This window comes from Cygnus atratus, chromosome 3 (genome assembly GCF_013377495.2).
Source record: "Cygnus atratus isolate AKBS03 ecotype Queensland, Australia chromosome 3, CAtr_DNAZoo_HiC_assembly, whole genome shotgun sequence".
Taxonomy (NCBI): domain Eukaryota; kingdom Metazoa; phylum Chordata; class Aves; order Anseriformes; family Anatidae; genus Cygnus; species Cygnus atratus.
Window position 1 is genome coordinate 61,681,103 of NC_066364.1, and position 53,470 is coordinate 61,734,572.

General features: G+C 42.6%; 1 protein-coding gene across 3 annotated transcripts; it reads right to left on the reverse strand.

Annotated features, from left to right (window-relative positions):
• Nucleotides 1-10,261: 10,261 nt before the first annotated feature.
• On the reverse strand, nt 10,262-32,266 carry IL20RA (interleukin 20 receptor subunit alpha). 3 transcript variants are annotated; one of them, XM_035538430.1, is made up of 7 exons: nt 31,978-32,266; nt 17,867-17,996; nt 15,863-16,041; nt 15,009-15,184; nt 13,658-13,802; nt 13,022-13,161; nt 10,262-11,554 (listed from the first exon to the last, which is right to left on the reverse strand). In XM_035538430.1, exons 1-7 carry the CDS (start codon nt 32,078-32,080, stop codon nt 10,613-10,615), a joined length of 1,815 nt encoding a protein of 604 aa, XP_035394323.1. In that variant the 5' UTR covers nt 32,081-32,266; the 3' UTR covers nt 10,262-10,612. The 3 variants fall into 3 exon arrangements, with proteins under 3 accessions (XP_035394323.1, XP_035394324.1, XP_035394325.1); XM_035538431.1 differs by having other exon boundaries at nt 17,867-17,965; nt 31,978-32,150; XM_035538432.2 differs by lacking the exon at nt 31,978-32,266 and adding an exon at nt 19,106-19,131 and having other exon boundaries at nt 17,867-17,965.
• Nucleotides 32,267-53,470: the final 21,204 nt, after the last annotated feature.

A 53,470-nucleotide genomic window follows, 5' to 3' on the forward strand; every position in this document is an offset into this window, starting at 1 on the left:
AGATGGAAATGTATGGTAAATTAGATGGATGTATTACTCTGAGGGTGGTGAGGCCCTGGCACAGGTTGCCCAGAGAAGCTGTGGATGCCCCATCCCTGGAGGTGTTTAAGGCCAGGCTGGATGGGGCTTTGAGCAACCTGGTCTGGTGGGAGGTGTCCTTGCCCGTGGCAGTAGGGTTGCAACTGGATGGTCTTTAAAGGTCTCTTCCAACCCAAACCATTCTGTGATTCTATGATTATTCATGACGAAGCTTTGCTTTCCTGAAAATGGCTAAATATATCTGCCTGAAGATAGTAATTAGTGAATGAATTCCTTATTTTGCTTTGCTTGTGCATGCAGCCGTTGCTTTATCTATTGAAGGTAAAATAGTCTTTATCTCAACCCACAAGCTTTCTCACTTTTGTCCTTCTAGTTCTCTCCCCCATCTGGCTGGGAGGGAGTGAGCAAGCGGCTGGGTAGGGCTTGGCTGTCTACCAGGGTTAACCCACAGCAAGGTCTCACAAACACAAAATTTCTACACAGATTACACAGATTTTAAAAAAAGGAAAAGAAAAAAATACATATATACAAACATGTTCAGGAAAATTACACAGTGTGTTTTGGCTGCTCTGCTTTCTGCTTGTGAAATACTGAAACAGAGCAGTTGAGAAACAAATATTTTCTTCAAATCTTCAGTTCTCCCAGTATCCAAGTTCTTAATAACTGCCTTTGTTCTGCATGTGGGAGCGGGACCAGAGGCCCCTGGCTCGGTACTGCAGCTGATCAGCAGATGCTCTTACACTTTCCCTCACTCCCACCTGCCAGAAGATGCCTCTCCTCTCTGAACATGAACCAGTATTTGGTCTCAAGTTTCTGCTGCTCCAATTGTTGATTAACAGTTGGATGAACTTGCCAGAGGTTTGCCTCAACTGTGCTGATTAGGTATTTCCTGTAGAGGAGAACTCCTGGCAACGCTGAACATCTCACAGACAACATGAACCAGCTATCTGACCCACCTAAAACTATGTAGGTAGAGACAGTCATTTCAATGAATGGAAATCAGACGAGACTATAGGCAGTCCTTGAGATGATATACAAAATCATGAGATAGCCTTCAGAAAGTGCTGCAGGGGTCTCATTAGGAAATGAATTCAAATGTATTGATGAAAGTGAGTCTGAGCTGTATGTGTACTCATTTACATTTAGTTACAGAGCCAAGAATGCTTCAGGTTTATACGGTAACCTCAGTTACATATCACACTTGTGCTCCTTCAGAGAGGCCTGTCAGGTTCAGCCTTCTAGCATTACTGTGTATTGTAATTTATTCTGGGAGACATCCGCTTGATTCCCAGGTATTGAAGTAGCACGTGGCTTTCACCCCCTGCACATCTCCGCCACAGTAGCTGTGTTCATTACACACCAGAAGGTTTGCATTGAGTCTGCCACCGCTGGAGAATCTAAGTTGAGAAAATTCTGCCATTTTTGTCATTTTTTTATTACTGAAAAGATGCAGTGGAGATGAGATGTATCAGAGCTGTGCTCTGAAGCTCTTATAAACTGGACAAATAACACATAAATGGAGTAGCTGAGGAAAAAAAAAAGGGATTAAAAAAAAGTAATCAGGGAGTTCAGCGTAAGTCAGTGTGACTTTGACCACATTTTCAGTCATTCTCTGTCCTTGAAACTGTGACTGGTGGGTGTCTGGGTCTCTACTTCCTCCTACATTGCCGGCAACAACTTTAAATCATCAGAAAGCTGCAGTGGGTTCAGTCCATCTAAAATCACTTTCTGTTCTGCTTGTGAAGAGGTTTTCATTCAATGAGCAACTTCCCTGGGTGGGCTGGCACTGCTCAGCAGCTGTTGCATGGGAAGACCCGAGCATCCTCGATTTCTTCAATGTACAAAGTACTTGGACATCATCCTCCTCCCTGAGAAAGTGAGAGCTGTGGAAAAGCTTGGATGCCTCCTTGTCTCAGGGCGTTCACTGACCAGCAGCCAGGATCTTAGGTGCTGTCTTGGCTTTCCCGCTTAGCAATGTGACACATTTCTGCCAAGCAGCTTTCGTGGTTTAGAGAATGAATCAAAATTTCCCCTGCAGCTCCTGGTGTTTGTTATAAGAAGCCACAATATGTCTTGGCAGCTGAAACACTCCCGTGTTTCCTGCAGGTCTGCTCCTGCTCTGCCCCTGGCAAAAGCTACCTGAGGCAGGAAACTGAGTCTCTGCATGTATTGTACTAGGCTGACCAAATCCAAGAGAGGTTTGGGGAGCTGTATAAATAATAAACACAGAGTAATAGAGACAGAAATAGAAAACAGGAAGAAATAATTTGGTTTGCATGAAGTGCGAGTGAAGTCTGTTGCAAGTGTGTGGATTAAGTGGTAAATCCCTTTTATTGGTTCTTAACTGCAAACAGCCTTCCATCCCTAACTTAAGTTACTTTCCGTGTTGGCATTTCTGCCATGCTCACTGCTGTAAGATTTCTATTTTTAGTGGATAACATTCAAACTACCTAGTTCAGGGCTTAGTTTAATTGAATTTCAACTACGTACACCTCCTTTTGATATTTCTTTACTCCTAGGAGCAGTGGGGAAGGCACTGGGCAATTGAGTAATAAGATTATCTTGGTGACACTGTTAGGATGAGGTCCTTCCCAGCTAACTCAGTGTAGAGTCTCATGTGCTGTCTTGCGGAAGAGACAAACACAAGGAGTAATCAAATAAGACTGGAACAAATTTGGCCATCTGCCCTGTGTCATGGTGACCAGAAGTTAGAAGATAAGCAAATTTACAAACCTCGTTTCAATGAGGTTGCTTGTTTTGGTCTTTATATGTATTTCCCAGGAGCTCTGATGGCCTCGCTATAGCAGATAGCTTTCTGATAAATGCTAACAAAGTTATGAGGAACAGATCTGCCTTCTTAATGATGAAAAACACAATGGTAAAAAGCTAGGGAAAACAAGCTGCAACTGGTCCATCCACTTAATGGATTTTGATTATTGCCATTTACTGGAATATTTGGCTTTGGATCAATCAGGATCCTTTAAGATGAAAACTTCATCTCTGTTGGGTACTTAGAATGCTAATTTTTAAGGGAGCCGGTAGTAACATGACCTAATCACTGCACAGACTTCAAATGATCGGTGAGATGATTTTACTTTTACACGATGAACTTAAAAACAGTCACGGGTATTAAGAAGATGCCTAGTTATAGGAGGTTCTGCATTGCTGAATGCCCGCAGGAAATTATTCAGTGTTGGAAAGCGTTCCAGGGATTCAAAACAAAATCTTCAGTTCCCATTTCCTACCTTTATTGCATCCTCCATCAGGCATAGGACTGAGTTCCTTTTCATGGAGGAAGGTAGATTTTCTCTTCTGAATACTCCAGTCCCTGGCGGGAGTGTCCAGCGCTCAGTGCAGTCACTGAGGGTCTTAGGCTCTGACCCCACTGCTGTTCAGGCTCCCCAGCCCTGGCAGAAGCAGTGGATTTCTCTCGTTGTTCATATGGTGTTAAGAAGGAACCCGACCATTCAGCAATCACTTCTAAATTTCCTGCTTGCTCAGGATGCACACTGGGGTCCAAGAGTAGCACTAAAATGTCAAGATTTTGCTGAGATTTCCTTTGAGGTTAACTAGGAAAGGAAAGCTAACGTTAACCTTAACAGACTTAAGGAAACATAGCATGGCATAAGTAGCAGGGTAGAATATCTACTGTTGCAAAGGCGTACAGGAGAATGGAAAAAATAGAGCAAATAGTATTCAGACCTAAGTCGCGCAGCCGTTCTCCTCTAGAGGGAGGCTGGGGGTTGGCTGCTCTGTCTCACTTAATCTCGGGTCAGGTGTTACTCCTTAGCAGCTTTTTATTAACAGGAACAGTACAATCTTGAAAACCAGCAGTGTTTTTTGTTTGTTTGTTTGTTTGAAGCATATAACACATTTCAGAAAACAAAAGGTTTTGATTTCTCTTCAGAAGCAGGCTTAGATCAAACTTGTGTTGATTATAGGAAGGTTTATCAAAGACAATGGTGTAAGCGGGTTAGAACTGGTCCCACCTGAGAGACCTGCTTATGAGAAATGTATTGATTGGCATAGTGGAAGTAAGAGTTTTTTTCTCTTTGCCACACAAATCAATCGTGTTTACTAATTGGGTAAAAGGTAGTCTTGCAGCATCTTGACGTGTTAGACAGGAATGTGTTTATAGAGACCTGGGAGTGTTTTGACGATGGCTGGGAGTTAGGTGGTTCTGACACCTGCGGTTTTGATAAACTGCAGGTATAACTATCACAAAAGATCATGAAATATTTATGGTAGTGACGAGGAGTTAAGGATGTTGCAAATAGAGGAAGGACACAAATGGAAGTAAACTGCTGTTTGCCTATTGGTGTAAGGCACCCCAAATGTACTGTGGATGCTCATCGACAGATGAGCACAATAGATGATTTGGAGTGCAAGAAGACGTGTTCAGAGATGCGTGGCTCTTTTAGATTCACACTCACATTTATGTTTTAAAAGTTATGGGGCCAGTTTGCTGACAACCCTCGGCTTCTGCGGTAGGCGAGGAGCATACAGAGCTCCCTGCTGGCTTCAGCATTTGTGCAGAGGCTCTGCAGAGCAGGTGACATTGCTACTGGCCTTTCGTCAGCAGCTGCTGTGAGGTCCCTTGGAGAGCAGAGACAGAGAAAGGAGCAGAAGTCACATTTCCTATTTTCCCTATTTTTCCCTTGAAGTATATTTGCTTGTAATCCTTACAGAAAAACTTTGAGTGATAGCTTGAGTCAGAGGCTAAATTATGGATACAATTTATTTGTAGTCCTTTGTCAAAAGCTTTTATTAGTGCGTATTGAGAATCCCAGTTGGTCAGCTGTGGAGGTAGGACTCCTATTTCCAGGTGGCAACAAATTCCTGTGAAAATTAAGAGGGTAGAAAGCTCCTGTCATTGCCCTCGGGCAGGTGCAGGGCCTCTCTGCTCATCTCCATCATGATTAAATTTCTGATTCTGTAGAGCAGAAAACACCCCTTAAACAGCTTTTACTATTTTCCTTTGCCGTATGGCAAAACACAACATCTTTGTCCCATCTGACTGCACTGCCTGAAGTTAATTTTGCTGGTTACCCCTGATCGATTGCTGAGTCTCCCTTTCTGTCTGGTAACCGGTTGCCTTGCTCCCAGGTTGCTTTTTGGCTACGGCTTAAAAATGGGAGGCCCAGGGGCGAAGAGTGTGGGAGGAAATGAGAGAACAGCATTGAGCAGCAGAACAGACTGTTACCCGTGTTTTCCCACAGAAATAAATAAATAAATAAATAAATAAATAAAAGATTGACCATAAAGGGTCTGTTTTCTAAAATTTATACTATTTCTTTATGAAGCTGAGTAAAAAACAATAGATGTTTGTTATTATAAGTCTGTGAGCTATGCAAGATCTGTCGTGCATACTATGAAAAAGTTCACCCTAATAGTTTTTAACATCTATCTTTAAAACCTATGTAATCATGAAAACAGAAATGTGCTTTCTGCTAGGATGCATATAGTCTGTGGTAACTGCTTAAAGCGTACAATGTCTCTGTGATCACACAGGAAAACGTAAACACGCTCAGTTTAGGATGACAGTTATTTTGGAGTGTGTGTCAGTCAGTTCAGCAGGAGACAGACAGAGCACACTGTTTGTAAGTCCAGTGTGGTAACAGTTAACTCTCACTAAATCACGTTACACAAGCTGAGTGAGTCCCTGGGATCTTTTTGTAGATGTGCATTTGCTTACGTTACAGGGGTCAAGGGGTAGTCCAAAGAACACCATTTTTGCAGACGCAGGATGAGAAATGGATGTACAAAATACTCTAAGAACTGTCTATGTTGGGCAGAGACAAGGGGGGTGCAGGAGAAGTACCGCTTCTCTCGTGCCTCATCTGAGGCCATGTGCAAAGGAACGGTGCAGAAGCAGTTTTGCTGGTAGCCACCCTGTGCGGTGGGATTTTTCTTTGTCGTTTAGGCTGATGCAGCTTGCTATAGCATTGCACTGGCTAGCAGCACGTGCAGATGCTGGAGCAGAATTTCATCTAGCTCAGACCCTGCTCCCTGGCACATTGAGTGTCTCCTCTTCCCAGCCCATCTATTCCACTGGCCTGCTGTCCTCAGCAGAAAGCAGTTTGACAAAATGAACCCCACTACTGTCAGCATGCCAACTTTTGACAGCTGGAAGCCGTTGTTTCTTAATGCCAGCTTTTGGGTGGCACAGCTGGTGATACGTGTTTATGGCACAGGCTGCCGCTGCTGCTAAATACCATGTCTTCTGTCAACCTTTGTTCCTTATTCTCTACCAGAGGTTTTCATAGCTATGTGGTGCTGAGGAAAAAGTCTGTTTCTTATAACCTAAGTCTGGGAAAATCTGTATCAGCTAAACTGATTCTGGAGGTTTTCAAAACCAGAAGTCTGTACTTTTGGTTCTCTCTTTTTTTTTTTTTTTTTTTTTTTTGTTACCAGAAAGGGAAAAGGCAGTACAAATTAAGGAGAACAGCTCAGCATTATTACATGTACATATTACCAAAAATCTTTATGGTTTGTAGATGACACTAAACATGAAAATGACTTCCTACACTTACTGCTATGTGATCCTGGTCTGATGAAGCTTGAAACCTATATGCAAAACCAAAACAGCAAAATCTTAACTTGTTGCTGTGTCTTCCTTTTAGAGAACATGCATTTTGAATTGGCAATGAATTGGTATTTTGAATGGACAATGGGAGACAGGTGAATGGTTTTAAATTTTGACTTTGCAAAAATGAATCCCATCAGACAAGACCCTTGCAATTATTTAAAAACACGATGCTTGGAATAATTGATTTCTAACTCCACTGTATAGATGAACCACATTTCTTATTTAAAGGGAAAAAAGGATTAATTGGCTTTAAGATTTGATAGAATATGAGCGTCATTCTACCATTTGGCGTGTTCCAGGTCAAGAAATGTCATCCATCTGTTACCATTGCTGTTGAAGAGAGGCATGCTTGTTTGAAAGACCTACAGTCACTGCAGAGTTTTCACAGACCTTGGTAACTAGTCAATTGTTACTGTTTTAATAAGTTCAAACCATGATACAGTTGTCTTTTAAATTTCTTTTGCTTAACCTTTCAATCACTCGGTCTGCTTCAGCCTGTGTTTGCAGGTTAGACCATACAGAAGTCATGAGTGTACTCTCTTTTGGTAAACTCGATTGATTTACATTTGTCAGTCCCAAATTCAGGAATTTAACTCTCTTCAGTGAAGTGCTGAAAAATAAGCTTTAAAATTTAATTTGAAATCAATAGAGGTTGAGCCTGTTTCTTTGCAGCCATTGATCAAGAATGTAATTTGAAAGTATGTCCTTGCTCGGGACCTTGTTTTCATATTGTACATTTCCTAGTCCCTGAGAATGTTTTTCGCAGCTCTTGCTGAAAATATTCATGGGAAGAGATGTGCTATCTGATTAGCAGTGTTAGCAGCCTTTTCCAGAGCCTAACCCCGCCAAATCACTGCACTGCTGGTGTGTTGCAAATAACTGGACCATCACTGATGCTAATGCATTGCTGGCATCTCCAAAGGGCACCTGCTTGTCCAACACTACTATCAGAACTATTTCTGATCCCACTTTTGCAGAGAACATGCTCACCTCAGCCTTGTCCAGCAACCTATGCTCCTTTAGTGGTCCAGAGAGCAAGAAAGAAGTCCTCTGATAAGGTGATTGGAGTGCCCTGTGAAGTCCAGGCAATCCAGCTGCTTGTATTCAATGGATGTGCAATTTTTCCTTGTAACAATTTGATCAGTTCCCTATACTTCGCATTACATGTTGTCTTGCGTCTTGTATTAAACAGTTATCATGTATTCCTCAACTGGCAAACTTCATGCACTGTGCAGGCTCTCAGGCTGCAGTCTATATTGTACCATGCAGACAACTCACACTCTATTTTTGCATGCCATATTTGGATTTTTCCATCTGCACGTTCTCTTTGTGTAGTAATTTTTCCGGAGCTGCTGTTAGTCAGACCACAGGTATCCTGCACTCAGATGCCTGTTTCAGTCACTCCTTCAAGAACCCTGTCACTCTCTCTAAGTTGTAGGCAGCAAACCACACTTACAAATTATAGTTCCTTTTCCAAAACTGTGTGTGCCCACACCTAGCTATCAGTTTCATCAACATTAGATCTCATTTTTGATAGACTTCCTGTTTTTCAAGCTTGAAAAAGCATTTCGCTAGATTTTTATAATAGTATTTGCCTTACATCTTCCCGGCTTTGCTTAGTTTGTAAACTAGATGCCATTTTTCCAGTAGTGGTCACATCAGCCCTGCAGACAGAGGTAAAGTGCTATTTTCATTGCTGTTGTAGTCAAGAAGTATATGTCCTTTTGTCCTCAACATACTGCTACTTAGTTCTATTAGTCTCCCACATCATTTTCAAAATCATTGACTTCAAGACTATAAGTAGCCTTATATTTGAGTATAGTCTGTAGTCTTTGTTTCTAGATATATCACCTTGCTTTTGGCTGCATTAAGTCCATTAAATGTGGCTAACCAAATTTTTTTAAAATATAATAAAGGCTGGGAACATGTCAGTTCTCTTATTGCTTCAATCTTCCATCTTACTAATAGTAGACTCTTGTCTGAAATCTTGTAGGTAGATATAGTTTTACAAGGAAGTATTTTGGTCCATTTGCTGAAGGTACTACGTCTGATTAGTTTCATTTGATTAATATAATATAAAAGGTATTCATAATGTAGAATCAGTTTCAGAGAAGTTGCCCGGAGAATTTTAGTCCAGAGAAATTGCCCAGAGAAGCTGTGGATGCCCCATCCCTGGAGGTGTTCCAAGACCAGGTTGGATGAGGCCCTGGGCAACTTGATCTAGTGGGTGACATCCCTGCCCGTGGCAGGGGGGGTTGGAGTTAGATGGTCTTTAAGGTCCTTTCTACCCCAAACCATTTTATGATTCTGTGATTCTGTGATTTCAATGAAAATTCAGATTAAAGGGAAGCAACACTGAAAGTGCTGCATACGTCTTACAAATATTACTAATGAAGCTGGTCTATAATAGTAGAAATTCTGTCCATTTAACGTCTGTTCAGGCGGCCCTCTCCAACTATTTTCTTCTTTCACCCTGAGCTGTGACCCTCCTCTGTGAGCATTTTGATAGATAAATGCATTGGTATAAGTATTTAGGTATAACATTGCTACAACATCTATATCTTTATTAAAAGACAGTTGAGAACATTTTTTACATCAGGAAAGAAGTCATCAGCATGAAATATTTGATTGTTATTTCTTGTTTTAAAATCTAAAATATTTCAGAGGATGAATATTCATAGAAAATGCCAAGCCCATGTGACAAAAACATTACCTGAGAGAAAAGATATTGGTAAGGGTCTTCCTTCAAAAATAGACCTAATGATGTACCAACCTTGGAGGTTACAAGTTTTAAACATGATAGAAAAGTTTTCTCTCTCTCCTTTTCTTTTTTTTTTCTTCTCCTTTTCAAAACCAAGGAAATCATTACTGTAATTTGTCTGGTGTTCAAAAAACAAAAAAGGTCTGTTAAGGACAAAGGTGACAGGCTTTGAAAGGAATAATGTCCCCTCAGTTAGTAACTTCTAGAATGTCTGGTAATCTTCCTATCCAAGTAAAAAAAAAAAAAAAAGTGAACTTGTATTGAAAGTCCTGGTCTGGACATCAGATAGGAAAAGAAAGTACACAGGGACACTTTCGGGGTCTGCCATGGTAAGTGGGATGTGTCTGACAAAGCAGCGGTGTGTCTAGAGCAGGCTCCTTCATCTGAGCTAGTCACGCTAGCTTTTATTATATTCATTAGAGAGGAATAGACACTTGCAGGACATGAAGTCATTTCACTGTGAAACAGCTGCTCTACTGCTGGTGGCTAAGGCTGAGCAAGACACGGTCCATCCTGTAAAAGTAGAGGTGTATCAGTAAATCCCTCTGTGCCAACTTTTCCCCTGGTTTTAAATATGACTAGTCTTATTTTCTTCTCCCCTACATTTTTTGAACTGATAGGTATATCCCTTAAAAGAAATTTTGCTGGATGTGTATTTGTGTAACAGTATGGAAGGAACCATGCACCTCAGACAAGTTTTTCATGAAAAACACATTAGAACCTCTTCATTAAATAGAATATTCATAAAACAAAAACAAAACGTATACCGGAATGCCCTTTCTTCTATAAAAGTCAGCTCCAACCATTAAAAGTAGCAGGAGTGAGACCTAGAAAAGACTGTGTCAAGATACATGAAATAACCCAACAAAACGTCGTATTGCTGCTTTTTATTGCTAAAAATAACTGCTTTCAAACTAAAACAATTTGTTTTCTTAGGAATCACAATGTGAAAATTCTAACAGAGCACTCTCTGTGAAAAGATAATTCTTTGAAAAATACAATAATCTCATAACCATTGTATTTTACCTGAGAGGTCTATGATGAGAGTTGAAATTGTTTACATCAGGTCTGGAAATTGTTATAAATATCATGAATAGTTTGCTCAACTGTGACAGTTCTGAAAACTTCAATATGTTATGATGTGTTTGTGCCACTGAGTCCATCATTCTCTTTGGCAAAGTAAAAAGTACTTTGCATTTTATAGTATTTTAGAAAATTACTGTTCAGTCCTCCATTTCTACATGCAGTCCCCATAGTTCCTTGAATTGCAGGAGATACATTTCTTGGTCCTCTGATGGTTCTTCAGATAACTGTTTCTCATACAGTCTGGACAAAATTCCCTCTTTGTCAGGGTCATCACACTTAAACAGTCCTTCACACACCTGATTTTCAACACCGGACAAAGTAGGAATATACAGTCTTCCAGTATGAGGATCCCAATCCACTAATATGGTCTGTTCACTCTCTTTCTCTGTGAGGCTGTGTGCTATTTTTTCCAGCTGAGGATAGGATGTCTGCCCAGATTTTTCAGCATCCAAGTCCACCAAATCGATATGGGTCTTACCTGGGATTTCATCCACCGCATCAACTGTTTTCAGTTTAAGTTCCTCTAATTCCTGTCCCAAACAAGGGTCTGTTGCCCTCATGTCTAGTTGGGGGCAATACGCCTGTCCTGTTTTAATGTTAACCAAGTCCCCCAGAGCAATTTGTGGCTCACTGAGAAGCCCCCTTAGGGCAGAAGTCTTCTCTTTCAAACCAAGTTCTTCCGGTTTCTGACCAGGACTGAAGTCTTCAGCCCTTACATCAAGTTCATACTCTACATTCCTTGCATTTTTTTGGCTCAAATTATTCTTTGTTCCAGGCTGGCCATAAAATGGCCAGTTCCCAGTTTTGTCCCCCTCTGCTAAAATATCCTCTTCTTCTAAAATATCTTCATGAGAAATATCAAGCAAGTATTTTGTTTCCAGCACTTCTTTTGGAGGCAAATCTTTCCCTTCAGTGCCATTGTAAATGGTATAATAACGGGGACTTTTCCCTTCTGATATCTCAGGATTGGATTCCTGAGATGGCTTGTACTCATCCACATTAACACTGATAAGATTGACCACTATCTTTTCACATGGTATAAAAACCTTTTCCTTGCATTTATCAGTGTAGTGCCATACCTGGAATGGAAAAAAATATTTTGGTTTAAGTATAATAAAAATACCACCTTGCTTCTTCTTATACTATGATCTATTTTTAAAAGAAATGGCTGTATTCGACCTTATTAGAGTGAGTAATTCAGTGTAGGGAAGAACGAAGTTCATCATGTATGCCTCCAAGAGTGTTAACACACCTCACTTTTTTTATTCCATCAGAAGTAAAAATGTATGATGAGCAGCTCTAATTTCCCCTTTCTCATCTTCTCCATGTCAAAGTAGTGGTTAGAACAATTCTGTCAAATTCTGATTTTGTTTCCACCAGTACAAACTCAAGTGACTTTGGAGGGAACATCAGAGTTGGCCATGGGTCACAGACTACAGAAATCTATTCCACCATTTTTAACCAGTGAAGAGGAAGTGCAGTGAAAACCACATCCCACAAGCATAGTCAGCTACCGTGTTAAGGTATAACTTACAGGGGATTAAATAATATCAGGTTTCCTTTCAGAGAAGGAAAATAGAGTAACGTTGAAGTGCAGTGTATGGAGCCTGCATTGTGCATTGTCATAAACTGGATTTGTGACTGCAATAAATCATCTAGGTAAACAAATAAACAGTCTTTCTGAAATGAGTAATACTTGTAGCAGAAAAAAAGTACCGTAGGAGCAGTTACTAAAAGAAAATGCAATACCAAAACAACCAAAAGCTGCATTTCAGGGTTTTCAAACTTGAATGGAAGACTAAGGCCACTAATCTATGTAGCAAGTAGTCTGAAAGCTCCCCAGGTCAGAAGTGCTGGACCAAAACCAAACTGCTTATTCCACCTCTCCTTGACCACAAGGGATGGTCAGGTGGAATAGTCTGTAGGTTGGGAAAAGCAGAGGCCATCGCTAAAATAGCAGATCTATATTCATCTGTTACCTCAACATGAACTGAATCCAGAGGTACAGAAATAAAATTGAAGCTTTCAAGGTGGACATTAAAAGGTTCATTGGACATTAAAACAACAACAACCCCTTCATGAAGCATTCAGTCCCTCTGTGAGCACTTCTCCTACCACCTCTGCACTAGATTTCTTCAGAAAGATCAGCATGTTGAAACCACCTCCCTTATACCTCGCATCCCACCATGTCATGCAGACCGGATTAACATCAGTGTTCATTCATTGCTGTAACTGCATGCTTGTGCTTGAGCAACTTGTTTAGAGATAGCTGTGAGAAAGCTCTGCTCATGGGATGGAAATGCAGTATTTCTTAGACTTCACATGTTCCTTCCAAAAATTAACCAACTTTGCAGAATGGCTGCTAACTGGTGTTATTCCTGTGTTTTTATAGCATTTAGTAAAACCCTCACGTGATGCTCTTTCCTTGATCTGAGTAGCAACCAGCGCTTTTATTTGCAGATAGCCATGGCTTCCCCCTGGAAAATGCACCTCTCTGCCATGAGTGCCAAAGTTGGCAACATCCTCCAGCAACAAAGAATACTTACCAGGTTTGTTGGATGTTTCTGTTTGCTGACATGAATATACCTGTGCACACAATAGCATGTCATTGAAATAAGAAAGACAGCCAGCAGGATGGGCAGAAGATATCCAAATATTACTGTTATAAGCTCATCTGCTGTTTTATCTGTTAACAAAACAAACATTTTTATTGCATTGAGTAACTTTTTAACGTATTCAACTACAAATATAAGCATTTACCATATTGCTTTTTGGATATGGGATGTAAATGTTTTAAACCAGGAATTTGCCGGAAATTACAGTTTTTTAATTTTTATCTCAATTATAAATGATATTCTAAAGGGAAGTAATAATCCCCCCCAGTTCTCCTGTTGCTAACTTATGCCCCCTCAAACCATCCCAGCTCCTTCATTCATAAACCTCATTCAAGGAGAAAAATGAGCTCCATTCACTAAGAATCAAAGAAAGCAGATCCTGTCTTATCTTTCAGTCAGTAGGTCCCAACTATGTTTTAAAGTCAAAATTTTTTTCATCAATGCAAATGCAAAGAGGGGAGAAACAATGCTAACTTTTCATTCTGAGAATAGATACATAAAAATTTACAAACTCTATCACCATGATTTTTTCTGAAGTAATTTTGCAATTTTTCAGCTTACACATACCTTTCAAAGTAGCAATGCAATATTCTTTGGAAAACCCACTGTGTAAAAGTGGTGTGGTGACATGTATCTGTGCACTGACACAGTAAGCTGTTCCAGGCTCTAACCAGGGCACAACCAAGGTGTTGTTGCTGACGGAGAAGAACCACTGGAAGATATGTAAAAAAAAAGATTTTATTTATATTATCACTTACAGAAAGGTAAAGATTTTATATACAGTAAAGTAATTGCGCTATGGCAAGAAGCTTTATTAAAAAGAAGGAGAAGGAGAAGGAGAAACTTCTATACACCTCTAATTGGTAATCTTAGCATTTTAATATACCATTTAACAGAAGGGAACCTTTATGGTGTAAACATCCTGTCTAGAAACTCAAGAGATTTGCCAGATAGAGATTGTACCTGGAGGACAGGAACAGAAATAATGAATATTTTTGTAAGTAATCACTGAGTGCTTCCTCATCTATTGTGTTTATGCTGGAAACTACCCCTTGATATGGAATGTAAATCTGGAGAGACAGATGAATGCAGAATTTTAGATGTGGTGGCAAAGGGTGCGCTTTGTCTTGATGCATGGTGAGTACTTTTACCAGACTGCCTGGCTGGGGAGCAGCTCCGCTGAAGAGGGCTAGCACAGGCAGCGAGCTGAACATGAGCCAACAATGTGCCCTTGCAGCAAAGGAGGTCAACAGCATCCTAGGCAGTGCCAACAAGAGAGGATCCAGTAGGTGAAGGGGGGGGAATGTCCTCCGCCACTCAGTGCTCATCAGACCACCCCTAGAACAGTGTCCAGTTTTGGCTCCCCCTATACTGAAAAATGGACAAACTGGAGTGGGTTTAGTGGAGGGCCACTGAGGTAGTTAAGGCTGGAGAACTTGCCCTGTGAGGAGAGCTGAGGGACTGGAGCTTGTTCCATCTGGTGAAGAGAGAGCTTCAGAGTGACCAGGATGACCAACAGCGATTATCAAGACAGAGCCAGATTCATCACTGTGCTGAATGGTGGGAGGATGAGAGACAAGGGACATAAGCAGAAAAAGAGAGGTTCAGGCTGGGTAAAAAGAAACACTTGTTCCCCAAGAGGATGGTTGAGCAGTGGAACAGGTTATGCAGTCTCCATCTTTGGAGATTTTCACTATGCACCTGGACAAAGCTCATGTGTGAGCTTATAGCTGATCTTGCCTTGAGCAAAAGTTTGGACTAGAAACTTCCTTGAGCTTCTGTCCCACCTGAATGGTCCTACAATTCCTATAATGCTATGAGTTCTATTTCAATTCTTGCTGTTACAGACGAAGTACATTTCAGTAAGAACAGTGCACAGATTGAATAGGTACAGTTCTACAGCCTTCTCAAAGCTTACCCGTTTCTTTGTTTTTTTGTTGAGGACAGACACATTGTATTGCAGGCCAGGATACACTTGAAGCAGAGAGACTGATTCTCCATCAGGACTTCTCTTCCACTTCTCAGGAGCAGTCAGAATGATTGAAATAGATTTCTCAGTAGATGATACATTTACCATGGGTGGATCAATTTTAGCTGGACAAATAAACGTTTACATAAAATAGTTACATGCAGCAGAGAATTTGACCATGTAGTTTCTTAAAGTGATGATAATAATTTTTTGTAATATTCTGGGGAGTCTAGGTAGAACTTTGAACAATCCGTTTATACTGGTAGAAAATTACTTTCCAGATAACGAAGAGAAACTTCACAGAAGGAAGCTGAACACTGACTTGGAATTTTGCCTAGGAATTCCTGTGACTTTGCAGAATATATAACCTTGAAACTCAATTTGCTAAAACAGGCTAAATTACCAGCATGTTGTCAGATTATCTGGCACAGATAAGAGAGATGGTGCTTTAGAGTATGATTACTGCTTGGTTTAATAGAGCCTTTTGAAAATCAGAGTTCTTTATATAGTGGATGTGCCACAGCTTTTGTTTTCCTTGAGTAAAGCTTTACCATTGCATAAAAGAGTATTCAGTGTATATAAGACGGTTCCAAGAACGCAAGTTTAACATACACATATCCAAATTCCAATACAATGATTTCAATTACTGCTGCCAGCAGCATAAATCTCAATTTACTGCTACAGCAAAAAATTCTAACCTCATATTAAAATTAAAATACCACATGCTATGAGGCACATGCACTCTGAGCACAGAGTATTAATCAAGGCCATGAACACCTGGATTTGTGATTAACTTTCCTTACTGTCTGTAAGAGGGTTGAATCGTGTTGTCTCCATCCAGTCAGAGCACATCCCATTTAGGAAGGCTTTCACACTCGCGTAGTATTGCTCTTCATAGTCAGCAGTCTCATTGGAGAGGTCACACCACGTTCTGTTGATATTCCTGCATTCTGGCTTCCTAATCCATTTGCCAACGCCATAACTATATTGAAAGAGGAAGAGAAAGGACCTGTGCAAAAGCTATTGCCATGATATTAGTTACCCAATAATATTACACAGAAATGGATCATCCAGATGATAGAACAGTTTGCCTGTTTTGCCGAAATGTGCAATTTCAAGGAGTTCCCAACTTCAGCTGAGATAAAACACAAGATTTCCCCAAGTTTTTAATGAAAAATAAATCAGAGTAGGCCCTACCCAAAAGAGGCAATAGGTAACTAACTGGGGTGTTACTGATACTAATTTAAGTCCAGATTTGCTTGCGACAATCTCTCAACCTCTGTCTCCACAGCTTTAATTTAAACACTAAACACTGGAGAACTGAGCCAGGATGACTGTATGAAGACAAGAGTTATGCCAGAATGGCTCTTCCTGGTGTGTGAAGACAGATGCTCGGGGCCTCTCAGATGAGTGGACAGGAGACCACCCATCTCTGACTGTTAAGGTGCCAGTCACTTTTTTTCTTGTTTAAAGCAAAGACTCCATCTGGAATGAACGTCAAAATCCTTCTTGTTGAAGCAGAGACATACACGTACCACAACAATTTTTCTTTGGAAAATTTCTGCCTGGATTTGCTCAGGAGCTCCTGCTCTTCAAACTCACATTATGCTGAAAATAATTCCCATTTGGCTACTAATTAATAAGGGTGTGTGTCAGCTTCGATATGACTGCAGGACAATGTCACTCACCAGCATTTTCCACCCACCTGAAAGCCTTGCTCTCCTGGGTTACCAAAGCACATATGAGTATTTTTGCAATAAGTGTGAAATATGGCTGTACGTATGACTACAGACTCTTCTGTGGACCCGCTGACCTGCAGTCAGTGTTGCTACTGCTCTCTGAGCCTTCTACCTTCTATACAATTATAGCTCATTCCTTTATCGTTGAGAAATCTCGCCTTTCCTAGGGAGGTGGACTATGTCTCTCCTCTGTTAGCACAAGATCTGGGCAAAAGAGGTTGCAGTCTCTGACTGCAGGAGGAACTTTTTGCTTTAAGTAACCAATACAAGTTACAGGAAACTTCTGGAGATCTACATTTGTTTCAGTGTCATGAAAAAAATACTAGACCAAGGGAAGGGTATATAGCAGAGGATAAGCCTGGGAGCATTACATCGTCCATGGAAATGAATGATGGAAATGAATGAATGATGGAAATGAAGGAAAGGAAATAGATTCTGGTCTTCACTCAAATTCCTTGATATCCTACAAAGGGGTGAGGCTTGATTCTGATCACGTTACTTGGTTTTCAACAATACTTGGTAACTTCAGTGGTTGGACTCCTAAACTGGAGAGGTATGTGGCATCAAAAGAAACCTGTTGGTGCTGAGTTTTTTAGAAAAGACCAATGAAACACTGGCTACTCAAAATATTCTATTAAATGCTACATCCCCAGATCCATTCAGATGTGTACAGATGGCCACTGTGATGTCAATCCACAGCACAGTCTCATAGAATCATAGAATCACAGAGTGGTTTGGTTGGAAGAGACCTTAAAGACCATCCAGTTCCAACCCCCCTGCCATGTGCAGGACACCTCCCACCAGACCAGGTTGCCCAAAGCCCCATCCATCCTGGCCTTGAACACCTCCAGAGATGGGGCATCCACAGCTTCTCTTATATATACATATTTAAACTGGATCTGAAGAAATCATTACCACAAGTAAAAGTTAAAAGTTATATTGCTTAAATCTAAGACATATTTTAGTTCTCTTTTCTTTTTAGCAGCCCTATCTCATATAAAGATTTTTTTTTAATTTAAAATGCTTAAAAAAAAAAAAGGCAGTGAAGGATGAAATAAGCCAACTTACACGGAATATTTCACCTTGTAGAGTACTCCATCTCCTGTACCTTCTGGTGCTGACCAGTGAAGGACATTCTTCATGTTTATAGATTCAAAATGGACATTCCTAGGGTTGGGCAAAGAACAATACAACTCTCCTGAGAAAGAAAATAAGAAAGGAACAACATACACTAAGAATCTGCAAGTATATATCCAAGTTAACCAAACAGACACTTATTTTTAAGTAAGCCATAAAATGCTATATATTGCCTTTATTCTCCATAAAGTCAAAAACTGAGCACCTACTCATCTAAATTACCATTCATTGCACCAGCCTTTGAAATAAATAAGCAACACAAGCAAGTCCGGGGGCTCCTAAGAACCCACTTTCCCATGTTCCTAATACACACTTGTAAAGTCATAAATTTAATGGAGATGCTCACGTTGCTAAACTGCTGGCAAAACAGAGGCCCTTGGACCCAGGGGCAGAATCCCAAGCTGCAAGCTGTGAGCCAGTCCCCAGCACCTCCCAGCAGCCCTGAGATGGGCCCTGGAGCTGGAGGTGCTGGGAAGGTGCTTCTTGTTGCAAGTGGCCACGAGAGCATAATGGGGAAGAGAAAAAACGAATCTGTGGTCTTTCAGGACTTTTCAGAACCCTCTTCCCCCCGCGATGCAATTCTAGTTCTTAAGATAACAAAAAGTGACAAAGAAAGGAGGAAATACAGCATATTAACATGAACAGTGGGAACCTATCTGAATGAATAGTCCTTGACCTTTGTTGCTTCCTTAAGCAGACCTTAATTTTTTTTTAAGTATATTTCACTATTACTAAGTGTTCATTCTCCTGTGTGAATTGTGTATAACATACTACATATGACATATAGTTGCTTTTGTAAATAAAAATCACCACCATTTTCCTGATTACCTGACTGACTTCCAGCTGTCTTTGAAGCAAACAGTAAAAGCTTTTCTCTTCAATACATTTATTAAAACAATATCCTTGTTATTTTGTAGGGGCCAATTACTTTAAACGGTCGTGGTGCAAACTATGGGTTTTCCAAGCCTCTGCTTGTATATTAATGTTCAAAACAAACTCTGGTATATGCCTGAATCTGTATCTTCAGATCATAAAGCTGTTAATGGGAGGGTATTTCTAATGATGCTCTCTTTTATCCCCAGCACTTAGCTAGTATTCAGTGACTTTTAATTTTTTTTTTTCTAGTTGGAGAACAAATCTTGTCAGGTATAGTCCTCAAGGCAAGCTTACAGTATGCAGGAAGTCCCCTTTCCTTGAACACAGAAATGCCCCGTGACAGTAATCTAGCAGGCTCTCAAATTACAGGTTCAGTTACAATGAAATCCCAAAGTCTGAGGATGCCAGGGGGTACGAAAGCAGCGGGAAGAGACTGCCAGGAATGCTTCTTCATCTGCTTTGCTCTCACATTTGTTTCCAAGAGGGAGATAAAGAACCTAGAAAATAAAAAGTTTTACTTTCCACCAAAATAAATGTCCTCTACGTGCCTCCTGCTTTAGGTGAAACTAATCCAAATGGAAACATGAAGCTGCCCAACAGAGCTAGGAAAGCATCCAGAAGTTGGCAACATTTGTTCAGAAAAATAGAGAAGCACTTAAAACACTGATGTGCAAGCTGCTAACCAAAGCCAGCATTGCATGGACTGCGAGAAATCATCGATGCATCAAATTTCATTATTTGCACCACATCCCTGCGCAAAAACCTATGAGAGAGCAGGGATGCCATCAACTGCATAACTGGTAACCAGGAACAAGAGAGAAAAAAAAAAACAGAAGTCATACAGTCCTTCCCAAGCCCTGAAGAAGGCAACCAGGGAGTCTGTGCAGACAGGGCAGGAGGAACTGAGACACAAATGAACTTTCTGTTGCAATTCCCAAAAAGGAGGAAATACAACATAGGTTTTTTCTTAGGTTGTGGGTAGTCAAAGCCATAAAAGGTTTCTCATTAAAAAAAAAAAAAGGAGAAAAACTAAAAAGAACAAGGAGAAAGTTAAGAAAAAGATAGACAATAAAGTACTTAATGAAAGATCTTAAAATCTCCAGAACAAAGATTAAAAAAGCCCAACCCAGCAGCAGATGAGGACGAGCCTTGTCCCTGGTAACTTGGGCTCTCTGAGCGAGGCATCTGCTTTGCACTGGTCATAAACAGCAGGGCCCGATCAGCACTTCCACAGGCTGAATCGTCTCTCGTGTTGGGATGGACCAAACCAGATGCCTTTCTCTCCCTCCTTTGGAGATGGCACTCAAGCTGAGCAGCCTCAATCTCTGCTTTCTTGGCAGCTAAACTTGCCAGAGATACACCTTGTCCGGGAGCTGGGGGGGAACACTGTAAGTCTTTGCATGACAGGGATAGTCTATCCTCCATGTCCACCGCCAACAAGGAAAAAAAGGAAGGGAGTTCAGGTTCAGCAAGACAGAAGGCACCAGGAGTAATGCCTCATGGGCAGAGGAGGGACACGTGCGGATGGACTATCTGGAAGGGCTGATGGATGTTTAGATGGGCAGGTTAGAGAATTAGCTGCCAGAAACAACACCGAGCTGATTCTGCCTAGGGGTAGTGGGATGGATGGGATCTTAAAGCCACTGCTAGACCCATTCTGATAAACCTAGTAATAAATTAGTCAGGGGTACCGCTGAGTCAGGTAGGACACAGTTAAAAAACGTCCCTATCAGCTCACATTTCACACCTTTCTTATTTCTTTATTTTTTTTTTAAATGTGTACAGCTGATCAGGCTAATACATATTACCCAAATTGAACTGACTGGAGGCAGCCAGCTCGTCACAGACAAGTGAGATTACTTTCATTGGTTTTCCAAATGGTTTTTGTGTTCCTGTACTTTTTGACATTTGTCCATCCTTGCATAAAAACATTTATATTCCTTAAACACTTTTTGAAGTATGAAGTCACTCCTGCTACTTTAATCTGTTACACTAAAATATTTTTGAACTAGTATCATGTAAAGGTGTTTTTTTTGTTGATTTTTTTTTTTTAAATCTCCCTCCGCCCAGTGTGGTTTCTGATGTGGTAAATGAAGTTTCAAAACAGAAACACTGACTGCAGCGCATGAGCCAATCTCAGACAACAGAACCCACAGGCTGTATCTTTACAAGATCTGAAGTATTACAACACTGCAAGCACGCTCCGATTTGCCTCGAGTTCAGTGTGATTTGGAAGGCAGAGGGACTGGGACCGTTAACTTTCCATCAGCTGCAAAAGCAGAGATTTGCTTTCTATTTCTGGCCTTGTCCCTTCCTCAGTTCTGCATCTGTAAAACAGGAGTAAAACTGCCATACTCCACGATTTCTACAAGAAGAGTTAAGAATAAACTCCTTCATGTCTCCTTGATGCACAGCAGTGTCCGGAGAAACATGTAAAGAATAGAACATAGATGTAGCTAGTACGTCCCGAGGTTACCAGTTATTAAAGAACTTAAGTATATGTATTGGCTGCTTATTTTGGTATCTTGTCTTTAAACACAATATAACCAATCATATTCCGATTTTCTTTCCATTAACTAGCATTAATGGCATGGATGTCACATGGAGTATTTTCAGTCTACACCGGCCTACATGAGAGCAGAAATCTCTCTGCATGACTGAGAAATCAGTCATGCAATTCGCTTTGCTAGGTTTAGTGTGTCTCATAGATAGTCTACATTGGCTGTCATCACTTTGCAGTATAATGAAGTAATTTCCTTTATTTATTTCACGCATGGAAAAAAACCCAGAGCCATTATTACTCTCTTTGGAAATGCTGTAAATCAAACCTTGAGTAATATTGTTCTTTATATCTTCATGACTGCACACCTGGACTGGAAAGACTAATAAAATAGGCTTGTAAACTTCACCACCACGATGAAGAGCCAAGTCCTGATCTTAGAGTAAGCTATTGCGAGACTCTTCAAAATAGATGTGACTTAGCCTGAAAACACCTTCACATGTGAGCGAAAAAATCCACTGACGTCAGTGAGGTTATTCACATGAGTAAAAGACTTGATGGCAGGTGCCTCATCTCTTTGTGAAAGCGCCTCTGTTGGGTTGAAAAATGTGGTCAGTTTTAATCACACAGAATACTCAACCGCCTTGCTCAAGCTGGTACTGTTCAAACCTCGGGTTTGGCTACGGCCACATTTATCTATATACACATGCATATATGTGCACACACACCTATGCAAGTATATTGCATGTGTATGTGCATTATAACTACTGTCTGCTCAGTGCACCTGCTTTTTACCTGCCAGGAGGCAGGGCTGCCTAATTCGGTGACAAATGGCTGTGTTTAATGTCAACGTTGCAGGACAAATACAGCTGCAGCTACCCAAGCTCTCTCACTGTAAACACATTTGTTAACTCGTCTCTTGAATTAGATAACCCAGCAGCTGCAAAGCATAAAAATATATAAATACACACACACACACACACAAAATATATATATATATATTATTTTCTTTTTCAACACTGGCTGAAGTTATGAGGTGAGGACTAGGCAGATACCCACTGAAAGCTGAGCTGTAGCCACAGAAATTTGCCCTGTGTAAGTACCGGTGTTGACTGTACTGCTGTCAACCAAGTGATCACCCATTGTATTTCACTGTCACATGGCTAGAAGGATTGCCATCCCACCAAATTTTCTATCAAAATAAAATGCCGTAGAAAGTCACAGAGTCTCTCTAGACAACTGTAAGACATAATTTATGACAGTGAGTGACGTGTAAAGCATCAAGACAGAAAGGAAAGTCTTACTTCAACACAGCTTTTCCCAATAGCTACAGCAGTCAAAACCAGGGACTCCTCCCTTACCAATTACTTCTATTTAAATGAGGAACTCCTTTTTTGACAATGACAGAAAAGACTTTGACTTCAATTGCTGTAGCATTTTCTTATGCAAAAGTGGCTCTGGAGAACACCCTTAACGGAAGCAACTGCTTTGCACCAGGAGCTGAACTTAGGGGCGACACAGCAGACACTCTCTGTGCCTCATGATTTGCTGTTGCCACTTGAAGGACATCGATTTGATCCAAGCTTGCATGCCTCAGTAAGGGAGCAGACTTTTGAAAACGCCAAGTCCCACAGTCACCTTTTTCCACTGGGAGCTCGGAACCACCAGTGAAATATGAAGCAACTTCGGAGCAATTTAGCACACCAGAGATTCACTTCTGGCTGTGCTGTGACCCACTGCCCTGTTCAGCTTTGGGCAACTTCCACCAAATTCGTGTGAAATCTTGCTTGTTCCTTCTATGCTGCTGCTCTTTGTTTCTTATGAATACTTAACTCTCTTTTCTTCCTTCAGATCATCTGCTTACACGATGATGTTGTTTGCAATGAAAAACATTCCCTCAAACACATGTGTAAGGATATCATAAAAATAGTCATACTCAATCAGAACAAATCTCCATTCAGCATAATGTTTAGTAGCATTCGCTAGCAGAGGGTTGGGATTGTCTTTTCTGGTACATATACAGTCTAAAGCAAGCTGGCACTGGCCATGCAGGAATGCAAGGGAGTGCATGAATGGTAAACAGGGGAACTGAGCCAAAACTGGAGATCAGAAGTTACAGAGAGGAAGGGAAACCCCACTAAGCCAGGAATACACGTTAGCAAATGTCATTACCTGGTATTAGTCATCTTTGTAACAATTTAAGCAAATGAGTTAACTCTTTTTTTTTTTTTTTAATGAAGTGAGCTTGAAAGTTTTCCTCTGTGCTAATTCTTCTGCACTCTTTTCTGGAATTCAACAGGCTGGACAGTGAGGAGGAATGGGAGGAGGAAGACGGGCAGGCAGAAGTCATGACAGCTTCCCTGCCTTTCCTCCCAGCTGGAGCTCTAGGACCACCATGCACAAAGTCGGGCTAGTGAAACCCTTTTACTTCAGCAATGCTGGTGGGAATGGGGGGAGGAGCACGGAGGTGATTTCCTGTTGTAGTCAGAACAATGCTCAAGAGGTAACCACAAAGCAAACTCTTGCCCTCCCAGAATAGGAGCCAGTCACTCCCATCACAGCCTCTTCATAGGGGACATGGGGGAAAGGGGAGAGTGCGATGGGGACAGAAATAGGGTCATGAGACTAAATGAAAATGAGGTGGTGGAGGAGACAGAAAAGCAGAAGTCATGAGAGAAGAGGTGGGAAAACTTGAGTGACAAGGCTTGGACACGTGGGGTTTGTTTTTGAAGAAAACAGGCAGGCTGCCATTGGAAACAGGCGAATCTGGAGAGGTCATTTGGGGAAAGAGTGAGAGTGGGCAAAGAGCGAAGAGGGGGTGCCAAGGAATGGTGTGGCTTGCCCTGACGTGCTCTCCTCCTCCGTGTGAAGTCTGGTGTGTGTTCGTCCAAGCCATGACCTAAACTTCTGATGTGCCCCTACAGAGGTTATTGGTCAAAGAGCATTTCAGAACGGGTAATGACCCAGTGCAGGAAGACCCAGCTCCAGAAAGGAGGAGAAAGTCCTCCCGGTCCATTGGAGGCTTGCTGGCAGACAGCTGTGGAGGGCTGTGGCAGCTGACACCTATTCCTTTTTGCTAACTTGTATGACAGAAATTAAATAAACTGATTTTTCTTCCCGCTGCTTTGAAGGTTTGCAAGCGCAAGAATAGAGCTTGTACAACCTAACCGTGCCGTACTGCAAAAACACGCCCTTGATCCACTCCAATAGGAGAAAATGCTTGTGGGTATGTTTCCTACTAATTTTAAGAGATCAATATTGGCCTGAAACAAGTTGAGGGAAATTCAGGGTGTGCTTGTCTAAAATTACTCTTAACTGGGTCAAGATTCTCAGAGTCACGATCCACCAGAGGTGTGGGTTTTTTTCCTTCATTTTTTTTAAACAAATGTAAAATATTTGAATAGTATTTTGCTAAGTTGGCAATGCAAAATCATTTTTTTTTCCAAAAGGAATTAAATTCATTTTAAAAACCATTGTTGACACAATTCCATGACATAACAGCTGCTTTTCAAAACAGATGTTTTGAAGTTATATAAAATATTAAAAATAACCCAACTGTCCAGTGTTTAATTTTAAGGATTTTCTTGTCTCCCTAGAACATGTTTAGCATTATCGTTTTATTACTACTTAAATCGACTGCAACCCAGTAGCCAAGAATATGAGTGCTTAACTAGAATATTTCTGACATCTTAATTTTTTTTTCTTCAATGTTCCAGGGTTAAGTAAACTTTATTTTTGAAAAGAAATATTGTAAAAATGATGCTGTGTGAGAGTTATCAGGTGAATTCTGACACAGCATGTTGTGGATCAGTCCTAATCTATCCTTACATAAACTATCTATTTTTTACATAAACCCAGCATACGTTGGTTTTAGCTTCATCATTTAGTGCTGGCTAATATCTATGAGGCAATGACAGTTCAATTAGAACTGATAACATTTTATTTATTGCCTAAAGGGTGTTGCTCCTCACTCTCTGACCTACTAACAGCTTGTCTAGACAAGGGATTTTGTTTTTCTTGGAATCTAAATTAGTTTAATAAGTGAAATGCTGTCTTCTGAATCCACATTTTCCCTTGGGCAAGAGACTGAGTGTGGTGTCAATGGAAGAAGAGCCTTCCCTTCCGAGGGAAAGCCAGACCTACAAGATGCATGTGGAGCACTGCATCGGAGATCTGAGGGCTAGGGCTAGCACACCTTGCGAGCTTGCAGTGCCTCATCTCTCGCAGGGGAGGTCCCACGACCACCCGGGACTGAGAGGTAACCGGCGACCTGTTCCCGATCCCCAGCCAGTGCTTAAAAATGGCAAGAGGATATTTTCAAGAGGGGGCAATGCAGGAGGAGGGGGACGCTCAGTGCCTTGCAGGGGTGGCAGCCCCGTAGCTGGGAGCACAGCACGCTGCTGGGTGCCTGTGGAGGAGTCCCGCAGCTGCGTGGGCATCTCCTACTGCTGCCCGGGGCGGCGCGTCACGCCAAACCCTGCCAAACCACAGACCTGCAGGCTGCAGGCCGCCTCCTCCGCTCGCCCTTGGGAAATCTGGCTGAGATGAAGGCAGCCCCTGCCCCACCGGGTCCACTTCCAGCCTGGGAGGACAGGGAGTGCTGGAAAAACCCTTCTGGAAAGCTTTGGCTGGAAGCTTACCTTGTGGGACTCTGATTTTGATCTTCTGCACGGTACCAGGGATCGGCCAGGAATACCCCAGTGGGCATGAAGCAGCCTGCCAAGGATCTCTGCTCCTCCATGTACACACAGCATTATTTTTCCCTTCTGGTGCCCCACATTCATGCTTCTTTCAGAGATAATCTGGGACACAAAGTGCCTTTGGGAAGCAACTGCCTGTAGAGAGCTCACAAGAAACAAAGGTTTCCTGGAGCACCCACCCATTTCTGTTAATCTCCCCAGAGGTATGGTCTGGTGTGTTTTGAGGCACCATATGACTGTATGCTCAGAGGGCTCCCACAGAAAGTTCAGATGTGAACAAGTAACAGAAATAGTATTATTTTTAGTATCTTTCCTGGACTTAACAAGTGTTTTTTTGTTAAAACCACCAGTCATGATTTTTAGACTCATTTACCCTGCCTGTAGGTTTGAAGTGATTTTGCTGTACAGAGGAAGTCACTCAGCGTAATCACCTACCTCCTTTACAAGGTAGAAAAGACTGCCTCAAAAATGCTAGTAAAGGTGGTATTTTCTTCCTGAAGTTCACCAAAACAGTATACACATTTTGATGAGCACAGCAGAAGCCTGACCGTGGACTATGCCGATGGAGAAGGCAGCCCAGTCATGTTGGGACTGCTACGACTTGATGTACACTTGGGGGGTTGTGCAGCTCCGCGTCTGTCTGTCTGTCTGTCTGTTACCTTCTGACAAAGTGAACAAACTGTCAGCAACTACATGTGCCTCAGCCTTCTCCGAGCAGTTTTTAGTGTTTCTGAGCCACATCCTGTACATTACTATTTCGACTACAGTACGCCCTAAAGCAGGTATACTGACGTACTTTCAGAATAGACAAGGAGATCCAAGAGCAGTTGTGTACAAACCACACACGATAATAAATATTAGCCTCATTGCTCCCTCCAGCCTTTAAGGAACTACTATGAAATAAATTAACCCCTTTCACCTCAAAGCTGTAAGACCAACTTGGGTATGCTTTTGTGTATGGAGTGTGATTATGCTCAAATACATAAATCTTCATAACCTGTTTTCCCCTCCTAAAGCAACATTCTTCTCATAATAGTTTTTGGACCCATTCCTGTTCCCATCACAGAAAAGGGAGGGGAAAATGGGAGGCTGAAAAACAGCTAAGCTGTCAGGTGAGTTTTAACTGAAGGTGCTGGGGAATAACAAAGGGAAGAAGGGACTACAATCTTTCTCGTGACCCTTCATTCACCTTAAAATACTCTTCAGGTAGCCAGCCAGGCAGGAAAAGAATATATGAATACATTCCTCTTCAGTCACCTATTTTCCACAAGAAGGAGGCATAGTTTGTTTAATCTCTTCATATGTAAACCATCCTGTACCTCCAGTCCTACATCTCATTGCCACTTCTTTTTGCCTTATCTAGTTTTATTGTACTTTTTTTTGAGATGGATAAAGATAGAGCAGTAGATAGAAATTCCGTAAGTTACTAATACAGAAAGTGTAAAGCAGAAAGAGATCTGTACATCATTTAAACACAGCTTTCTAATAAAACTTCATTTTTATCTACAGATGGGCCTGACTTCCAAAATTCAGGCTTTTACAAACCTTGGCTTCTTAAAAGAAGCTCTTGTTTGGGTTGTAAAGGATTATTATTCTCCCTCCTAGCTATTGATCATACGGTTGTAATCAACACCAATTCTTTGAGAGGAATCAATCAGTAGAAATGTACAAGCCACAACTACAAAAACAAACATAAACTGAACCACGTGTACACAGATGACTTGAGTAATACTAACCACTTGCTTGTCTTGGAATTAAAAATATAAAAGCCACTGGAGAATAACAGTGAAAGAAGGGTAAGGTTACCAGCTGGAGTGGCGAATCTGAACGTTAGCACTGGGAACCGCAAAACATATGCAAGTTTTGGACTTCAATCGCAATTTCCCAACAGTGTTTGAAGTTTCTCTACGGAATGCATTAGCTACTCTTGCTGTTTCCATTCCTGATTAAAATGTAATAAGAATTTGTCAAGTTGTGGAAATTGTAAGCCAAGCCAACAAGCAGGGCATGGATCACAGCATTATCTGACATGAGATAGTAAATTAGAGATGAGACAATAAGGATGAGTCTTTTGATTGTATGAACATGACACTCCTTCTTCATATACTGTAGTTTGCCTTACACCAATATCCCTTTTTATTTATTTCTACATTACATTTGTTCTTCTCTCCTTCACACTGCAGAGAGCCAGAAAATACCACGTAGAACAAAAAAAAACTAGCTCAGCCCTCCCATGTACTTCCAATACAGAGGCTTCACAGCACACAGACATCACAGAGTATATCCACGGTGCAATTAGCCTATTTACAGCATGCATGCTGCATGCCTCATATATGAAATGATCTGTCTGACACTTCAGTGTGCTATTTAATACCTCAGCTAATACTTACTGGCTGTGTCTGTGTAACAGATGAGCCTCTTCTCAGATCCAAAACATACCTTAAATCACCTTGTGATACTAAACATCATACCTTAAATCACCTTGTGTCAATACCTAAACATCTCAGCACTGGTGAACTTTGAGCTAAGCATTTCATTTCTGCCCTTCAAAATTACAGTCTGGTGCACACCTTCTCAACGACTTACAGTGGATAGGTGAGGAGGAAAAGCAGTGGATTATTAGCGCTGGAACATTGCCTGCCTTCTGGATAGCTTTAACGTGACAAAACATAAACTCTGGACATAAATGTGATCCCTGATCTCAAGCTCAATGGCTTAACTGCAAGGCCCGTACTGTGATCCTATCCTTTTATTCTGTATTTACAAGAATACTTCCTTGACAAAAATTGGATGTTTTGTATGTTTCAGTGCTCTAGTAACTGTGAAAGAAAACATATTGAAATCTGCTTAAAGAGAGGACTGAAGCTGCTTCTTAAAATGTAGATGTATTTATTAGTAAAAATACGATAAAGGGAGATGTAAATTAAATCAGGTGTGTCAGTGCAGACCAACCAATTTATGCAACTATAAAAAAAAATTAAAAGGGGGAAGCTTTCAAGGTCCTATCATAAGAAAAGCAATTCGTATAGCCATGTACCAGCTCAAGTGGTATTTACAGCTATTGTCTACATTAGTGAATAATGCAAGCCAATACGAGCAGATCTCTTACATGAAAATGTTAACATTGAAAAAAAATCTTGTCTACACTATGCGCATTCCAGTTTTTTTTCTTTCTAACATTGGACTAGCTCTACTTGGTTTAGATGCACTCAAGGAGAGAACACCTTCTAGGTCAGCTTCATCCAGAAGACATCCAGTGCCAAGACTGCTTCACAATATGGACAAAAGCACAGTCAGTGCAATGACTGAGATATTTGCTTCAACATCACATGCCTGATCTGAACGAAAATAGTAAACATGCCTGAAATATAGCAAAACCCTTCTATTTTTGCAGTACAGTATTCAGGTTCATTTGCCTTTCCCAGAATCAGTACAATGTAGTACCTGTTGCTTGCTTTTTTTCTGAACAGATCTACAAAGTAGACACTGGACTCTACGAGCTGGAAATGTAAAGGTTTCTCTAACTACAGAAGATTGTGGTTAGGGAAGCCCTCACTAGGAAGGATTTAAGATGAAGTTTGGTAAATTAAGAGAATAACATTCTATTGCATTCAAAAATTATGACGTTCCTTCCCTATCCTTGAGCTGCTTACAAAAATCACGAAGCTCTTGTGGTAAAGAAGAACATGCCGCATTTCTTGATTTCTGGATTTTCCATTTTTTTTCCATTTGCTTTTCCATTTTGCATTTTCCATCCCTTTTCATTTGTTCTAGAGTACAGATTTTTAGCAGCAAATGAAACACCAATTTATAAAAATCCCACTGACGTGCAGTGACAAGTGAAATTTTTGTCCTGTGCAAAACCAGGTAATGCTCAGACAGCCCATGTTAAGTAGGCACACATCACTGGACAACAGTACCTTAGCTCTGCATGCTTTCAGAGACCTCTGAAACAGCAAACGTAATCCAGTAAGAGTAGGATTGTACCCATGAATACACCACAGGGAAAAGAAAAGCTGTTTTGCCTGGTGTTTTGCCACGATCCATCTGTGAGTTAATGTTTAAAAGCTGCCACCACATTATTTGGAGAGGAATTAATTTGGAGACTCCCAAGGGACATGCACAGCACGGATGCTGTAAGGTGCAAGAACCCGAGTCTGTAAAGTCCTGCTGTAAAACTGCTCACCATGGTACTGAGGCACACCGGTGCCCCTGTGTGATCTGTTCCTATTCTGGCATTGGGGGAAGCGCTCGGGACAGCTGCCGTATTTGCGGGACTGCATCTGCTCATGACTTGGAACCCAGGCTTATTCTGCTGGAAGAAAATACCCAGAGGACATGGCTCTGCACCTGTAACCTCACTTTTGAGAAAGAGCAGGAGGACTGCTATTACAGTTCTGCACCTCATGTAATGTCTTCTGTTATTAGCAAAATACTGACAGGGTGAGTTAAAACAGCTTTTACTTGTTATGCTGAAAGAGAAGAGGTGAAAAAGGAGGCTCTAAGCCTTCAGTGAAAGGCAGAGCTCTCCCTTCCGTGCTGATATTACTGACTGTCAATAAAAATGTGAAAGTACGTCTAGCTAAAACTCAGGACTTTGCTGTTTCCCTTCTCCCTTAAACAACAGTTAGCGAAAACCAGCTCATCTCCCTCGACGTTTTTCTAAACCTCCTCTGGAAGCAAAGTCTGTGCAAATAAATTAAAAAAAATAAAATAAAAAAAATAAAGGGCAACCGAAGGCCAGTTATAGAAATTTTCCAAACCACTTGTGCTGGCGATCAGTGAACTTTGATGAAGTGAATGTGATGTGGGCAGTTGCCTGAAAGGGAGCTGACCCTGCGAAGGGAGAGCTCAGAGCGCCCATCTCTGAAAGCCAGTCGAAGCCACTGGTGCACGAGAGAACAGTTTGTCAAATGAGTTAAGTGAAACCTTCCTTAGGCAGCGCTACTCAAGGATGAAGCGCGCTCCTTACTACAGTCCAGCTCTCACTAGATCTGGAAGTTTTGCTGTGGGCTTTAATGGGAGAAGACCAGTAGGTTTCTCAGAAGACGTGCTCATCTCTGCTCTACACGGGAGGGACAGAGCATCTCGTGAGATGCTCCTAGTGACAGCCAGGGCCCCACCGAGCTCGTGCCCACCCGGCAGCACCCCCTGCCCGCTCCAGCTGCTGCAGCCCCCCGAGCTCAGGGCTGTCACCAGGGGTCGGGTCTGGCCGTGGCTGGGAGCAGGGCGGCAGAGGTGCTCAGCACTGGCACGGGCGGGCAGGATCTCTGCCAAAAACTCATCCTGCCAGCTGCTGTAATGTCTCCTACCGCGCAGGTAGGGCTCCTGGGGCTGGTGACTGTCAAGCACAGGGGAAGCTACAAACACGGGAGGTATTTGGGGAATTACCCTGATGCTCCTAACAAGGAGCAGCCCGAGCGCACGCTATCAGATTACAACTGAAAGCAATCTAACATTTTAAAAACATACAGCGCTCTGCAACCTAATTCTCCCGTAACTGCAGAGATAAGAAGAAGATGAAGCGGCCTTACAGAAGCACCCAGCCCTCTCCCCCCACTGTAAGCCCTGGGGGAGCAGGATCGGGGCCATAAAACCGGCTCAAAGCGCAAAAAGCGGCGAGAGCGCCCAGCTCACCGGGGGACCCCGGCCCGGGGCAGCCCGGATCCGTGCCCAGCCGGGGCTGCTGCTGTGCAGGGGAGCACCGGGGGGAGGCAGGGGGCTGCGGGGCTCGGCACGGCACGGCACGGCACAGGGCTGGGCCAGCTCCGCCTGCCCCCGCCGGCTGCCTGTAGCCCGGGGAGGAGAGGGACCCCGTGCCGTGCCGTGCCGTGCCATCGCCGTCCCGGGGGGGGGAACCTGCAGCCCCCATCACACCCCATCTCATCCCATTTCACCCCATTTCACCCCATCCATCCCCACCCAGCCCATCTCACCCGTCGGGAGCGGGCTCGGCCGCCACCTACCCGTGTGCGCGGCGGTGCGCGGCGGCAGGAGCAGCAGCAGGAGCAGGAGCAGCAGCAGCAGCAGCAGCCGGGCCGCTCCCCGCCGCCGCCGGCGGGCGCCCATGGGGGTCACATCGCCCGCACCGGGGCGCCCGGCGCCGCCGCGCTGGTGGCGGCCGCAGCAGAGCAGGGGCAGGGGCAGGAGCAGGGGCAGGGGCAGGGGCAGGGGCAGGGGCAGGGGCAGAGGCAGGATCAGGGCAGGGGCAGGGCAGGGGCAGGGGCAGGAGCAGCAGCCGGGCGCCGCCGGGCGGGACGCGGAGGGCAGGGGAGGAGCCGCCGGGCGCGGGGGCGCGCAGCTCCGCGGGGGCGCGGCGCGGTCCGGTGCTGTGCTGTGCCATACTGTGCCTTTCGGGGGGCTGGAGCTGGACACAAACTTCCTTGGGACGCTGAGGGTGCTGCCCGAGGAGGCTGCGGAGGCATTCAAATACACCACCCCCGTCCCGCTCCACCTGAGCCCGGTGGGGCTGCGGCGGCGCCTTCCCACCTCGGCGACCCCGGGGTGCCCCGGCAGCTGGAGGGGGCCCTGGGGTAGCCGGAGGTGCCGTGGCACAGCTCCTTGCCCTGCCCTCAGACAGACCCCTGCCAGCTCCCGACCCGCTGTCCTCCCGTGCTTCTGTCCCCTTCCCGCCCGCCCCCAGCCCTGCTTTGCGGTTTTCCCGTCCTTTCGTCCCGTCTCTTTCCCTCTCTGGGTTTTCTGCGTACAGGGCAGGCAGCATCCATCTGCAGGACTTGCGAGTTGCCTTGGAGTCAGCTCCTTCGTGGGGCTGTGACGCCCGGCTGCTCTGTACCAAGCCACCTTGACCAGACGTCAGCATGGGTAACTTTGGCTACTAAAACCAGGGGCTGCTTCTGGAAATGAGTGTCTTGTTTGTTCTTGTGGGAACGGACTTGCTGTTCGTACAGAGCGGCGAGCCAGGCAGTAAACAGACTCATGAGGTTTGAGCATTTTGGGGCCCCAGTGTGGACAAATGTCCGGGGTGCTGGCGCTGATTCACAGCCGCAGCTGAGAAGAGTATGCTTGCTGGGCAGCTGATTTGCAGAAGAAGATTAGAAACTGAGAAGTGCATAGGGTAAATATATGGTGTCTGTTACCACGGTGAAGATCCTGGTGGACCTCTCCCTCCAGTTGCTGTTCCCGTGAGGTCTGCACTGGTTTCCAGTCCCAATTATCTGTCTCGGTGGTTCCATGTCACCTCCTGGCAACTTCTGCGGGTTTCTCCATTGTGCCATCTGTGTTAGAAAAGGTACAGAGGCCCTCTTGTCCAGGTACAGACGCCCTCTCTGTGAGCGCGACATAAAAAAAGCAAGGTTTCTAACCTCAGTGCTGGTTCCACAGACAAAACTCAGACAGCGTCTCAAAGTTCGACGCCAAAGTCACAAAGCCAGTGATCCTGCTTGCTCTTGGACTTAAATGCACATACAGTAGCGATAGCAAATTCAGATATCAAATGGACAATGCCCTGTCAGTGAATTTTGGCCAGGTATTTCCGAGTGCAAGAAGAGGTACTTCGATGAAAGCCCAAACTGCTTTTTCTAACTGGAAATTTTTCCACATTCAATTGAAATTTCTTGAATTATTACTGACAAAAGTTGTTGGCATTTAAAGCAGAAGTGGGGGGAGGAGGCCTTTTTGTGTTTTTTTCCCTTCCCTTGTTCTTGGAAATGTCCCAGCTGACTTGGCTTAAAGCCTGAGGAAGGCTCCAGCCTGGCTTCTAGCCTGGAAACTTTATCACAAGTGGTTAAAGTTTGTCAATATTACAAAGACTGAAACTAGCCCTTCAGTTTCACTGTCTCCTTTTCTATTTTCTTTTCTTGAAGGAAAAAGATGGTACGTTTTGTATATATATCTTTGCTTTCTGGCAGAGTTTGGCTCTGTCCATATGCCCTGCTATCACCTCTGGCTGCCTCTGCCACCCACGGCCATGGCGCTTTGCTTTCAATTTTATTTGCACGAGAACTGAAGAGTTAGATGATAACAATGATACAACAGCTCCCAGTTGAGCAACACCAGTGGCTCCAAGGAGGAGGTGGAAGGATAAAAACAAAGGAGCCCAGAAATGCTTAAAAGAGGGACAAAGTCCGAAGAAGCGAAGCTCAGTGCAGAGGAAGGTGATATTAAAGCAAGGATATCATATGCAGTTTAATAAAGTAACAAGGAAGTTGGGAGCAATACTTGTTTTTTTTTTTTTTTTTTTTTTTTCCAAGTCATTAATGCATTATCAACTTGTCTGTGGGAAGAAGTGCTGAAAGAAAAGCAGGTCGAAGGATTGGGCTCTGCATGTGGCGGGATGTTTGCAGTCGGTCTTCCCTCCTGTGGGGCAGGGGCCCACAGCCAGGAGCCAGCAGACCTTAATGCCATCTCTGCTGGTTGGCGGCAGTATGGGTACGGGTTTAATGAAAAGCAGCTGTTAAAGCAGGCACTGAGGCCCAGGGGAGAATCGTTCTGATAGTCTGAACCAGTCCAGCTGAGGGTTTCGTAACATCAGGGCAGGGATTTTGGATTGCGTGATGGTGCAGGAGGATGATGCAGTCCTCCCCACAGTAGAAATTACCATGGGCATTCGGGCCCTTAATTTCACAGGGCACATTAGGATGGGAAATGTTTACCCACCACTTTCAAATCGGCATTTTTGAAGGTGTGTAGTCAGAGCAGTAAGGATCTCACAAGGGCACTGCAGCCCCACCTGAGGGTATTGGCTGCAGGAGCAGTCCTGCTGAGATGGAGACTTATTCAAGTGCCAATACCATCCAGTTCTGCTGAGCACAGCGTCTGGCAGCTCCTCTTCAGCCAGGTGCTGAGCTGTGCTGGTAACAGGAAGAGTTGCTTTTCGTATAAATGTGATAAGAGTTGGCTTTAAACTTGCACGTGTTGCTGGTTTCTTCATTTCTATAGTCCAACCAGCTCCTTCCAGTCACCTAACATGAAGATTGAGTATGAGGCTACGTGGGATCCCAGGACAGGAATCACTTGGTGAAGTTATCATGTTATGAATCTAAGTTCAATTAGAGAAAACATTTACAAGTTATTTCATTGACCCCCTGGCTAATGGAGACAGAGCATAGCTATTTAGTGGCCAGTGGTACCCAAGCCCACAGGGATCCAGCAGGCACGAAGCAGGACACAGCGTCTTCACAAGGCAGCCTGGGCTGTGCTCGCCCCAGCAGCGCTCTGGGACGCAGGCTGGGTGGTAGTGCAGGAGGGCAGTAGGGTAACGTGAACAAATTTCTTCTTCTGTGATCTGCACTGAAGTTACTGGAAAGGTGCAGAACAGCTGTCTTTCTCAGAAATTGGTTGCTTCATTTCCTTTCTATTTCAGCTCTTTTAAGAGCAGAATAAAAGGAAAGGTCTAGTTATCTCCACTTTTGAATAGTTACGTTTCCCTTTTTAAAGATCTTTTATTATTGTATTTTTATTATGCTTTCCTATAAATACAATACTGCTCTGTTTGTTCAAGATTTTGGTAATACTCAGGTTCCAAAGTCATAATAAGACTTGTTTCCATTTTGATTTTTTTTCCCTCTCTCTTTTTTTTCTAAAACACATGATATATGTAACAAATCAATAATAGAAGAGCCTAAATAATGTTAGTAGTACAGTCACCCTCATTTGTATCACAGCAAATTTGGATTAGCCTTTAACTTCTGCAGATTTACTCCAGACTGATTGTGCAACGGCATGGTTAAAAGCAGAACTTAACTTCTATTTATAGTGGCTAAAACACTGAGTTGGTTGAGTAACTTGCTCCTAATTGTAAAAAAATAGTTCAAGAAGTTAAGATTTTCATACAGTGGAAAAAGTCAGAAGTCTAATTAGTATTATGTGCCTGTGCAAAAAGCCTCCAATCCTAGATATGTAGATTTTTACTCATTTTTAGCTGTCGGGGCTATGAGATGGTATCAGAGTTGGTTCCTGCCTTTGTCAAACAAGTGTGGGAAGGTGACTGTGATCTTTCCCTATAAGATGCCATGCGATGGCTATTATGGAGCAGTCTGCTTCCCAAAGGACTTGCTGGCAGGCTCGGGGTGTTTCTTTCCTTCTTCACCTGACCTCATTAGCCCCAAAAGCCCAGCAGGAGGGAGGAGATGCTGAGTTTGACAGAGTCCTTTTTTTTAAATTCTTTTATCTTTCCCTGATTCCTTGAGACTTGGCTGAAATCAAGTCACAGTTGTACTGTTCAGCAATCTCCATCTCATTCAAAGTACTGTTCTTGTTTCCAAGAATTATGTTTATTTTACGGAACAACATGCATGTATGCATGTATACACACAGCTTTTGGCTTTAAGGCTATCTTTAATCCTTTCTCTGTGTAAGTTGCTTGTTGATATTGGAAATTTGCCTGAGCGGGGCATGCAGTATCTGGCCCTGTGTTTGTGCCAGATGATGCTGATATATTGACTGCACTTGGGTGGTGACTACTATTGGGTGTGTTTATGGACAAAAAGTGAGGTAGATGGACTGCATAGATATCAGTACACATCATGCTTACATTTTGCAAACAATAAAAAAAACCTGTTTGGACAAAATACGAACTTGATTTTAGTTTAGAGCTCTGACATCCCCACTGAATCTGTGCGTGCTAACCAGTGAAGACAACAACTTTTCAGATACCTTTCCTCCTACCAAGAAACAGAGATTGCCTCAGAAAACAAGAGCCTATGCTTTGTTCTGTAAATAGTTTAACTTGGGAGTATAAATAAAAGGCTTATTTCAATGCAGATAGCATCAGACATTGCCAAATGTATTAATAAAGGACAACACGAGAAAAAGGAAGGAACCAGAAAGTTCAGAGGTCTGGCAACAATCCAATCCAACTTTGCAAAAGTGATCTTTCTATGGAAATATTTAAATGATTTTGATTAATCATGCAGGGAAGCTGCCCTGGCTACTTTTTAAATACATGTTGAAAAGACAAACTCACACTGTTACTCAGAAAACATTTCAAGAAAGTTTTGACTTTGCATTCATTCATTAGGACAGCAGCAGCCTAGTATTCTTCAGTGGAACTTGAAGAAAAAGTGCTTGAACAAAGTTAAAAGATGCTATCAGATTTATGTTTTGAAATCCAGATGTAGAACCGAGAAAGGTGTTGTTTGTGCCTTTTGCTCACTATAGGAGCACACCTGTGTGCCTTGTATATCCTGAACGCCAGCCACCTTGCAGTCCTGACCTAGGGTGGCTGTCATCATCTGCCGGTGGCGATACCACCTTTTGTATTCCGTCACTGCGGACATTTAACTATAACAAATTTGCATTTTCTCCTCTTTCCTGTCCCTGAAAATAGACTTTGAACCAGGATCTTAAGCCAGTCAGGCTATTAGGTTTTGCTGGTGCAATTGAGAGGCAATGGTCTTGCTGTTTAGCTCAGGAGAGAGATTGGAAAGTGTATCTTTTGCTATACCCTGATATTTGTTGCTTTGCAGATAAGTGCTTCTGATAGTGCTGGGGTCAATGGGAAGACTGCCCAGCTGTCAGCTTTGCTACCCACCATGCTGTTATTCAAAATGGTAACAAGAAAGTGTCCAAAGGGAAATGCAAACAAAAGTAATTCATTTGTGATGCTTCCTGACTGATTATGAAATGCAGTCACATTTTGACAATAAAAAATATATACTCAGGCGGCAATAAGTTAAATAGCATTTTTCTTTCCCCGATGTGTGAATCTGTCAGAGCACTCAGATAGAAAGCTGAAGAGAGCAAAATAAATTTGTTCTGAGTATTAGTGAAGAGAGTTTTGATTGATGACTCAAGTTCCTCCAGACAGACTTTATGGGTTATTCCTCATGTGCTATTCGTTTCAGTTTAGCAAGAGTTACTCATCTTCCCCCATAAAGTACCTCTTGCGAATGAGGTTCTTCATCATCCTGTTTCCTAAGATATTTCTGTCATTTACTATAAAGGAGATGAAGCTCACGGTTTCTGAGGTATACAAAAAGGAGTACATTTATTTTCAGTCATAGGCTGAGGAAAAGGATCGGGTGTTTGTATTTCACTAAGAACTTGGGTAAGACAGCAACAGATCTCTTAAAAGTGCTCTTCTCCAGAAGTTTGGAAGGAGACAAATCTCAGAAAGGTCTGCTATTGCTCGCAGTGAACTGAAACATCTTAAAAACTGCTTACTGCATCTTCCTTTGCTCTTTGTATGTTAACTGACTAAAGAAAACAAGTATTCTTAACCTCAGAAGCAAAACAAATCAGCATCAATCAAAGTCATTCTTATGCACATCTGTAATTAGAAATACACCCCTACAGAGCACTCCATAAAGCACAGCCTCAAGTGAGTAAGATTTGTACACATACTAAACCCTGAAGATCATTAAACTATAGATCTTTTGCAAATGTTTTTCTCTTGGCTCTTACAAGCTCTTGTTATTAAATGTAAACTTAACTGAGGAAAAATTTTTAATATCCAAGGTCCAGCATGTGTGCGGATGTTGTATATATCGGCACCCTTAAATGAAAAGGGTAGAAAAGGAGATCTACCTCCTTGTTCACTCCTGTTCCCTTTCACAGCAGCTGTAGTGGTAATCGGATGAGAAGGTCTGACGTGCAGCTGACCTTCCTCTCCCCCGTGTCATGGCTGAATTGAAGCAAGTATTCCTCAAGAGGCTCTCGTGACTGTGTCAGGTCAGTGCAGAGATAGCTATGCACACACGCTGCTGCAGATTTCATCAACAGGGAGATCCCAAAGTAAATGGTCATCTACCAGAAAAATGCCTTGTACTACTGAATGCTGCCAATAACCCCCATAAAAATAAACTGCTTAGTGTACAGGCCAGGTAAGCATGGTAAGCCTTCCAGTGACTACACTTGTTAGTTAATACCTTTACCAGAGTTGTTCCCTGGCTCTAATTCAACTGAGAAGATTAGTTATGATTCACCATCAGATTACATCAGGTATTATGTGTAGGAGGATATGGCATTCAGTCTTAATTTGACTCCTTCTGCTGATATTACCCAGACCTGTGAAGTTAAACCAGTGCAAAAAGGAAGTGAAAATCATTCTTCCATCCTCCAAAGTCACAGCTGCAGAGCTATTTTGAAGGGTGTATTTACAAATCCTGATTTGCATAGTCCAAACAGGAGGCCCAAGCGCTGACCACAGTCAAGAGCACTCGTCCTGTTTTGTAAAACCAAATCCAATGTGAGTTCACTGAGGCAGAAAATTTTAACCTAGATGGAGAAGTATTAATCATAACAGCACTGTCCCTGACTGAGCTGGACCCAGCACATCATGGAGGCACAAATAGCTCAGAGAAATGTTTGGGCCCAGCAATGTGCAATATGAGGTCTGCCTCTCGAGTGAAGACACTGCTGGTGGAAAGCAATTTCCTGCAAGAGGAAAGCAACTGACATCCCTCCTGAAGTGACCTGATTTATCTTGTCCTCAGAAAACAACCCCCAGAATATTGGAAGGTTGCACCCACTTAGTCCTTGGGTGCAGAGCAGCCTGAATGGATTAAATATGAAGTGCACATCGCTCTGCTGTCTCTTGCAGCGTGGTTAGTAAATCAGGATTCATTAAGTCATTTGTACGTATCAGTCTCACTGAGCTACTCAAGACATTTATTTTCTTTCTTCCCCTTTTCTTTATTTATTTATTGTTTAATTAAGTGGTATGGTGAAACTTGCTAGCAGCTCTCAGCTCATGAGCTCAAACCCATAGCTGTGTTCCAGGCAAGAAAAATACTGCTAGATCCTGCAGCAAGTGTCTCGTATGCCTCTTAGGAGGTCTCTTGTGAACCTTCAGAAGACCAGGATCATGGTAAGCTAATATATGTGCCTGTCCTGCAAAACAGACTTCTTAACTTGCTTAGCAGAGATAATTACAACCTTAAGATACAGCCTTGTGGAACAGAAATGAATCTAGAAAACACCTGAAACAGGAGGGAAAGGTGTTCCTGCCTGGGTCCTCAGAGTATAAACTGCTACCCATATTCTGGCATCTGGCCTAAAACTGCAGACAGACCTCTCAGCTGTATCATTTGATTGTTATATGTATCAACCCTGGTCTGAAAAGTAGAAGAATGATGTAATTGTAGCTGGGGTTAGGTCAGACATTGCCATGTATGCTTATTGTATGTTCACATGCTTACCGTATGTTCGCAAAAGTTTGGAGCAGCTGCAGATTTTTTGAGGTTGATTGTATGAAGTACCACTATATTTGAATGTCTAACACGTCTGAGCTTTAAAAAAGCTGATTTTCAATCATTTGTTCAAGTGTCCATATTTTGACACCTTTTTTTTTTTGTGATTTCCTAAAACGGAGGCCTCCAATTCACTTTGTTGTAATCAGAACCCTTGCTCAGGCAGCTAGAAAGGCAGGTATAATTACTAATGATGGCGCCCAGAATCAGACATATCTTAAGAACCTAAGAAGCCTGAATTTGTGCAGTTTACATTGTCAAGGCTCTTCATCACACATGGAGCATGTCTGGAGCCACGGCACACAGTTCACTGCATATGTGTAGATGAACGCTGTCACGCAGGTAGGCATGGCACATCCAGAATTGTGCTTAAAGTGCATCGCTGTGGGGATTGCCATAATGTAATCAATACAGATGGTATTTTGGTCCTTTGCATCCCCTTGGGAGCAGAGTGGAAACCATCCCATTCAAAGTGAGACTGATGTGTTATGATAGTGCAACAAAGAAAGAGAAAAACATTGTGAATGCTTAATAAATCATAAGAGGTGGTTGAAACAGTCACCGCATGAATAGAGGAGGCTTAGTTCCTTGTAAATAATGAAAGACCTCTTGCATTGAACTCCTGAAAGAGATGGCACGTATGTGAGAGGTAACAGTGTCACCACAGCAGAGTTTCCGTGAAGGAAGAACGCTGGAGAGGTGCCTGAAGGCAGTGTTTTGTCCTAAAGGTGGGAAAACACGGTTCCAAGAGGAGCAGGAGCACACATGGCTGATGTGACGTGGCACTTCCCATCAGCTGCTTCTAGTTGCTGCCGGCACCTGCAGTGCAGTTGATGGCATTAAAAGGTAGCGGGGTGCTGTTCAATACAGGAGGTGCCATGCAGCACAGCATCTTACTTTGAGTCTGCTAGTTTGTGGTAAAAGCTTGAGGGTGCCTGAGAATCAGAAGAGGGGGGAGAGTTTTGGCCCTGCAGTATTCAGGGCTGCTGTACGCTGAGGTGGGTGGATCTTGCTGGGGTAGCTAAAGGAATTTAATCCACTTCCTAAGTGGATGCTATCACTCCAGGTTCTGGTGGTAAAGGTGGTTATTGCCACCAGTTCCATGTTTAACTGAACTCAACACAGAGCCTGGCAGAATCAGAAATATTGGTTGATAGTTAGATCCAAGGTCCTGCCTCGGCATGGTCCTGCCTCCCAGGTTTGGCATGCTTTGAACACACTTTGTTGCCTGGGCTCCTCCTGAGCACACTTTCCCAATAATATCAGGTGAGAAACATGCACTTGGGTGTCACCTGTCAGCAAAGGCAGGGATGCAATCGGACAGCTTCATAAGTCCCGTGCTCCTGTACAAGTCAGGATAAATTAGTAGATTAATTAATAGTCTGTATTCTACTGACACTGCATGCAATAATTGTTACTATAGTGCAAGCAAGTCCCTTGAAACCCATGAAACTGGAGTGTGATTTTAAAGCTCACAGAGGCAGCAATGCAATGAATATATGCACATGGAGAAGTTTAACACTGCAAGAGTTAATGAGACCACTAATTAGAAATTAGGTGTTGTGCATCACTGAACACAAGTCATATGAATCTTGTTTTTCAGAGTCTAGAGGATGTTTGCATTTATAGTAATAATAATGATAACCTAAACAGAAATTTTGGTTCCATTATAACTGTTCAGAAAATGAGCAAATTGCATAGCCTCTGAATCACTTTTCTGTTAATTTTGTCTTCTCTGCTTAATTCCAGTATCAGACTGTTAACCCATGAAATCAAGTTTTTACAAGTATCTTGTTGCAGTAGGAAACTGAAAAAAAAATGAATAACCTGTGAAGAAACCATAATGGTATAATTTTGAAAGCATTAACTGTAACTCAGACTGTTAACATCTGAAGGGAACAAGCATTACAGAATCACAGAATCACATTACTGTTATTTTATTTTCACCCAGTGGTTAAAAAAATGATATGGTCACAGAAATGCTTGATAGGATAAATACTTGAGTCATTGTAGATTCCATTAAATCTGATTTTTAAAATGTCAACAATCCACTCTCTAGTGGAAACTACAACTTCTGCATTACATATATCAGCATCTATGTCCTATAAAACATGTCAGAGCAGATTAGCTCTAGAAAAATAAGTGGTAAATTTGCCAATAAATCTCAGAGTTTAAAGACAAATCTCATAGAACCGTATAATCATAGAATACCCTGAGCTGGAAGCGACCCACGAGGATCATCGAGTCCAGCTCCTGGCTCCACACAGGACCACCCAAAAATCAGACAATATATCTGAGAGTGTTGTTCAAACATTGCCTAAATTTGATTTGTGTCTGCATATCATACTAGCTTTAATTAAAATCTGAATAGAAGAATATCCATATTCATTGTCCCAGAGTTGTGTTATTTAGGGAAGTTGTACTCAGAAGGCGTGAGCTTACATTTAAAGTGAAATACTAAGGAAAGAGGAAATACAGAAAGTTGAGAATGCAACTTTGAATAGGATTAGTCTCAAACTTAATGTCCAGTTGGCCAATTGATAGAGATGTGCTAGCCCTTTGAAGCTCTCAGTAATGTCCTGCCAAACAGATGGCAACACTCATCTCATCAAAAAGTAAGGACTACCTAAACATAGAGAACGGATTTGGCTTATTTTCTTTGTTGTTACTGTGTGAAGAACTTTCCTTTCATTTCTTTATTTCATTTTTACTTTTCCATGTAGAGGATCCTTTGTGACTAAGCCTCTTGCTTTTAAGAGTTTATGCATCAATTTGGAAGTTATTCTTGATTTCTGTTGGACTTGCTGAAAACCAGTGAACGTTGTTGAGATCACATCTGCTTGTGTGCATTTGGCTTAATCACAAAATGGCCCACTTTCCCACCGCAGGAGTTTTCTAAGCTTTTGCAACTGTTTGGTGCTCAGTTCATGCAGAGTTTGCTCACAGGGTTCTTTCTCAGTGCAAAGGTTTGCAATAAACTGACCCATGGAAAAGTGCTGAAAGTCCTTCTGGTAATCCCCCATTACACTGTTTTATCCATTACTGTCATCCTGTAAAATATTTCTTCAGTTGAAAGAGGAAATGTATTTAAAAATTGTTTATAAGGACATAACAGGACTCCATCATCTGCTTTTTCTGTTGAAGGCCCATCACATGACATTTCCTACACGTGCTTTTTTCTTAGATGGAATCACTTTCCTAGCCAGAAGGAGTCTGTGAATAAAGGTTAGAGTCTCTTGCCTTGTGCAGATACGTCTTCTGAAGATTGGCATTTAGAATTATTATTTTTTTCTCTGTCGGTGCCCCCACTTCTTTTCTTCTCATTCTGGAATGTCCAAATGAACAATAAAATGTACCTAAGTGGCAACTGGATGTCATGGCTTTCTCACAATTTCTATTGTGTCTCTTTTCATGCAATGTTTTAACTGTCCTGTGGACTGCCAATGAACCTTCAATGTGAGCTTAAAGTCAAGGCAGGCGGAGATACTGCCCCCCTAGCAATGAGGTCCTTGGGGACTCACTTGGAAATTAAACTATGGTCATTTTCAATATGGAATCGTTTTATTGTGTGGGTGCATCTGCACATAAACTTTACATTGGGTTCTGAACAGCATATAAAGGCTTGCAAGAGATAAATTAGACTAAGTATAGCACTCGTCATTAATCAGGATACTAAACAAGCATGAGCGCTAGAGAATGAACACAGCTGCCCCTTCATTTATCTTGCTGTCAGAAGGTAACTCTCCTACAGAGAGAAGCTCAGAAGTGATGACTTCAGGTCTTTTGTGTCTCTCAGCTTGCAGAGAATATACATGCTTATATATAATAAATACATATCTATGTTACACACATGTATGTTTGTATACACATAGACAAATAAACCATATGTAAGCACTTTTTTGTGCTGGTGCATGTGTAGTGATGTACTTGTTGTCCATAGTCTTAAATTGTAATTTTGAGCTGAAAAGTAAGACATATGCCTGTTTATTTGAAAGCTAAAATGTTTACTACTTGTTTCTGTCTACACTAAGTATTCAGGCTCAATAACAGAAATCTTGGCTACGGTCTTACTGTAGCGTTATCTTCTGTGATAACGTCATCAATTTCCCCAACAAGATGTGGTATAGGTGTAGCTGATATGGTAAGTCTTAGAAGGTCTTAGTTTTCATTTAAGAGTGAATATGTAATGCTGGAAGGTAATAAAACCTATTTTCTCATTTGACTGGGGGAAAAACAGCTAACTGAAGTACAATTTACTGAACATCTCTGTGTTATTTTTGTAGTAATTTCTGAGTGTCAAAGCATACTGTGAAGGCAAACTAACCAATGACTAGTCAGATACTAAGTTTATAGGGCAACAGACTCCACTGACCGGTCTTCCTTCATCTGACCTTTTGCATGAAAGCAATAAATCAGCCAACCTTCCATGTCTCTGGTATTGTCCTGAGCTCTTGGGAAAAGGATGATTGAATAGGAGGAATTAGTGCTGCTGCAAAGGATTTAGCATAATGGATAGATCATTAAGCTTTTAAGTCCAGTATCCTGGCTTCCACACTGGCCTACCATGGCTGCTTCAAGTAAGCAGAGATCTCCATACATAACTGGGACTGTTTGTGCAGGGAAGGAGAAGAATTTTCCAGGCCAAAGTCATGAGAACTGATCATCTGTGAAGCTGGGTGGTACTGCAGCCACAGTGGGACAGCAGCAAGAAGTACACAGATCTCAGGAACAGAGTCAGGATGTGCCTGTTCTGCAAGGAGGTTACTCCTTGCCATATGACCAGAGCTATAAACTCACTGTGGCCATGCCATCCCACAGCAGCATCTGGACCTGTATTCAAGGTATCTGAGGTACCTCTAGCAAGATGTCTGTGGAAATATGGAGCCCTCTATGGGTTGCAATACTCAGTTTTTTAGGCATTTTTCACAGCTACTCTGCTAACTCAAACTCAAACTAGCTAGTATGAAGTCAGCGTAAGTGTCAACACCTACACACTGATGCAGAAACTGCAGATATTTTGACTGCATTTGTGACTGTAGTCTTTAGTTCATCAGAACGAGGATGTGGGCTTCAGGTATGCAATTCACTGTACCTCAGTCAAGAACTTGCAGAAGAAAAGTATACCACTACCTAAGAGGACAGAGGTATTAATATGCAGCATTCTGGTACCTGTGAATATAGCATGCATTACCATAACTGATATGGAAGGTTTAATATTACATGGAAAGAAGGCAAAGCTCAATGCTGCAGCAGAGGTGAAGGAAGGTACTATGGCATCTTGTTGTCTTCAGAAATCATACCCTTTTTTTCCAGAGCTGCTCACCAGCAAACCACGTGGATCAGAGATAAAGTGATTTCCCCACCATTCTGAAATCAATGGAGTTCCTCTTAGCCATGCATCCTACCAGAGAAAGGATTTTTCAGCTTTCCTTCTATAGTGTCAGTGCATAATCCTGGAAGGATGGTGAAGGAAGGATCACAAATTATTTCATTTTGGATTTTCTTCTTGCTGTAAGGCATATGACTGCAGTTAAATGTAGGTGTCTATATGTACAGTAAATGTTTCAGCAGGTAGGACAAGCATTTTGAAAACAAAGCTATTTGATACCATGACGTTTGTTATTTCTCATGAGCACAAGAGAACATATTAGTCTTTAAATCTGTTGTGCTAGACATAAGCTATTGCTGCTGAACTCCCAGTAGTCTAGATTTTTTTTTTCTGTAACATCTTCTATCAGGATCTGAGAGAGTAGAGGTACTTCAGTTTTGTATTGTACCATAGCTACATTTATGCTTCTGTCCAAATTGTAGACTCTTTGGAGAAGAAATGATTTCACTCTTCTGTGCATGTGTAAGACCTACCCCATTCTTCCTGTCACCACTGCCTTTGTGCTGTACAATGTATGCTGTCCATGGCAAGCTCTCAAAGCCCTTCACTGAGGTGCAGCATGCGTTTTGCTAATAACACTATGCAGCTAGGGAACAGGTGAGATATTAAAGGTAGTGCTCCAAAGGTGGCCCTCTGCAGTTCCTATATAGCCCCATGTCTATTGCCTTCTATTCAGTGACAGTCAGTGCTGAGATGCTTGTAGGTGCCCATAACCTCCTATAAATGTTGGGCTGATGTTTAAATGCTCACTTTATCCCTTGAAGGGATGGAGATCTTGTCATGCAGCAGAAGTCTCCCACCAACTGTGCAACTCCACCAGCTGGTGTTGCCATCTCTGTTGTCAGACTTCTGCTTTCTGTCTCAGATTGCTGCCAATGGCATCTGTCAGTGCATCACCATTTCAATGCTGCTGCCTCTTGTCCTGTGGGAACTGGCACGAGGACAAGAACTGTCTGTGTATGCACTGGGTATCTGAACTGACACCACAGGCATTGGATCTTCAACAGTAATTCAACTGACTAGCTGAATGAGGAAGGTTGAGGTTGCCTAAGTCCGGGCATGTATAAGTATTAGACATGCCCTTCGGTATCTAGGACATCTGCAAGAACAGGTAGGTACAACACTTCTCATAGAGAGACCTGAAGTCTCTTTTGCAGTAGCAGCTAGAGGCCAGGCAGGATACCCTCAGCACCTAAAATGTATTTCCTGCCTCGATTTAGGTGACCAGCTCCTACCCCACATTTATGTTTTCAGTGGAGCCCTATTAAAATTGGAATTAAATGTTGGAATTAAATGAAACTTTTAGTCTCCTGTGTGATGTTTGTTCTGACAGAGGTTGCTCAGCAGCACAACTTCAAATCCACTTGATTTGAACTTACTTGATGTGTTTCAATCCTCGAAAACTTATGCTGGAGGACTCAGCTTGACAGGGCTTCCCACAAAAGGAAACAGCTAGATGTAGGCAAAGCCGGGCTGGTGACACATAATCAGATCAGCCACAGAAATACCCATGAACTTCATTTTGGTAATTTTGATGAGCCTACACTGAAAGCATGTGTCCATAATGTAGTTCCTCTCTATAAAATCCTAGACTTTATGGCCTGTAAACTTTAAATTATGTCTCAGCTACACCCACACTGACTATTATAATGCTTTGTGCATTGTCTTACCATCTGCCTACTGAGAGAAATTACAGTCCCATTGAATCATACTGTTGGGTCCCTGCATCATTGTAAGACATAAGACAGCTCCTGAGGAGTTTTCTGCTTGGTTGGTGCTGTGATGGCTTTTCAAATAACAATAAAGGCAGCAAGTGCATCAGTTTGAGCTGACTTACATCTCACATTCACAGTAGAAATCTCATCACTTTGATAGTTTGCTCTTCCTCCTTTCTTACAGCGCATTGCTGACAAGCAGCAAGTAGCACAACAGACGGGAGAGACAGGCTGACTTTAATGGAACCAAGAACAGACATAAACTTGTCTGCAGTTATGGCAACATTGCTTTTCAGCAAATCGTGCAGCAAAGTGGCAGATTTACAGAAGGACCAAAGCTGGAGACTGGGTGGGCTGCTGAGACTGCATACTTCAGAGGTGATCAAGTATCTTAGTCAGCAATTTGGCTGCCTAGATTGTGTGAAAGTTCACAAAACTGTCTAAAAAAAACAAACCAAAACAAAACAAAAAAATGGTGGGTGTACATTATGTATAAGTTCCTCTATTAAAAGTTAGGCTTTTCATGCATATGGTGGTTTCACACTGATGGGCAGCTGAGCACCACCACACTGCTCTCTCATTCCCCCTTCCTCAAAAGAACAAGGGGAGAAAATATGATAAAAAAAAGACTCGTGGGTTGAGATAAAGACAGGGAGATCCCTCACCAATTACCAACACAGGCAAAACAGGCTCAGCCCAAGGGAGATTAATGTAATTTATTGCCTACTAATAACACACTAGAGCAGTGAGAACTAAAAGCAAATTAAAAATGCCTTCCTCCCATCCACCTTCTTCCACCTCCTCCCCCCAAGCAGCACAGGGGAACAGGGGATGGGGGCTCCGGTCAGTCCCTAACGCTTCGTCTCCGTCGCTCCCTCACGGTCCCTCTCTGGCCCTGCTCCACGCAGGGTCCCTCCCACGGGATGCCGTCCTGCCCGAACTGAGCCTGCGGGGGCTGCCCACAGCCAGCAGCTCTCCAAGAACTGCTCCCACACGGCTCCGTACCACGGGGTCCATCCCCCAGGAGCAAACTGCTCCAGCACGGGTCCCCCACGGGTGGGCGGCAGCTCCCCCAGCCCCCCTGCTCCTGCGTGGGCTCCTCTCCACGGGCTGCAGCTCCGGCCCGGGGCCTGCTCCTGCGGGGGCTCTCCATGGGCCGCAGCCTCCTCCAGGCCACATCCACCTGCTCCACCGGGGGCTCCTCCATGGGCTGCAGCGTGGAGATCTGCTCCGTGTGGGACCCATGGGCTGCAGGGGGACAGCCTGCTCCACCAGGGGCCTCTCCACAGGCCGCAGGGGAACTGCTGCTGCGTGCCTGGAGCACCTCCTGCCCTCCTGCTGCACTGACCTTGGGGTCTGCAGGGCTGGTTCTCTCACATTTTTGCTCTCGCAGCTGCTGTTGTGCAGCAGCTTTCTTTTCCCTTTCTTCAATCTGCTCTCCCAGAGGCACAAACAGCATGGCTTATTGCCTTGACTCTGGGCAGCAGCGGGTCCCTTTTGGAGCCATCTGAAACTGGCCCTTATCTGACATGGGGCAGCTGCTGGATTCTTCTCACTGAGGCCACCCCTGCAGCCCCCCTGCTACCGAAACCTTGCCGTGCAAACCCAATACAGTGACTCCATTATGAAATTCTCACCTAGCAGTGGGGTATGGATGATAGTAATGAATAACCCTTGACATGCAAACCCAATATGATATCTAAACCTGCATTCCCAGTGTTTTACTATTACTGCCTTCATAAGAATTTCCTGAGAATTGTTATCATCAAACAGCAGGCGTACTATTGCTGGCCCGTTGCCTGAGAAATCTTACCTCAAGATATCTTCTGTGATAGGCTCTATTTCTGTGCTATGCTCAGGTCATATCATTGCAGGTCTGGTATTGCTGTTGTGGAAAAGTTTCTATCAGTTTTACTAACATTGTTAAACCAAATCGCTTTAATGGCATCATAAGCATCCGAGTTTCTATTGGTTGTCTTCTGTCACTGGCAGAAGTGTAACAGGCATCACCCCAGGAACCAGAATTTTGGCCTCTGCTCCTGCTTTGTACACTGTTGATTTCAGTGTCGCAGGGGAATTGTTGAGGACCTGTTAGTCACATAAATCAGACTGAAACACAGCTACAGTGTAGATTGAGTTGTATGGGAAACTTGGCAGGTTTTAAGTTCACAGGTCGCCCACTGAAACTTTCTTGCACGGACAAGGTGTGAAAGTGAGGAAACCAGATGCTTTCTCACTCCTTGCAGTCTGCAGGCGGCAGGGCCGTCTGCCGCGCTCTCCTTCCACCTAGATGCAGAAGTGCAGGGTGAAAGCTCAGCTTTTTGCCTTTCCAGGTTTCTTTGGAAAGATACTGCAACTAACATCCAGATTGGATAATGCTTATAGGGTTTTCAAAGTAGGTTCTTATTCTCAAACACTCAAGTGATATGTTTTTCAAGCTAACACGTGTATCCAAATAGCAATTTACAAGATACTCCTATGATATGGTCTGCTCTATAGCTCAAGCATGCCAGTGGAGGGGTGGGTATACCATCTGGATATACTTGCTCTCCTCTTGCCTGCTCTCTTTTCACAGGGTTGCTAGTCAGCACAAAGCTCTTACAAGCTTTTGACTAAACAAATTTATTGCAGTTTTGCCAGGGCTCAAAGGTGTAGGGTGGCAAGTAGGATTCATGCATTACAACATTCAGCATTGCAACATTCAGCTTTGTAATACTTAATTTCTAGGCATCATGCCTAGTGCAGTACTGTCTCAGGTTAAGTGGCCAACTCACTGGTGAGCAGTTTCCCTGCTGTTACCTTCTCCTTCGTCTTTCCATACTCCCACGCTGGATTTTTGCCTCTCTTGCTACGTTGGGAGGTAAAAATGGGTGTCACTGAAATCAGGCTCCTGGTGCTGCAGTGTGTGCTGGGAGGGCTGTCCCAGCAGCTGGGGCGCTCCTCTGGGATGTGGCAAGTGACTCCTAGGGAGCAGGAGGGGAAATTAGGCTGTGCTAACCAGGGGACCCATGTAAACTTCAAGGCAATTGGTATTTGTATCTGTACTTGTTTTGACAACTGATATTTACGTCAGGACAGAAAGGAGACATACACCAGGCAGTGGCACAGATGTGAAACAACTCTGTCAGGTGCCAGCAGCCATTGAAAAACTATTTCTTTTACTGTAGGTAATAATATTGCAGTTATATTTCTTTATCTGCTAGGAAAGGTTCTTTCACATTGTTACATTGCTAGATTTTTGTTTCTTCTTTTTAGATTAATGTTTGAATTATATTGACCTAAAATAATTGTCTAAAATAATAGAAAAAGAATCATATTGTAATATCAGGGGTTTAGTCACTTTTTTTCTTTTTTTTTTTTTTTTAATTTTCCTATGCAAAACTTGCAGAGGATCAGCTTTCTCACCTGTGAAGGAAGGGAGGTAACTGGAGGAGTTCAGTTATGCAAGTCTGAAAATCTGTCTTGTAAGCATGTAACAGGGCGCATAACATTTCTGCCTGTACAGAGTAACAAATCAGTCTGAATGGACTTATTCTAGGAGAAGAGAGGAAGAGGGAAAAAAAGTCATTTCATCAGAGTGTGCACATGTGATCACTTCCATAAAATGTTTCCTCAGCAAGCAGAATGGGAATTGCCTGCTCATTTCTGCAGGATTCTTGCAGAATTTGTCACAGCTCCTCTGTGCCTGAGGAGCAAAGTACTGTCCAAGATAACAGTGAATAACAAAATGGAATTCACTTCAAGATAAAGTTCAACAAAGTCAGAGCTGCTGCTGCTTCGTGCAACTCACTTCCTATACAACAGTGCCATTGATAGGAATCTGGTTTTAATTACAACAGAGGCTAAAATGTCAGCATGTAACTGGTTAAAATGTCCTGGGATGTAGACTGAGGATCCACATTTTTGCTGGCCTGAGGAGTAAATGAGAGGGTATTTTCTGCTGCAGCAGAGAGCACACTTTTTGTTCCATGAAAATATTTTGCTGCTTGTTTAGTATTTTCTTCCACTCAATAAAAAAGGACATGTGTTTAATCATTCAGGGTGGTCTCAGAGAACAGACTGTCATTTCTGCTCTGGAACCAGGCCTTCTGTAACTCTCTGTGTCTTTTGTAATCCAACATGTCAGAATGGATATTTTTCTTTAAAACGGCTTGATACTTCTGATTTGGGCTGATCTTTAACCTGATGAGCCTGTTGGTGGTGATACAAACACCATCATTATCTTTACTGCAAAGGAAGATGATTTCAAATTTAGCATTCATGTATTACTTGGGGAGGTTATCATTTAAAGGGAGACTGAGTAGCCTCTGGTGATAGAACAATGGGCACTGCCACAGCAATCTCATATCTGAGGTCCTCAGACCAGAGAAACAAGGTTCATTGCCCAATTCTGTCAAAATATTGCCATGTAACCATTGCAAATCACTTCATTCAAAGGTATTTTGGGAGTCCATATATCTTTCCAGATACCTCTGAATGTCTTTATAGACTGGATTGGAGCCTTTTCGTATTTCACAGGGAGATAATACAAAAATAAATGCATTGTTAAGGCACTCCGAAGCTTAGGGGTATTCGTATGCCTAATTCCCATTGAAGTCAATGGTCTCTGAACACTGTGTTCCTCGCTGAACACTTTTCCTCTTACCTAAGAAAGATGAAGTCTATTAGCTAACTTGCCGTTCAAATGACTGTGGTCTTTGTGGTCACACAAAGAAGCTCCATAGTTGATACTCTTCCCGCAGCCCAGGAAGAAGTTTACAGCTTTTGCTGTGCAGCAAGTAACTCTGCAAAAGTTTTCCAGTTTGTATGGCTGACGGTGTGGTAGGGCTGTCTATGTTACAGACATAAGGTCCACCCTTTGTCCCCCCTACCACAACTGTTCTCTGGTTAGGACAAATGATGAAGCTCTCTGGCACTGTCTGATTCTTGGGATTCCATGGACTGGAAGGTTTTCTAAGTCCCTGTTATAGGAAAAATTAGTACCAGAACTCATTAAAGGGAGATGATGATATGTTGTTCTGAATGGCCTGGGGAATACTTTGGGAAGACAAAGTGTGTGTGGGTGTCCACCTCATGACCAGATGACGCTGGGAAAGACAGGCATACAGCACTCACATTTATGATATGTTTTCTAGCTATCTTGCTTGAAAAGGCTGAAACTGTTGAAACAGGGATTCTGAGTCCTGCTGGCTGTGGAGGTGCTGGCTGACTGTCTGTCACGATGATTGAGGGACATAAAGTTCAGACAGCTTAGTCATTACCCAGTTCTGGGAAATCCGCTGGCATGTTCTTTGTCTTCTGAAAATGCCTCATCTCACGGCACAGTTTGTGCCTGGACCTTTTCCCCTAGTCATCAGAGGTATGGGAAGGATTATTCAACTGAGTCATTCAGGGATAAATTTATTTATTTATTTATTTTGAAAACAAAGAGGATTCTTGCTGGCTGAAAGTTGAGAATTTGGAGGCCTTCAAACACACAGCTGCAGCTGTGTGGGGTGTAGTATTTTCAGTTCTGGGTTCAAAGACAATCTGGTCTGCCTCTCTGTAACTAGATGAGACTTTCCACTATGCTAAGATGTGGAAATACCTCAGTTGCTTCAGATACCATCACTGGAAACATTGGAAGGATCCAGTCATGAGTTCTTATATATTTTCTTAGGTTCCTTGTTTTGTTCCTGACCCCTGATTTCTCTGTCCTTCAATCAGAAGGAGGCTAAAGCAAAAGCAAAACTCTACAGTGATGATCATGACCGAAAACAAATTGTACAAGGACAATGTATAGTATTTGCTTAGTCAATGTAGTTTCCAAATCTGACATCTCACCTTTGTTTTTGTTTAGGTTGGAAACATGAACAATAGCTGTAACAAAAGTAGCAGCATAGCTTGTGGTCATAGACATGGTTAAAGCATTGCATTACTACTGTCTTGCCACAACATGTCAGTATAGTCCCGTATATGGTTCATCTAGACTTCTCTTTACAGCCTCCTGGTTTAAAAGTGTCCCCTTGGGATTTGAGATTTTGCTGTTGCTCTTGTCAGCTTTGCTTTTTTCATCTGTGGAGAAACAGTCGTGTGCACTAAGTGGAAATGTACCCCTCTCTTAAGAAAATAAGTACCAGACTTGTTTCAGGAATAAAAAAAAATCTATTTGAATTTGGTTCATTCTCAGCTTTCTTAATGCTTTTCTTTAAACAAATACAGGAAG

What these genes read in the sequence shown, in the direction of transcription:
- IL20RA (XM_035538430.1), bottom strand. Translation starts at nt 32,080, where the DNA reads ATGGGCGCCCGCCGGCGGCGGCGGGGAGCGGCCCGGCTGCTGCTGCTG. An exon ending in ATTCAACCCTCTTACAGACA is followed by an intron (nt 15,185 to 15,862) that starts GTAAGGAAAGTT and finishes TTATTTGTCCAG; the next exon opens with CTAAAATTGATCCACCCATG. An exon ending in AGAAACATCCAACAAACCTG is followed by an intron (nt 11,555 to 13,021) that starts GTAAGTATTCTT and finishes TTTCCATTCCAG; the next exon opens with GTATGGCACTACACTGATAA.